Consider the following 62,116-nt stretch of genomic DNA (forward strand, 5'->3'; position numbering starts at 1 on the left):
ATATGTATAAAAAAAACCCATCGTAAATTTTAACAGGTCATAAATCTGTCGCCAAAAAAAATGGCACCGAAATAAACAATTAACGATATCGCAACCGTTTCGCCGGATGTTTATGTTGCGACAAGCATGCGCGGCTTATCACGTGCGTCCCGAACAACCAATAATTCAAGCCATCACACGCTCGCGCATGTCAAACCCGCGTCTTTTTGCGTAATCTCGTTGAAGCGGCCAATTATGAACCGTGCTCTCAGGTCATCTCGCAAACTCAAAATTGTTCATAATTATTGGCGCTTTACGAGAGGATGGGCTCCTTCGAAAAAACCTTAAAAGGGAGTTCACGTCCGGACAACGTCGCTGTATCGCTTTTCCGCCGTGAACCGCATATCGCATCTCCGTATATTTGACAAACCGCAAAATTTGTTGACAATCGCTGCTTAAACCTATTATCTAATTACGATTACGTTTACTGAAATAGATTAAAAGTCTATATTAATTTTTATGCGTGTATATTTTTGTTGATCAGTGTACTTTTATAATTAAATTGTTTTTCATACTCAAAGTGACTTATCTAACTGAAACCTCCTTTCGCAAAGCGCATTCTCGAACACATACACTTTTATAAGTAATAGTTAACAAACAAATAAAGTTAATTTTACGCCGTAAAGTTACGGCATTATTTAATCACAAAAGCAAAAAGAAGTATCGTTTCGTGTCTGAATAGCTCAATTGGAAGAGCAGTCTCCCGGCAAGCAGAAGGTCTCGGGTTCGATTCTCGATTCAGCCGACTTTCGGATCAATATTTTTCTTGCCTATTTCTTTACAGGGGAAGTTAGGAGAGGAACAAGAGGAATTTCTGAGATCCCAACCATAGGATACAAATTTCTTAAGGGGATGCCGGAGCGTTGGCCGAACTCCGACGGGTTAGCGCCCTCATTTGAGTGGAACTAAAATTGTCGATAATTATCGATAATTTTAATTCCGCTATTATCGATAATAATCCATATATGCCAAAAAGCTATTTTAGTGTGTTCAACATATTGAAATCAGACAATATAATATATTTTTACTGTCGAATCATCTCGCACACGCATCTAACAATAAGCGTCAATAACAGTAAAACATACATATATAAATGTGTCTCTTTATGACATAGTTGAACACAATTTCAATATTGCTCTTTTATATATTTTGATGATATATGCATATTTTCATGTATTTTTCAAAGGAAATATACAATCTACCATATATATATACAAGGTGGTTCAAAAGTCCGGCAACTGTCAATTATGTCCAAGAAATAGTGATCTTATGAATAAAATATAAAAATTGCAGGGTTCAACCCGGGAAAAATTTTTTATATATAATTATATCTAAATAATTATATAATTATACATAATTATATGTGAAATATGTTCATTTTATATATAATTAAATTTATTTATATATAAATTATGAAGTTCATGTATAATCTCATGTCAAGTTATATATGAAACATTCCCAGCAAACACCGATATATAATTGTTACATTGCTATAATAAAACGGAATATAACACGCAATATAACGCAAATGTACTACGTTATATACACGTTAGGAGTAATTTCCTACTCTTATAAATTACAGATATATAACGTTAATGTAACACATAAATAACATGTTATATAACTTTAAAAAGAATTATAAAATAATTCTATAACTGCAATATAAATTACAGAATTGTTATAAAGCTATTATATATGTGTTATAAAGCTGTTATATTTATGTAATAAGACTTTTATGTTTACTTGTTACTAAATTGTTACATATTTAATTGAGAATAAAAATTTTAATTATTATATATTTATTACAAACGCGAATACTACAAATATCAAATTCTTTAATTAATTTCAAGCAAAATTAAATAAAATTTTATTTCACTTTTTTATATGTATACATATATACATTAAACATAGTTATATATACGTGTTGTTGCTCAGGTACGTACAGGTACACATGTGTAAGCTTATGAAATATAGCAACATATATAAATATATTAACATTTTTGGTATTCATTATCTATCACATATATATTTTTAAAAACTTAAACCAAAAGATAATACTTAGAAAAAAAAAATTTCCTTTAATTAGAGAACGGAAAATCTAATTATTTTCCTTATCTTGTTCCTGTGCTCCTCCTTTTTCTTCCCTCTGCTTCCTCTGCTTAGCGAAACGTAGTCATTCCGCCACAATATTATCAAATTCAGCTTCTGTTAAAGAAGAATACTGTAGAGTAATGTCTCCTAAAAAGAATAATATATAGTTAAACAAGAAATTTAGGATAATAGATACATTTTTAATAATATAGAAAACACACTTCTCATAATTTTGATAAAATATAAATCGCATATTTTAAAATTATTACGAACACCCTTCCATGAGCAATCCATCGCACATTGGTTCGTAAATATTTTGCAAAGGGCGCGATGAATGTTGTCTCTGGGATTATTTCCCCCAACTTTTAAGATAAATTCTTTCTGTAAAAAAAATAAATTAAAAAATTTTTATCCAATTAATTAAATTATACAATTAATTAAATAAATTAATGTAAAACTTACAAATTGAGTAACTGCTTCCTCCGTGTCACGCAATAAAGTCTCAAAATCTTTTATAGTTTGAACCGAGCGTAACGGTAAAATTTCAGCAATCAAGCTGTCATTACCCTTTGTTGGAAGAAGAGCGCGGCTCTTCATAACATCTTCCAATCGGTTTATCAATTGTTTGATGTCTCTTAAGATTAAATTGGACGTAGTTTGGGTACGTGTTATTTGTCCTTGATTACGTATTATATCTTGCTGTGTACGTATCACTTGATTAAAGTACTCTGCAATGTGTACAATGTATTTCTTATTATACATAATTTTATATTACTATTTAACTAAAAGCCATTATATGCATATATATTAATACATACTTTTTATATTAGGGTCTGATACTTCATTAACTATTTCTTGCAATTCTTCATGGTTTTCATGTTCTTCAGATAATGGATCACAATCTACAAAAAAGAAATATTAGATATATATATATATATTGTTGCGTCCTCGGGACGCCTCTCGCTCAGTCACTCACACACAGTCACTCTCACTCGCGCGCGAAATAAAGACACTCGCATAATAGGGAAATGAACTTTAATATGAGGAACCAATACACGAAACCAATGAAATATAACAAATAGTGCATTCGTAATGCAAAGAAGCTCCGGTCTCGGAAAACGTCCGCACGATGCGACCGCTAGACCAAAACTGTCATGTCTCCCGAAAACAGAAGAAGACCCTTAGTTGTTTAACAACAACTCCCTTGACGACGATCTCCCGGAGGCGTAAAGAGTTGATCCCGCGAAAAGTATCACCCGATACAAAGATGTAGATCCAGGGGCGTAACACGGGGGCGCAACACTGCTCCCCTTCTTCAAGATTGTCGTCCCGACAATTCTCACGGAGATTGAAGACCTAGGACTCTGACGCTGCTATCAGGGCACCAACGATACTCCGCTCTCCCTTAGCTGCTGCTACAGGTTACCGAACGAAACGCCTGGTCCCTCTCTTTTTGCGTCTACATTGTCCGGACGAATCCTGCTCTCCCTTAGCTGCTGCTACAGGTTACCGAGCTTCGCCCTCCTCCTCTCCGTACTCGAACTGTTTTTTTGAAGAAAAATTGGCCAGATTTTTCCTATAACAGTCGAGTTGATAGAAGATATCCCTGCTGTCTTCGCGGTTTCACTATACTCGCCGTCTCCCGGAAGGATAACGAAATGGTCCATGAATCTTCAGACAAAGGGGGGGAATATCTTCCGTGGACCCAACGTTCCTCGTGAACACCCTAAGTCTCTGTCACGGCATTTGCCCTCAGTCTCGTGGGAAAACCACGGATCAAAAACCACGAGAGGGACAGTCTTCAACGTGATGAACCAAATGACCAATCTTCTGAAGATGAGACGGTCTTCTCAATTGAAAGGAGCCAGTTGCCCTCGATGAGTAATGGTCGCAGGAACTTCCTCAGAGAATTCTCTTGTAACAGAAACTCAGGCAAGCCTCTTCTTAAAAATTTCCAACTAGAAAAGAAAACATTCCTTACGCAGAATAAATTCACCAATTAAAAAAATGCACTTACAAATATACACACAAACACAACTCTTCAATTCCTAGCAATCTTTATTTGAGTTTTGTACTATTTCTAATTAACAATCAATATTTCTATCTAAAAATGGAGCTAATCTATCTGCGTGCACTACTTTCTTCCGATGTCTGGGTGTCTTCTGAATGCAGTACACCACATCGCTGAATTTCTTTACAATAGAGAAAGGTCCTTCCCAATTACTCTGTAACTTGGGAGCTCTACCTTTAATTCTTCGAGGGTTATAAAACCAGACTCTCTCTCCCTCTTGAAAAAGAATCTGTCTAACTCCCTTATCGTACCAATTCTTCACCCTAGAAGATCTAATATTCATTTTGTCTCTAATTTCGGAATGGATATCATTTAACTTTCTTTTGAGAGTATTAGCGAAATTTTCTATCGAAGACGGCTCTTTTTCTTCTAATCTAGGAACATTTCCTTGCAATAGATCCACTGGAAGTCTTAGATCTCAAGCGAAATATAATTCCGCAGGAGTCATCCCAGTGGTTTCGTGCTTTGAAGATCTGTAAGCTAGAAGAAACATGGGAATCCACCAATCCCAATCTTTTTGATTTTGTGAAATATACTTCGCTAGATAATTGATTATTGTTTGATGTTGTCGTTCGACCTGACCATCAGACTGAGGATGCAACGCAGTAGTTCGCGTTTTCCTAATTCCGAGAAGCTTCATTATTTCAGCGAACAGTTTTGATTCAAAATTCTTCCCTTGATCGGTATGTACTTCTAAAGGTACTCCATGTCTTGAAATAAACTCATAAATGAAGATTTCTGCCACTGTCTTTGCTCTAATATTCTTCAGGGGAAAAGCTTCTACCCATTTGGTGAAGCAATCTACGATGACAATTAAATATCTGTTTCCAGAAAAAGTTATTGGAAGTGGACCTAGGATATCCATTTGAATTCTTTCAAAAGGACTTCCGACATTATAGATCTGCATAGGAGATTTTCCTTTTCCTGTGGGGCCTTTCTTAGAAATACAGACCTTGCAAGATCTGCACCAATTTTCAATGTCTTGCTTGTAAGTCGCCCAATAAAAGCGTTTTCGTACCTTTTCTAAGGTTTTGTTTACACCAAAATGACCTTCGAACGGAGAATCATGTACTTCCTCAAGGACTTGTTTAACTCGCTTTCGAGGAACAATCAATTGAAGAAAACTAGACTTTAAATTCGGAGCTTCCCACTTCTTGTAAAGGACTCCATTCTGAAGAATTAATGCATCCCAATAAGTCCAATAAATTTGAGCAGAAATGTCACGAGTCACGAATTCAGAACGAGATGGTCGCGTTTCTTTCATTTTTCCCTGAATAAAAACGGCAATGTCAGGATCTTCTTCTTGATCTTTACGCCATTCTCCCAGATCTTCTGTTTGGAATATAAGTCGTGCAACCATTTTCTCGTTTTCAGACGTACTCTTTATCTCGACCTTGGCACAATATCCACACCCATAGGTCTCACATAGTCGTCTGGACAATCCATCGGCATTCTTGTGAGATTCTCCTTTCCGGTGTTGTACTTCGAAGTCGTATTCTTGGAGTTTTTCCAACCAACGAGCTAGTTGCCCTTCCAAATCTGATAACTGATCCAAAATGTCGTCAATTCGAGGTAAGGGATAGGAATCTTTTACCGTGATAGTGTTAAGTTTCCGGTAATCAACACAGAATCTCAGTGTTCCGTCTTTCTTTTTGACCATAACAGCCGGCGAAACCCAAGGACTTTGAGATTCTTCTATGATTCCTTCTATTTTCATCTCTTCCATTATTTTATCAACCTCATCCCTCATCTGAAAAGGAATCCTACGGGGTACCTGTTTTATGGGGAGAGAGTCTTTTACATTTATGACATGTTCGATAATATTGCAATTCCCAGCAACAATATTACAGGAGAATAGATCTTGAAATTCATTTAGAAAATTTACAAAGGTTTCTTTCTGTTTTTTTTGCAAATGAATCGAGCTCTTTTCGAAAAGTTCTTTTAAAATAGACGGGATTCCTTTTGGAAAATTCTCTATTCTTGAACATTGAAAATCTTTATCGTCAAAAATGGATTTATTAAAAACTTTATCAAAAACGTTTTCCAAATTAATCATTTTAAGAAAATCCATTCCTAAAATACATTGATCATTAATTTCAGCAACTAATAACGGAATTTCAACTGAATAATTTCCGATTTCAATTTTTGTTTTTACTAAAAATTCAATTAAAAATTTTTCTCCCGTCGGATATTTTAAATTAATATCATTGACTCGAATCTTTTCAAGATCTTCTTCCACTAATCTGCTATTTAATATGGAAACATCAGAGCCTGTATCTATTTTAAAAAGACACTCCTTTTTATTTAATCTACCAAAATACGAATAAGAATCTTTCTTAGAAATCCTTCTAACACTACAATCAATGAGATCAACAAAATCGGACGTCGGGGCGTTTTCTGTAAGAGTTGAATTTTCCCCGAAAAATTCAACTACCTCTAGTTTTCCTTCGCCTCAGGACATTGAAAACGCAAATGTCCGATCTTCCCGCAAGACCAACATTCTTTCCCTTTGACCGAAAAATTGTTCGCTTGCGCTTCCCCTTTCGAGTCAAACCGTTCGCTTTTCTTTTTTTCGGAATCGGTTCGCGTGTTGCTCCTCTCTCCCTTTTGATGATTTTGACTTATTTTGCCGTAATTTCCTTTGTTACTAAAATTGTGTCTTTTTCTATCAAAACTATCCCCCTGAATTATTTTTATAGCCTTAGCTCTTTCTATAGCCAAATTTAAAGATGTAATTCCCTCCAGTTGAAGGGCTCTTTTGACAAACCCGTCTATTAATGCCGAGACAAATTGCGCGCATGCTATTTTATCGCGGACCGCATATGGACATTCGGGGTAAGCCAGACACGACAGTCTCTCAAGTTCGGCTCCAAAGGAAGCGAAATCCTCTCCATATTTTTGCTTCCGTGTCGTAAAAAGATAGTAATAATTTTGCGTCAAGTTTCCGTCTTCAAAAAGCAACTCTAATTTTGATTTTAATTCCGCGAATGTTAATTCTTCAAAATTCTCAACATTTTCTAAAACGGACCGAGCTTTTCCCCTTAAATTTGCAGCGAGAGTAATCATTTTTGCTTTCTCATCCCAATTATTCGCGACGGCTATCAAAAGAAATTGGGAGAGGAACTCCCGCAGCGGAACCCTTCCATCGAATGTATCGGGCTTCAGTTTTAAGCCCGTTTTCGCACGAAAGTCACCGGTCGTCTCGCCCGCGTTTATCACGGCACTTGCGGCTATCGCGGCACTCGCGGTACTCGCGCAAGCTAAATTCAGTCGTGTATCCCCAGAAGCTCTTATATTAGAAGGACTTAGCTGGTTAGTTTGCTGCGAGGAGATCCTCAATTCGAGCTGGTGCAGCTGTTCGTCCTTCTCTCGGAGAAGAGTCTCAAAGCGAGCTTGCTGATGTTCTCGTTCGGCCCGCATTTCTCGTAGTTCTCGCAGTGCGGTCTGCAACGCATCCGTCTCGTCTATCTCCTTCATCGTTGTTCGGGAACGCGTCGCTTTCGGCGAATGTTGAGTCGTCATTTTGGCGTTCTCTCAGGAAGATGCGATTCTTTCGGTTTTGATCCCGGACGAGCCCCCAAAATGTTGCGTCCTCGGGACGCCTCTCGCTCAGTCACTCACACACAGTCACTCTCACTCGCGCGCGAAATAAAGACACTCGCATAATAGGGAAATGAACTTTAATATGAGGAACCAATACACGAAACCAATGAAATATAACAAATAGTGCATTCGTAATGCAAAGAAGCTCCGGTCTCGGAAAACGTCCGCACGATGCGACCGCTAGACCAAAACTGTCATGTCTCCCGAAAACAGAAGAAGACCCTTAGTTGTTTAACAACAACTCCCTTGACGACGATCTCCCGGAGGCGTAAAGAGTTGATCCCGCGAAAAGTATCACCCGATACAAAGATGTAGATCCAGGGGCGTAACACGGGGGCGCAACAATATATATACATGAATATAATTTTTGTTGACTTTATATACTTATGATCATCGACATATAAAATGAACTGAACATCAATAAATAACCCAGGTAACAAACTGACGTCATTAAACGTCAAAATGACGTTATTTTGACGTCGTGTGACGTTATTTTGACGTTTAATGACGTCAGTTTGTTACTTCTTATTCGATGCTCAGTCCATTCTGTATATCGATGTTCATGACAATATACATACTTTGAAATATTATGGGAATATCACAAATCTGACGTATATCCACTTCTTGTGTACAAGAAGTTTTCTTTTTCTCTGGAAATGTATACAATATGTAATAAAAATCAAAATATCAAAGATTATAATATCACATACTATACGTACCACAAGGTTGTGATAATGGAATCTTTTTTACTGAATCAATCACAGTTTTGATGCTTTCAATTTCATTGTTGGTGAAATTATTGAAGGTTAAATTGTCCGGACACAGTGGGAAAGCAGATGTAATTTTATTCATACTGCTTGCTTTTTCTTTCTCTGTAAATATTTAAAAAAAAATTTTCTTATATAGCCCTTTAAAAATGAAGATTATCAAATATAATAAAACATGCTGTTTTAATACGTACTCTTAATTTTAGCAATTGGTCGATGTACATAATCGTCGTCTTCTTCTTCTTCACTGCTATATCGATTGTACAAAGTATGCTGTCTTTTGCCACGTCCCAATTTGTCTTCGTCGGTTGTTTGGTAGTTGGAGTCAGCTGCACTTTTTCTTGCAGATTCCAAAGATCCTATAATAAAAAAATAGATATATTAAATTGCGCATTAATGATAATAATAATATAATACTAATAATAATCACAATAAAAACATTACAATAAATATGTTCTGCGCAAACTTAAATGACTCTTAATAGTGTAATATAATATAATCATAACACACAAAAGATAAAAATGCATAAGTACTTACTACAATGTTTTATGAGTTCAATATTATATTGATCCCAAGTTTCAAAATTCGGACTTGCATAGTTTGCGATTAGAGGTGCAGCATTTGCTGTCCGTGGCCACCAGCACTTCTGTTGTTGATTGTCATCTAGTATAAGCCACGCTGTTGGTATTTCTGAGTATGAATTATCTATAATAAACTTGACAACGGAATATCTTTTTCCTATAGTACCACCAGAATCCATTTTTCTCTAAACAAAAAAACAGTATATAAATTAATTTCTTCACAAATAAAAATATGTATATACATCAAATCACATTAGTAATATCTTATTGACAAAATTATTGATCAAAATAATTGATTGCTTTAATGCAAAATTTTAAAAATCACATTTGATATCATATGTAATATAAAAGTTTTTTTGCTTTAATGCAAAAGTTTTTTGCATTAATAAATACAAAAATAAGACAAAGTTTTGTTATAAAATAATTCTTTTATAAGTTAAAATTTTATACAATATTAATATATGTACACATATATTTTCATCAATGTAATAAATAGATTTTACAAGAATATTTTTTACTCGAACTATGCAATAATATAAATATTTTGTAAGAAAAATATACGTTTATATTTAATTTTAATAAAATTATATTGCTTATGTATACGTTTTTATGCCATATTACTGATATAATTATATTATTGAAATACAATCCTCAAATGCATTTATATTAATTTTGTTAATAATAAATAATTAATAATACATAAAGAATACTTGTTACATCTACATATATTTAAGATAAAATTAAAGATATAAAAATTATTACTAGCCTAGTAAAAATTAAAATCAAATTAATTTTAATTCACATCGTCTCTTGCAATTACAATATATATATATGATATAAATTATATTTTTTAATAGTTCATAGTTTTAATCAATCAAAATTATAATTTTATGCATAAGATTTATGTACATAAAGTATTGCAAAATTAAAAAATTAAATATTAATACAATTTGTAAATACTCAATCTTACAAATGTTTATTCAATTTGCGCCTTTCCAAATATGCAAATTAAAAGTATTTTCACAAAGACAAAGGAATACATTAAAATGACATTTATATTACGTTATTCAAAATAAATTTTTGATTCTTTACAAAAGTACGGAAAATTAAATAAAAATATTAAATTATTAACGATGAATAACATCTAATTATTAGTATGTAAAAGCGGTATTGTTATATAACAATCAGTCTTATTCATATATTTTAATATTAAACATTTTTGTTTTATTGCATTGAGTGGAATCGTTATAATTTCTGAATTAGTTGCACTTGATATTAAAAATATACCAAGTTTTTCAGAAGCACATGGCACAGTAAAAAAAGATTTCGGATTTAGAAAACGTTTTGCGCGAAAAAATAATATATCTTCCTCTTCAATAATATCCAAAATAAAAACTACAGAATTATCATTAAGCAAAGCACATTTATCATTCTCAGTTATTGCAATCTTAAAGTTTTTATATTGAAAATGAGAAATTTTTGCTTTATTTGTATATACAACAACCGGATAATTTACGATAGGGTATTGTATAATTGGTTGCTGTAATTCTTCAAATATGCAATTTGAAAGTTCTTCTAAGGGTTTCCCACATTGATGCAATTTCTTTTTAATTTTATGCATATTATTTTCGTATTTAAAGCAACTAAAATTATCAAGACAACCAAAGTTTTTTACATCATCAGCAATATGTAGAAGGTTATGAACATTATGTGATAGATATTGTTTACCATAAATAGTACTGTAATTGGATACAAAATGTAATAGTAAAGAATGTGCATAAGCAAGACCTGTCTCATTTGTACGTATTTGTGGATTAGCCATTATTCTTATTGCAACACTAAGAGAAAGAAAGTGATTATACAAAATTGGAGGAATGGTTGACTGCAAAATTACTATTCCAGTATACAACAAAAATTGACGCAATTCCGTGGCTTTCTATTTATCAATATCAACTAAAGTTCTAGGCTTTCTAGCAAATTCAGATGGAACGCTTTGTTTAAAATTTATTAAATATTGTGAAATTGAATCAATACTTTCTGCATTTAATCTATTTTCTTTATTTCCTTTAATCCATAATTGTTCGCGAACGCGCTGCGTGAGAGAGGATCGCGCGACACAATAGGATAAGTCACCCTTTCTTTTGTATTAAAAAAAGTTTAATTTCAATACACACTTAATTACAAATTACTTGAACAAGACTTATAACATTTAAATATTTCAGTGAAAATCTAATCGAGAACAAAGTACGGAATAAGCGGCGGTCGTCAACGAGATTTTAGCGGATCAGAATAATATGCGGTTGCGTTATGCGGTCACTGCGGAAAGCGATAAGGCCCGGATTTCGGGCGCGAGCTCTCTCTTATGGGTTTCCGAAAAAAGCCCACTTTTTTGGAAAGCGCCAATTATTGCGAGCAATTTGAATTGTGCTCGAGGTGACTCGAGGGCACAGCTCATTATTGGCCGCTTTTTTAAGATGCGCAACGAACTCGCGTCTTGCCATGCGCGCGCGGCCGCTCGCTCTTTCTAATTGGTGATCGAGGCCGCGTGGCAATTTTGCGCATGCTTGTAGCGCGAAAAGTATCCGGTAAAGACGGTTGCGAAACCGCTAATTGTTTGTGTGCAAAGAGTGTTTATGAGATGACAGGTTTAATTTATGACAGTTTTTTACCGTGACAAACATACAAAAACGACCGTGACTTTTATTATTGACGCGGATGGAAAATTCTAGAATTTACAAAAATTTTACTTAACATCTCAAACAATAATTGTAACAACCGTTTCATAACACCTAAGCAAACAAGGTGCATATAGTCAAGCGGAATTTGCGAAACCATTCCGATGGAAAGCTTTTCCAATACAGAATCGCCTGTGTGATGTTCTATTTGAATTCGATTCTTAAACGAGTCATCTGTACGTAAAATGTTATTAATTTCAGGAAAAATTACTTTATTATTTACGAAATCGCCTTCTTGCATACATTTGGAACACGAAAAATATCCTGTGTGGCCTTTTGTGTACGTTATAAATGATTTGGCTGGAGCATCGCAAAGTATTGCATTAATATTCACTTTATATTTCTTGTTATTAACAATTATGCCATTTTCAAAAAGAAACAAAAATTTATTAACAAAACTACCAAGAAAATCATTCGCATCGCTCGGTTTACACATACCATGATATATACCAATTACGAATGGCAATGTATGAATACCGATATCTTCAATAGATGCCATGATAGGCCAGAATTGACTATTAGAACTTTTCGAAATAGGTAAGCCGTCTATATTTATATTTATTTTAATTTTATTTGTGTTAATAAACTGGGAGTAATTTTTTATAGATCGTTCTAGAGCAGAAGTAAGGCCAAAATGTGCATAACGACCATTACCCATATGTTTTATGTTTACGGATGCGTTACGTGGTGTATTAACTAAAACTCTAACATCACTAGGCAATTCAGTATGGCCATGCTTTCTTAATATTCTCAATAATTCATTAGCAGTATTGTGAGGAACGTTACGTTCTATAATTAATTTCTGTAAATCTTCTCGTAAGCTTAGCTCATGGTTGCACTTATTATTATCTATCAATGTGGGTATATTATTTGTCTCATCAAAAGTACATATATTATTGTTCTCAAGTTGAAAATCTATTGATAATTCATCAGATTGGTTTGTTTCGTCGAATAATGTACTATTCGTGCAAAAATTTTCTGAATTTGTGTTAATATTAACCGCTTCTTCTACTACATTAGGTTCTAAATTTGATAAAGTTAAATATAAAGTCGAATTTTGATTATGTAATAAAATCGAATCTTCATTACGTAAATCTCGATTAATAATCTGATTCCTTCGTCTTTGTGATAAATATCTAATATCTTTAGGCATGATAAATAAAGTTATACCTCAACAAATATTGTTAAAATATACGCGCGTTACACACCTCTATATTAAATCTGAAAAGAATCTTAAAATAAAAATATATTTTAATTAAATAAAAATATATATATATATATATATATAAAATTGAATAAAATAAATACTTCATAAATGTTAAAGAAATATTAATGACATTAATGTTAAATAAAACGTTTTTTAATAAAAAAAACAATCAATTATTTTATAATTTTTAAGATATTTGAAAATGAGTTTTTTCTTAAATATTTTGTTGATACTGGAGGAGTATTTTCACAAACAGTAACAATCGTATTCAAAAATATTATTTCATTGCAAAAACTATTGATGCAAACCCAAACTATGTACGAGAAGTACTTTACATTTATTAAAATTAAAAAGTAATATGTTTGATAAAAAATCATGTGTTCTATCCAATAAGTATATGTACATAGCATGCAAAATGCATAGGTGATAAAAATAATATATACTATTAAATTATATATTATTAAATTATACTATTAAATTATATAATGTAAACATTCAAAATAATGTAAAATAGCAAAGTATTGTAATTGTAAATAAATAGCAATTAATGTATATAATATTAATATTTGAATGAAAGAAATATATAATTAAATAACTCGATTTAAAATAAAATAATATATAATAAAATAACTTATATTGATTAATATTGAAAAACACTTATATTAATAAAAAAGATGCAATTGAATAAAAACTAATAACTTTTTAGGTTTATTTAACTACATATTTTCGTTACTAGATGCAAATGTTCATCGTTAGACATAACCACTTCATAAGTATAATTATTACAGATATTTGTATCAATTACTTACCACTTTTGATGAAACAGCAGTTTTTAATGAATTGTAACACAGGGAACAGCTTCGAAGCCAAATTAAATCAAACTCGCTAATCAACCAATTTAGGCAAGCGTTGATTTCTATCAATGTTCTGCAAAGAGCCTGGAGTATGCTGTAAAACAAAATATTTAAAATACATTAATATCGACACATAATATCATTTCAATACATTAAATATCATGTTCATTATAAATAGCAATAAACATTACATCTAATTAAATAATATGCAATTAAACAGAGTTATAAGAACCGATAACTAGCTTTTATGAATCTGTTTCACTGCATATTTTCTTTATTAAAAATTATCGAAATTTGCACATAATTATAGTTTATAATTTAAATGAATAAAAAGCTAATTCATCCACCTTAAAATGTAACAAAATAGGATATATATGAATAATTTATATTGGCACGTGGAGCATAACCTATTTTTTGGACAACAGTTTTGTAAAATTTAGAACAAATATTAATAAAAAAGAATATTATAAATCAATTTACTTTCACATTGTGTAAAAAATCCATATTTAGTATATATTAGATGATTATTTATAAAGACAGAAACGATTACCTTTGATATAAATTAGCCGCCAAAATTCCGTTGATGAACAGCAAACCGGAAAGAGCTTTCTTCTCAGCAACACATACGTACACACACAGGACACGGAAATACTTGTTGCGCGGCAAAATTTAAAAGTAATGCTTATTACAAAATATGTTATATAACATTTAAATAATGCTAACGCAACGCTTGTTATATAACATGTTATATTTTTATTTTATTATTGTTATACTGTTATAACTAGAAAATACCAAAAAAATATAACAGTTTTAAAATACAGTTAAATTGTTGTTACAAAAGAAAATTATGTAACATCAACATTAATAATTTATAACTTCTGTTATATTACGTGTTACTTGTAGATTATATAATAATTATAATCTGTGTTTGCTGGGATTATATATATTTATATATGTGAATACTTATTTATTATATATACAATATATATATATATATATATTTATATAAGTATATGTATATAAAAAGTTCTTTTACGAGGATCACTATTTATATTTCGGGAATAGGAACAAAAACAAATAGTTAAACTGCGAATATATTTTTATTGTTTTTCAAAGTACTCGCCACAATGATCGATACACTTTTGTATGCGCTTAAATCAATTTTCAAAGCATTTATTCCATTCCGAATGAGGTATCTCCAAGACATGATTTTTGAACGCTTCAATAGCTTCTTCGGGCGATGAAAATCGTTGACCACGCAGTTTATTCTTCACGGATGGGAACAAAAAGAAATCATTGGGTGCCAAATCAGGGCTGTACGGCGGATGACCCATCAATTCGATGTTTTGAGTGCTCAAATAGTCTCTTGTTTGAGCCGATGTGTGAGAGCTCGCATTGTCATGATGAAGAACAATCCGACGTCTCTTGTTTATTTTCCTTATTTCACCGAAGATTTCTGGCAAACAGATGGTTGTGTACCACTCAGAATTTACTGTTCTACGATCCTCTAGAGGCACTGTTGCAATATGACCAGTTTTTCCGAAGAAACAAACCACCATTTTCTTTGAAGTGCTTCGTGCGCGAACAATTTTTGTTGGATTTGGTTCATCTTGCAACACCCATACAGTCGACTGCTGCTTACTTTCGGGCTCATACGAATATATCCATGATTCGTCACCTGTCACGATTTTATAAACGTCTTTTGAAGCACCGCGATTGTATTTTTTAAGCATTTCTTTGCACCAATCGACACGAGCCTTTTTTTGAGCGATTGTCAAATTATGTGGTATCCAACGCGAACATAACTTTCGCACAGTTAAGTGTTCATGTAAAATCGCATATATGCTGGTGGAACTAATGCTTAGGGATGCCTCAATCTCACAATAGGTTACATAACGATCTTGCTTAATCATTTCGTGCACAGCATCAATGTTTTCTGGCACTACAGTCGATTTTGGACGACCTTCACGAAACTCGTCGGACAGCGAACTACGACCACGATTGAATTCACTATACCAGCGATACACAGTGGTTTTTGATGGAGCTTCATCGCCAAAAGTCAAATTAAGTTGATTGACGCACTCTTGTTGTGATAATCCACATCGAAAGTTGTAAAAAATCATCGCACGAAAATGTTCACGATTCAGTTCCATTTTTTGCCGAGACGAAACTTTCAACTAAATATAAAATAAACAAATAGCGTCCATATGACAAAATGTTCTGAGTACGTATATCGTCAAAAATGTCAAACTTTACGATGGAACCGTCAGATGGACTCACATGACATCAGTGTTGCCAATTCCCGAAATATAAATAGTGACCCTCGTATCTAATTATATATAGACATATTTCATATTTAATTTTGCAATTATATGTATAATTTTATATATTTCTATATAATTTTATAATATATTGTTATATATAAAAATTGTTTCTAGGAAAAATAAGATTAAGATTTAGAAAGACAGGGCCAACTATAACGAGCATATTAAATTAGTGAGAGATGTAATGTCAACACATAATTGATTTATTTCTTAGTAGATACAATGATAATAAAAATAATAAAACGTTTCGGCTGTTACCTCAGCCTTCTTCAGTAAATATAAAAACAATAAAAATTCTTTTAAGAAAAATTATGACATATTACGCATTAGAGTCTATTTTTTAATGAACATTTTGGTTTAATGAGTCGATGAATTTAAATTGGGTTACGCTTATAACATTTATTAAATTAGATATTTTTTCTAATCGGCTAACCATTTTTTAGTTAAGATGGTAAACTTTTTGATTATGTCAAAAAACATGTAAACGAGTTCCCTGTTGTTAGTAGAACAGGTTGACGGTCTATTCCACGTCATCAATTCTTTTGAACATTATTAGTTAAAATTATCGTCAGAACCGCTTGATATGAGAATTGAAAACAATTAGATGTTATCCAGCATCAATAGAATTTATTTTCTCCGCTATTAATCAAAGAATTAAGTATCTTATTAATTCCAAACTAAACATCTTGACTAATGATAATAATATTACTAAGGTTCCTAAAATAGATGGAGATAATGAAAAAAAGAATTTCTTTGTTATTCCTTATGTGAATAGCATTTCTGACAAAATTGCATCAACTATCAAAAAAACAGAAATGACTATAGGTTATCGTTGTCTTGATAAACTCAATCGTTTTATCAAGGTTCATAAAGATAAAAATCAATTTTCAACTAATTCCAATGTTGTTTATAAGATCTCATGTCACGATTGCGATGCGACATATGTTGGCCAAACCAAAAGACAACTTAAAACGAGAGTTAAAGAACATGTAAATAATATAAAGTTAGATTCGTCAAAGCATTCGGTCATCTCGGAACATATTCTTAATTACCAACACTCATTTAATTGGGAAGACATAAAAATTTTAGATTCCGAATCTAATTTCCAGAAGAGAAATGTTTCTGAAATGATCCATATAAAGGAACAAAAAAACGGTCTAAACCTAAAAAAAGATACCGATATGCTTGACGAGTCATATTTTGACATTCTAGAAGAATTATCTAATAAATAAATAATAATAATAATAGGAGTCACAGTTTAAACTCGACACATCATACTGTGACTTTGTATAGTCAACACATCAACTTGGCGGAATCTTGACTACTCATCAATTTAAGTAAGCAATTCTAATCACAATTAAGATCTTTCACATAAAAAAATAACTTATTAATATAAATTAATATACCGAAATAATAAAAATATACTTAGACAATCACGGTGAAATATACTGCAATGACGAACTTACTCGGAAATATCCTTGATGATGGGGACTAACTTTTTGATGCTGGATAACATCTAATTGTTTTCAATTTTTATATCAAGCGGTTCTGACGATAATTTTAACTAATAATGTTCAAAAGAATTGATGACGTGGAATGGACCGTCAACCTGTTCTACTAACAACAGGGAACTCGTTTACATGTTTTTTGACATAATCAAAAAGTTTACCATCTTAACTAAAAAATGGTTAGCCGATTAGAAAAAATATCTAATTTAATAAATGTTATAAGCGTAACCCAATTTAAATTCATGGACTCATTAACCAAAATGTTCATTAAAAAATAGACTCTAATGCGTAATATGTCATAATTTTTCTTAAAAGAATTTTTATTGTTTTTATATTTACTGAAGAAGGCTGAGGTAACAGCCGAAACGTTTTATTATTTTTATTATCATTGTATCTACTAAGAAATAAATCAATTATGTGTTGACATTACATCTCTCACCAATTTAATATGCTCGTTATAGTTGGCCCTGTCTTTCTAAATCTTAATTTTATAATATCATACGAGCCTTGTCTTTAAATATCTAATTGTTTTCCTTATTAAAAATAAGATATTTTATGGTGACCTTTACTTTGACGTAGGGGTCAAATTTAGAGGTCATTTCAAGATCAACTTTTATTAAACAAAACCCTCTATTTTTATTAGATATTCTTGTAGCTTATCTCGAGAATTTTCCAAAACACTAATAAAATATTTTTTTATGTACTTATTGAGTTATAAAGGTTTGAAGTGAACAATTCTTTTATAAAATTGACAATATCTTGTAAAACATTCAATTTTCATTATACATTTATACTTTTTATGCACGGAATAATAAGACCAATCAATAGGTGCAAAGAAAACACAGTTGCAAAAGACGTATGTAATTTTCAAGAAGCAACTGCCCAGCAAACATTATAATTGCTATATAACACGTAAATAACGTGCATGTAACATGTAACATACACGTTAGTTGTAATTTCCCACTTATGGATTCTATTATTTATTGTAATTATAGATAGGATAGTGACTTAGCGAAAGATTATCTTTCGGCATCCTACAATATCGATGCTATCTGGGATGTAATTACAATAAATAAATAACATATGTCATATTACAAATGTTACATCTATGAGTGAGAAATTACCGTATATGTTACATGTAACGTGCACGTTATATAGTATTATATACATGTAACATAGCAGTTATATTTTGTGTTTGCTGGGTGCATTTTCTTTACACCAAATTGGTCTCATTATTATGTGCATAAAAATAAAAAGTATGATAACGTAAAACTGAATATTTTACAAAGATATAATTTTATGTCAAACAATTACTTCGAATCTTTATAATTCAAAAAGTACTTCATGAAAAAATGTTTTATTATGATGCTTTGGAAAGCTGTCGAGATAAGCTACAAGAATATCTAATAAAAAATAAAGGATTTTAAAAAGTTGACCTGTAAATGATCTCAAAATTTGACACCTAGGTAAAAGTCAACACTTTTAGTATTTTTTTCATAAGACCACTATTTTCGGAGATAATTGGCCATTGCCAGATTTTTTAATCACCATGTACATATTATATATATGTTTATGCATGGATATATGCATCTATATACATGTATATATATGTATATATTTCTTACATATATAAATGCATGCATAAATGCATACATATACATATACACATACATGTATACACATACGTGTATGGTATAAGCATACGTGTATGGTACGTATATTGATATTACCTGTAATTTTCTATAAATTACAATGTATGCAGTACGCACAATTCGCTTTTCTTCTCTTATCAATAATTGAGAAAATAGCAAATATATTCAAATAACTAGCTGTATATTTTTATATAATATAACAGAATATTATATAATATACAAAACATTTTTATGCATATATAGAATGAAATGGGCCCCTCCATCGCCCATTCCCGTGAGAACGCAATCATAATATATGTATTTTTTTCGTCTCTCCGATTTTTGCAAATGAGACATTTGTATTAGACACTTTTTTGCAACAATATTTATTAGAATTACACATTTCTAGTAAAATGATAAAATTTTATTAGTTAGGAAAAGGTGACAGTTTATTTTCTGCTATTATTTTTAAGAAATGTTGTCTCATACGTTTAACATCAGCAGAATATGTCTCATTACAAGGATTTTCTCCTAAAGCTATAGTTGTAGCAAATGCGGCAGCAAAGATTCCACAACATATACCATCAGGTTGTGTTTGAACGTTTTCAAATATTATATTATTTTTATTTATTTGTGGATAACGGCGATGAATGTAATTTTTTTCTTTAGCTTTCAATGTTTTGTATGTACAGCCAGATAGATTGTCGTACACTCGAAGCTTGGTGCCGTCAAAAGAAATACATCGCCAGTGATTACTGCAATTTTCTCCAATAATTTGTAAACTTTTGTCGTTACAACTTGCTTCAATTATATGAGGATATAAAATATCTTTTTTTAATAACTAGAACGCACATGCAAATCGTTCTGGGAAAAGATATTTTTAGAAACTAACAGACGAATAAATCGTCTCTGATATAAAATATCTTTTTTTAATAACCAGAACGCACATGCAAATCGTTCTGGGAGAAGATATTTTAGAAGCAACTAACAGACGAATAAATCGTCTCTGATATAAAATATCTTTTTTTAATAACCAGAACGCACATGCAAATCGTTCTGGGAGATATTTTTAAAGCAACTAACAGACGAATAAATCGTCTCTGATATATAATATCTTTTTTTAATAACCAGAACGCATATGCAAATCGTTCTGGGAGAAGATATTTTTAAAGCAACTAACAGACGAATGGATCGTCTTTGGTATAAAATATCTTTTTTTGTTACTACTGCAACTTTATAACTATTATTATTACTATTGTATTATTGTAACTACTACTTATTATTACTGTTTCAATTTGAACGAGATATTTAAACTATCTTGATGTAGGGTGGACGCGCTCCGAATTTGGTGCGCAAAGGAAGTAGCAAGTTAGGCCAGTGCCGAATCAAAAAATCATTGAACATTCGAGTTTAACACATTTACAAAAGTATTTATTACTTCACATCGTACACGTTAAACAAAAAAAATGAAACCGTAAACAAAGTTATTTCATTATTCTCTTCACAACAATGCGAGTATAATACACTGAGTATGCATAAGTCGATCACGCTTGTTATTCATGATCATAATTTCGAGTCTGAAATTCGAAGGAATTTTCGATAACCTTTATTCGTCGTACACATAGAATGTTTTTTCGCACTTGTTTGTTCATCGACTATGTTTGATTTGAAGGACACTGCTAGTCTGTATGCGCAGAATATCCTCCTACACAAATATTAAATTTCCTTTAATTGTTCTTACATACGATTTAATAATCGTCATGTGCGAAAGAAAAAAAAATGAGATTAATTTCACTGACACGTGAACTTGCTTAAGTGTGGGACACTTATGTACGGTCACTGACATGTGAACCGAGAGTTGATTGAGAGTGATCATTAGGAACTATACAGTTCGTATTTAAACAATGAGTTGCGCCCTGTTTGATAGCGCGATGCCTCGTTTTTATTGCCGGACTATTCGCGGCAATCTAATTGTATGCACAACACTCCGCGTAACTCAGTACTCGCACACAGTAATAGTCTTAGGTTTTGATTTATATCATTTAATTCGACTTGATTAATAATGATTTTCAATTGAAGAGTGCGCTTACTTACGTCGACGTTACTCTTGGAGAGACGCTCAACGACTGACTTCGCTTATGCTGCCGAAAAACCCAAAGGAATTTTGTTTTCGTGGCTTGCTACTTCTCACGTGTATTCTGCGTGATTGGTGAGAACAATAGCCATAAATAAGCTTGCCGGGAGGTGCTGCCTCTCTGGCTTCATGCGAGTTATTATTGCTTCGATTATCGATGCTGTCACGAAATCGATTGAATCCGTAACATACCGCCCGCCTTGAAATTATAATTTCGAAACTTATTAATTATTGTATTGAACGCATCTTATATATACTGAGCCTCTAAACGTAGGTTTACAGTGCGATGGGATTCGAGATTTGTTCGCTGGACTTAACTTCTATCGGAAGTAAACATATCTTCGTGATCGGTCGCTTATATTCCGAGCTTGCAGTCTTGATTGAGACAACTCGCGTTAATCCGTTAGAGCCTGGATGACATTGAATGACACGTCCTAATTCTCATTTGCATGGAGGGAGTAACGGATTCTGAATTAAAACCAACGAACCAATTTGAATTGATGGTTTTTCTTTACGCCATTTTGTTTTTTGTTGAAGGGTGTTAATGTAATCGGTTTGCCACAACCTCCAAAAGCGTTCCGTTATCTGCCGTAGTAACTGCCATTGCGACAATCTATTTTCATTAAGGTGCAGAATAGAAGGCTCGGGATTGGTAGTGAGTGCTGAGCCGATAAGAAAATGACCTGGGGTGAGAATTTCGTAATCTTCCAATGAATCAGTGAGTGGAGAGAGAGGCCTGGAGTTTAAGCAAGCTTCAATTCGACATAGTAGAGTTGTGAACTCTTCGAAAGTTAAAGTATGTGACCCTAACACGCGACGAAGATGATATTTGACGCTTTTGACACCAGCTTCCCAGAGCCCTCCGAAATGGGGCGCGTGAGGGGGAATGAATTTCCAATGTATGTTGTCTGAAGCGATAAGATTAAGAAAATTGGAATCGCGTTGCGCATCTCGAAAGGCTTGTGCTAATTCTCGATCGGCTCCTGTGAAAGTGGTGCCATTGTCAGAATACATGACTTCGGGTAGACCTCTCCTGGCGCAGAATCGTTGAAATGCATTCAGAAAGGTGGAAGTAGAATACTCGCTGACTAGCTCCAAGTGAATTGCACGAGTTGCTAGACAAATAAAAATTGCTATATAAGATTTTCGAGAGGCGATTCCTCGACCAGCTGATGCGCGTGTGAGTACGGGGCCAGCGTAATCGACACCGCTGTGCGAGAATGCCCGAGTGGGTGCTGATACGCGACTATTGGGAAGTTGGCCCATCATTTGATTAGTTACTTGAGCCTTCTCCCGTGTGCATTTAACGCACTTGTAAATAATTGATTTGACTAAATTTCGAGCTTTGATAATCCAATACTGTTGTCGTAATTTTGAGAGTGTAGCTTGAATACCGGTATAAAGAGAAACGATATGAGTATATGAAATAATCATAGTAGAAATTGAATAGTCGGCTAACAAGAGTGGATGTTTGGATTCAAATGATAATTGTGAATGCTCAAGTCGTCCACCGACTCGTATTAAACCGGTGGAGTCAAGAAATGGAGTTAATGAATATATACGAGATTTTATAGATACTGCTTGATTAATATAAGAGTTTTAACAAGGCTCTGTAATATAAATATAAATTTAACGTATAAGACGGGCAACAAGAGCCAAATCGCGGATGACAATGCGTTATCCTAACGAAACTAAATAATTTTCCGTTAGAATTAAATACCGGTGCACAAGGCACCAAATTTTACTTGGACACGGCCAAGATTTTAAAATATGAAATAATCTCATATTTGAGATTTAATTTCAATACCCCCTTTAACCCCCCTACGGAAAATAAATAAATAAATGCAAGAGAAAAATATAGATCCGAAAATCGCTGAATCGGGAATCGAACCCGAGACCTTTCGCTTGCCGGGCGACTGCTCTTCGAGCTGAGCTATTCAGATCCTTTCGATTCTATACTTTTCTCTGTTATATATATTAATGTTGGTAAACAAACGCATTTTTAAGCCAGCGTGTATCAATATAAGAGTTTTAACAAGGCTCTGTAATATAAATATAAATTTAACGTATAAGACGGGCAACAAGAGCCAAATCGCGGATGACAATGCGTTATCCTAACAAAACTAAATAATTTTCCGTTAGAATTAAATACCGGTGCACAAGGCACCAAATTTTACTTGGACACGGCCAAGATTTTAAAATATGAAATAATCTCATATTTGAGATTTAATTTCAATACCCCCTTTAACCCCCCTACGGAAATTAAATAAATGAATGCAAGAGAAAAATATAGATCCGAAAATCGCTGAATCGGGAATCGAACCCGAGACCTTTCGCTTGCCGGGCGACTGCTCTTCCAGCTGAGCTATTCAGATCCTTTCGATTCTATACTTTTCTCTGTTATATATATTAATGTTGGTAAACAAACGCATTTTTAAGCCAGCGTGTATCAATATAAGAGTTTTAACAAGGCTCTGTAATATAAATATAAATTTAACGTATAAGACGGGCAACAAGAGCCAAATCGCGGATGACAATGCGTTATCCTAACGAAACTAAATAATTTTCCGTTAGAATTAAATACCGGTGCACAAGGCACCAAATTTTACTTGGACACGGCCAAGATTTTAAAATATGAAATAATCTCATATTTGAGATTTAATTTCAATACCCCCTTTAACCCCCCTACGGAAATTAAATAAATGAATGCAAGAGAAAAATATAGATCCGAAAATCGCTGAATCGGGAAACGAACCCGAGACCTTTCGCTTGCCGGGCGACTGCTCTTCCAGCTGAGCTATTCAGATCCTTTCGATTCTATACTTTTCTCTGTTATATATATTAATGTTGGTAAACAAACGCATTTTTAAGCCAGCGTGTATCAATATAAGAGTTTTAACAAGGCTCTGTAATATAAATATAAATTTAACGTATAAGACGGGCAACAAAAGCCAAATCGCGGATGACAATGCGTTATCCTAACGAAACTAAATAATTTTCCGTTAGAATTAAATACCGGTGCACAAGGCACCAAATTTTACTTGGACACGGCCAAGATTTAAAAATATGAAATAATCTCATATTTGAGATTTAATTTCAATACCCCCTTTAACCCCCCTACGGAAATTAAATAAATGAATGCAAGAGAAAAATATAGATCCGAAAATCGCTGAATCTGGCTTAAAAATGCGTTTGTTTACCAACATTAATATATATAACAGAGAAAAGTATAGAATCGAAAGGATCTGAATAGCTCAGCTGGAAGAGCAGTCGCCCGGCAAGCGACAGGTCTCGAGTTCGATTCCCGATTCAGCGATTTTCGGATCTATATTTTTCTCTTGCATTCATTTATTTAATTTCCGTAGGGGGGTTAAAGGGGGTATTGAAATTAAATCTCAAATATGAGATTATTTCATATTTTAAAATCTTGGCCGTGTCCAAGTAAAATTTGGTGCCTTGTGCACCGGTATTTAATTCTAACGGAAAATTATTTAGTTTCGTTAGGATAACGCATTGTCATCCGCGATTTGGCTCTTGTTGCCCGTCTTATACGTTAAATTTATATTTATATTACAGAGCCTTGTTAAAACTCTTATATTGATACACGCTGGCTTAAAAATGCGTTTGTTTACCAACATTAATATATATAACAGAGAAAAGTATAGAATCGAAAGGATCTGAATAGCTCAGTTGGAAGAGCAGTCGCCCGGCAAGCGAAAGGTCTCGGGTTCGATTCCCGATTCAGCGATTTTCGGATCTATATTTTTCTCTTGCATTCATTTATTTATTTTCCGTAGGGGGGTTTAAAGGGGTATTGAAATTAAATCTCAAATATGAGATTATTTCATATTTTAAAATCTTGGCCGTGTCCAAGTAAAATTTGGTGCCTTGTGCACCGGTATTTAATTCTAACGAAAAATTATTTAGTTTCGTTAGGATAACGCATTGTCATCCGCGATTTGGCTCTTGTTGCCCTGCTTGATTAAGTTTTAATTTGTGAAGTTCGCTCTCAAACACGGCAGCTTGAGCTGTTTGTATCCAAAAATTCCGAGCTCGATTGAATTCGGATGCTGTGAGAGCGTGAGAATTGAGATGATTGTCATGCTTTTCTTGTCGCTTTGTTCGGCAATTATCTATAAATCGGTAAACATATGCAGTGACGCGCACTAATTTCGGCCACCAAGAATAGCGGGAAGCTAAGTCCCACAAATCAGGAGCGTTGACTTGATGAATTTTGCAAGCTTTTAATTTTAATTGAGTTTCTTGTGAGGTTACTTTGATAGACTTAGGCCAGTCGTTTGCGGGGAGACTTAACCAGGAGGGCCCATGCCACCAAAGTCGAAGGGAATGTAATTCGGAACCGAGCAATCCGCGCGAAGCGCAATCGGCGGGATTATCGGTTGTGCTTACGTGATGCCATGCACCGTCGGGTAATTGTGTTTGGATTTCTGACACCCGATGAGAAATGAATGTTTTCCAGGTTGAAGGGTGTTTGTTCAACCAAGCAAGGACTACTGTGGAATCTGTCTAACAATAAATCGGAACGTTCGTTAAATGAAGAGATTCCTTTATGAAATTAATCAAACGAACTAATATGACTGCCGCTGAGAGTTCAAGACGAGGGACGCTCATTAGTTTAATGGGAGCGACTTTAGATCGTCCGGCAAGAAGTGAGACTTTGATTTGTCCTGAACGCGAGGTTATTCTTAGAAAGACTACTGAGGCGAAAGCTACGGTTGATGCATCAGCAAATCCATGTAATTCTACACTCGTTGTGTCTGAATCACGGTTTATCCATCTACCTAATTTGATATCTGTGATATGAGAAAGAGAATCGTAAATTAACTTCCAATGTGACCGAATTTCTTTAGGAATGGGGTCATCCCAACCTATCTTTTGTCGCCACAAATGTTGCATAACTAACTTTGCCTTAAGAACGACGGGTGTAACCCATCCGAGAGGATCAAATAACTTAGCTATTGTTGAAAGTATCGTTCGCTTTGTGATAGGAAAGGTGTTAGGAAGATTGACTTGAAATTGAAAACTGTCATGCGAGGGATTCCAAGAGATGCCGAGTACCTTCAAGTTATCGTCGGATTCGAGAGTCTTCGAGCAAGCTAGACCGTGATCAGCAGATAGAATATCTGTTTACAACTCCGATTGGTTACTTGCCCACTTTCGAAGGGTGAAACCGCCGCGGTTTAATAATTCGCGAAATTGATTACGAATTTGTCTTAGCTGCGAAATGTCATTTGCTCCGAATAGTACGTCGTCAACGTAGATGTTATCGCGCAAAATGGCGGAAGCCAACGGAAAAGAAGGACCTTCGTCTTCATTCAATTAATTAATTACTCGGAGCGCAAGGAATGGAGCTGAAGCGGTACCGTAAGTGACTGTGAGTAATTGATATTCTTGAATGTTTGAGTTACTGTCGATCCACAATATGCGCTGATAGTCTCGGTCTCTCGGATCGACAAGAATTTGCCTGTACATTTTGGCTAGATCCGCGGAATAGACGAATTTATATTGTCGCCAACGCAATATAACGGCCTGTAAATCCGTTTGCAACTTAGGGCCGATAAGCATGTGGTCGTTGAGAGAAGTTCCGTTGGTCGTCTTGCAAGACGCGTCGAAGACAACCCTTAAACGAGTAGTGGAGCTTGCCTCTCGGATAACTGGATGATGCGGGATGTACACGACTTGTGAGTGATGAGTTTCTACGGGAGGAACGGGTTGCATATGCCCTAGATCTTCGTAGTGGCGCATAAATTCGCAATACTCTGAAGTAATAGAGGGTTGACTTTTCAGTTTGTGAATCAGTGAAGAAAGTCGATGCGCCGCTATTTCTCGGGATTCGCCTATTTTAATTGGAAGGTTTTCGCGAAAAGGAAGACGCACAATATATTTTTTATCTGCTGTTCTCGAGTGAGTTCGCTGGAAGTGCTCTTCACAGCTCCTATCCTCGGGAGGGAGTTGTCTAAATTGAGGCGTCTCTTCGCTCTCCCCAAAATTTACGTAGTTGATATTCTAACGAACAATGATGAGCGACCACTTGATATCTTTGATTTGATCTAGAAACTCGTGAACCTTGATTTTTGTTTGACGCGAGCGATGAAATAAAGGTTGAACCAACTACGCAAGTGTTCTGTTCGATATGACTTGGAACAGATATGGTTCCTGACAAGATCCACCCAAAATGTGATTGTATGGCGCCTGGTTGCCCGACTGGTCCATTCTGCACATTAATGAGTACCTGATTGTATAAGTCGGCTCCGATTATGAGGTCTATCTGCGTTGATCCGGTAGGATCATCATCGGCTAATTTGAGGTTCGAAATGTGTTTCCACTCATGCAAATTCGAAACGCTTCTGGGAGCATATCTTGTCAATGATTTCATAATGTAGGCGACGGTAGTAAAAATTGGTTCGGGTTTATCACGAGGCGTAATGTAAATTAATGCTGCGGAGCGACAAATTCCGGTGTTTACGCAGCTGATTCCCGTTGTGGACGTAAACGTTCGTATACGCGTTAGACGTAAATTTTGTGCAACTCGCTCTGAAATAAAAGTGAGCTCCGATCCACCGTCAAGCAGGGCTCTGACAGTCAACGAACGGCCTGAAGACGCACGCAAGTTTACCTTGGCAGTTGATAAGACTACCGGAGTCGGAGCGGTAGTCAATGTAATGGATGAAAGCGCTGCTACGCTCGCCGCATTTTCGTTCTCGTTATGCGCATTTGATACGTTAGAATTGGTTTGTCGCAAGGAGTCCGCTTCCAGATGAATCATCGTATGATGTTTTTTACTACAAAAACGACACGTAAATTTGCTTCAACAATCATTTACCGAGTGATTTTTGCTCAGACAATTGAAGCAACGTCGGAATTTTTTCACTAACTCGCGTCGCTGATGAGGACTCTTTGAAACAAACTGTGGACATTTAGAGAAAATATGCTGTTGTTTACACATCGAACATGACAATTCAAATGACGCAGTGGCTGTTGCGCTCGTCACTTTCGAATGTGACTTCGATTTATCGCTTTCATAAGAATGAAGCTCTTCAAGAGCGAGAGCGCGCGATGATAGAAAACGTATTAATTCTTTATAAGGTGGGGGATCATCGCTATCGCTCGTTTTGAGTTTCCACGCTCTACGCGTCGCAGAATCGAACTTTTGTGATATAAAGTAAACTAGCAAATCACTAACTATATCGTCCGAAGACCGATCGAGACGGTTTAACGTAGAAATTACTTGCTCGGTTTTGTCGCGCAATGCGTGGAGCTCGACAGCTGATTCGCGCGTCATTTTAGGAAGATGATATAAAGTAGATAAATGAGTCTCAATTAATCTGCGTTTATTCTCAAATCTGACTGTTAATGCTTTCCATGCTACTTGAAAGTTATCTGCAATAACTTTAATGCCGGCTATCGCGTCGCGAGCACTGCCGGTGAGACTCGATACTAAAAAATGCATTTTACTAAATTCTGAAAGGTCTCGATTATCGATAATTAGCGCTTGAAATCGATCTCGAAACGTTTCCCACTCGTCGGATTTTCCGGAAAACGGAGGTAGTTTAATTGGTGGAAGATGCTTTAAACGAAAAAGACGCGGGTTCGCTTCGAGAAAAATGTAGTGTCGGTTGACGAATCGTGACTTACGACCGGAGCTACTTCTTCGAGGCACTCGTTCATGAAGTCCTTGGCTGTCTGATAAATATCTTCGTGAGCGGCAAATTGATCATCTTTGAAGTAGTCTAATTCATCTCGGTCTTCTTCGGGAACAAGTTGAATAAGAATCGCGTGATTGCGCACGCACTGATTCCACGTTTCTTGCAAACTCGCTAATCTTGAGCAAATTTTTGCGGGCGTCCAGTTTGAACGACCGAGTTTTTTGAAATTAGCGAGAGATCGCCCTATCGAGTGGAATGCAGTTTGTTGATTTGCAAATGCCGATTCCATCTCGACACTAAAATTCACTGACTGTTATTGAACTGCTATTGATGGTATCACGTGGGAGGTCACTATCGCCGATAAGAGTAACATTGAATCGACATGTACTGAATTATCACTTAGACTGTCAATAGAGTTTGTTTTCGAAACACTCAATGAACACTTTGATTCGCTGCCACTCCTTCATCCGGCTCGAAGGACCAAAAAATGTTTCAATTTGAACGAGATATTTAAACTATCTTGATGTAGGGTGGACGCGCTCCGAATTTGGTGCGCGAAGGAAGTAGCAAGTTAGGCCAGTGCCGAATCAAAAAATCATTGAACATTCGAGTTTAACACATTTACAAAAGCATTTATTACTTCACATCGTACACGTTAAACAAAAAAAATGAAACCGTAAACAAAGTTATTTCATTATTCTCTTCACAACAATGCGAGTATAATACACTGAGTATGCATAAGTCGATCACGCTTGTTATTCATGATCATAATTTCGAGTCTGAAATTCGAAGGAATTTTCGATAACCTTTGTTCGTCGTACACATAGAATGTTTTTTCGCACTTGTTGTTCATCGACTATGTTTGATTGAAGGACACTGCTGGTCTGTATGCGCAGAATATCTCCTACACAAATATTAAATTTCCTTAATTGTTCTTACATACGATTTAATAATCGTCATGTGCGAAAGAAAAAAAAATGAGATTAATTTCACTGACACGTGAACTTGCTTAAGTGTGGGACACTTATGTACGGTCACTGACATGTGAACCGAGAGCTGATTGAGAGTGATCATTAGGAACTATACAGTTCGTATTTAAACAATGAGTTGCGCCCTGTTTGATAGCGCGATGCCTCGTTTTTATTGCCGGACTATTCGTGGCAATCTAATTGTATGCACAACACTCCGCGTAACTCAGTACTCGCACACAGTAATAGTCTTAGGTTTTGATTTATATCATTTAATCCAACTTGATTAATAATGATTTGCAATTGAAGAGTGCGCTTACTTATGTCGACTTTACTCTTGGAGAGACTCTCAACGACTGACTTCGCTTATGCTGCCGAAAAACCTAAAGGAATTTTGTTTTCGTGGCTTGCTACTTCTCACGTGTATTCTGCGTGATTGGTGAGAACAATAGCCATAAATACGCTTGACGGGAGGTGCTGCCCTCTCTGGCTTCATGCGAGTTATTATTGTGTTACGGTTCACCTTTCCCGACGCCGCGGATCGGCTCGCCGGTTCCAGGATTCGGGAGGAAGGGGGGAAAGTCAGACTCGCTTATTCCTTAATATAAAAATAGTGGGTTTATTCAAATAAAAAGAACAACGAAAAGAATGTTTAATAGCAGGGTACAGGTCATCCTACGGGTTTAGCGGATCGCTGGTATCCGTAGTGAACGGTGATCGCCCGGAGCGTCCGGTGGCGTAAAGCCTGAACAAAGAACTTAAGAGCTACCCGGTATATGTACAAAGCGTGAGGATCGAACGGAGCGTCCGGTGGCGTAAAGCCTGAACAAAGAATTTAAGAGCTACCCGGTATATGTACAAAGCGTGAGGCTCGAACGGAGCGTCCGGTGTATTTACAAGCTCGGAGGCGTATAGCCTATAACGGTGTCCAGATGGGACTTACAAGTTACCCGGTTATACGATACTGGAGATACACAGGCGGAGGCGCATAGCCTATAGCGGTGTCCTGATGGGACTTACGAATTACCCGGTATACGATGCTGGAGATACAACAGGTGGAGGCGCATAGCCTATAGCGGTGGTCCTGATGGGACTTACAATTTACCCGGTATACGATGCTGGAGATACTAGGTACGGGGGCGTAACGCCTTTATTCCAAACGAGAGCGGTGAAGCCAACGTACGCGCGGCATATAGCCTTATAAGGATGTCCGGAAACCGGGAAACCCAGTATAACGACGAGAAGCCCGTCGCCCGGATGTTAGCAGGATGAACCGGAAACCGGGAAACCCAGTGTAACGACGAGAAACCCGTCGCCCGGAGGATAGCAGGATGGACCGGAAACTGGGAAACCCAGTGTAACGACGAGAAGCCCGTCGCCCGGCGTATTACAGGAGGAGACCGGAACCCGGTGTTACAACGAGAAACCCGTTGCCCGATACTAACGGTAGGAACCAGCGACCGAGAACCCGGCACTTTCACAACGAGAAGCCCGTTGCCTGGTCTGGGAGATTTGGAAACGGGACTGGTGCCGGCTCGTCCGCCGAGCCGGCTTATATACCCGTCCGCGGTCCCCTACTCCGCGTCGAGTCCGTGGCGGGGGTACCGCGCCGGGATCGCGGTGGGGCGCCCCCGGGGTGGGGGCGGCCCGTGTGGAACGATTAAGGCGCTTAGGCGCCAAAAACCCAAGTGGCGGGCGGCTGATCGGCCCCTTTTACATTGGGGTTTGATTATCGATGCCTGGGGACGAAAAAGATTGAACCGAAATTTTTATAATATTTTTTTCCAAAAAATTTTTAAAATAAGCCCAAAAAACTGAATTTTTTTTCCCGGGGAAAGGGGTTTTTTTTTTGAAAAAAGTTTTTATACAAAAAATTATGGAAAAAAAAATTTAAACAATTAACCCCCCCAAAATTGAAAGAAGAAGGAAGGTTTTCATTGAAATCGCAAAAAAAAATTTTTTGATGGGGAAAATCTTGAAAAATTTTTAAAATTATTTTTTTTCGAAGGGTCCAATTTTTAAAAATTTTTTGTGGATATCACGTTGCCGGACTTTTTCCCCCCCTTAAACACATACATACTATATTTCCAAAAAAACCCTATAAAAAAAAAATATATAAAAATATATTTGTCCCCCAATTCGCGAAAACCCCCCCCAATGGGGCCCTAGGGGCGTGTTAAACTGAATAAAAAAAATCCTGTATCATTTTTTCGATATTCGCAATAATTATTTTTTTATTAACAAAACTAAACGAATGAGCGGGGGGGGAAAACGCCCCCCCTAGGCCGGAAATCGGGGGCTGTGGGGGGGCTTTTTACTATTTTTTCCCCTTATTTTTAAAAGTTAAACCCCAAAAAAACTTTGGCGCCCCCCACATTGGTCGCCGGGGGGCCCCGAATTTTCCCCCGCCTCTCGATTTAAATAAGCTTTCTACCCCCCCCTTTTTCCCCCTTAAAAAAAATTTTTAAAAAATAACCCCTTTAAAAATTTTTTCGAATTCGCAAAATGATAACCCCCCCCCGGGCTTTTTATTCAGTTTTAAAACGTCTATTGGCCCCCAAATTTTTGGTGGGGTTTTTTGGAAAATTTTTGGGCACCCTGTAAGAAGGGATTATGTATTATGGATGTAGGGGATATTACGAGGGTGTCCCCCCCAAAAGGGGTATCCAAATTTTTCTTTGATTCTTGAGATCATTCAAAAAATAAGATGATTTTTTAAAAAATTTCCCCAAAAATTTTTTTTTTCTATAAATTTTTTTCGATTTTTCTAAGAACCCCCCTTTATTTTTATATAAAAAATATTTTTATATATAATACAACACGCGCACGCAAGCCCCCCCACGCAAGCACCCAACAAACACACCCACACCACACACACCCACACACACCCCACACAAATATATTATAAAAGGGTATCCCAAAAAAACGGAAAAACTGAAAAATCTCGAAAAAAAAAGTTTTTTCAGAAAAAAAAATTTTTGACAAAGTTATTTTTAAAAAAAAAATTTTTATTGATCTGTTTTTGTTTGGGGGTTGGGGGGGGTTTTTTCAAGGGGCAGAATTTTAAAGGTTTTCCTAAATTTCTTTTTCCCGATGGAATTTCCTTTTTTTTTTTATTTTAAAAAATTTCCCCTTTTTGCTTATTTTTGAGGGCCCCCCAAAAACCCCCCCAAAAAAAAAAATTCTTTTCAAAAAATGTTTTTTAGTTACCCCCAAAGGTTTTTTAAACCCCCTTTTTTGAAAAAAAAATATATCTTTTAAAATACTCCATTTTTCGAAATTTTTTACCCCCCCTTTTTTTTTTGGCCCCCGTATAAAAAAAAATCCCCTTTTTTAATTTTTAAAAAAAGAAACCCCCGTAATTTTTTGTTTTTTTCCTTTTCCCCCCCCTACTTTTTTTAAGAAAAAATTGTTTTTTTTTTTTCACCCCCCCCCCTTGGTTTTTCCCCTTTTTTGTGCCCCAAAAAAAAATTTTTTTTTCCCGGGAAAAAAGGCCCCCAATTTTTTTCCCCAAAATTTTTTCTTTTATTTTCCCCCCCAAAAATTTTTTGCCCCCCTTTTTAAATTTTTTAAAACCCCCCCCCTTTTAAAAAATTTTTTTTTTTTTTTTTTTTTTTTTTTTTAAAATTTTTTATGTTTAAAACTCTCCGATAAGAACACAGAATATTTTTAATTTTAAAAAAATTTGGATTCCCAAAAAAATTTAAAATGGCCCATTTTTCCCTTTGGGGGTTAAAAACCCCCCCCGGGGGGGAAATTTTTTAAAGGCCCCAAAAAAATCCATTGGGAAAACTTTTGTTTGGAAAAAAATTTTTTTTAAAAGGAGGGGGCCCTTTTCCCCCCCAAAATTTTTTTTTTTTCCCTTCGTTCCCCCCTTTTGTACGTAAAAATTTTTTAAAATTCCCCCAAATTAAGAATATAAATAAATTCAAAAATTTTTTACCCAAACCCCCTTTTGGGTTTTTTAAAAAGTTTTCTAGAACATCATAAACAATTGAAACCCCTTTTTTCTAAATTTATGATCTACTGCCCCCCCCCCCTTTTTCCCCTTGGATTCCAAAATGAAGTGTATAAAATTTTTTAAAAAATAAATGTCCCCCAACCAAGTTTAAACAAAAAAATTTGGGGAACCCAAAAAACCCCTTTTTTTAAATTTTTTTGAAAAAATTTTTAAAAATTTTTAAAAATTTTTTTAAAAAATTTTAAAAGGTTTTTATTTTGTCCCCTTAAATTTTTAAATTTTTTTTAACCCCCTGTTTTATTAAAGCATTTTTTATTTTCAAATTTTTAAAATTTTTTTTTTGAAATTATTTATTACCCAAAAAATTTTTACTGGGTCCCCCCCAAGATTTTGATATAGAAAGGGAAAAATTTTTAAAAAAACATACAAAATTTTAAAAAAAATTTTAAAAAAAGGGAAAAATTTTTTTAAAAAAGGGCCTTAAAATTTTTAAAAAATTTTTTTTAAAAAAAATTTTTAAAAATTTTTTAAAATTTTTTTGATAAATGAAAATTTTTTTTAAAAAAATAATTTTTAAAAAAAAAAAATTAATAATAGGGTTTTAAAAAAATTTTTTTTTTAAAAAAGGGGCAAAAAAAAGGTTTTGGAAAATTTTTTTAAAAAAAATATATAAAAAATTTTAAAATTAATTTAAAAAAATTATTACAAAAAAGGGGTTTAAAAATTTTTATTTTTTCCAAAAAAAAAATTTTTTTTTATAAAAATTTTTTGGGGTTTTAATTAATTTAAATTTTTTTCCCCTTTTTTAAAGTATAATATTTAAAAAAAATTTTTTTAGGGTTTTTTTTATAAAAGAAAAAAAAGGGAGAAAAGAGAAAAAAAAAAGGGCAGGGGGGGGTGATAGTAGATAGATAGAAGGTTGATTTTTTAGATGAAAATAGTTCGATAGATTTTTAAAAAAAATTTTAAAAAAATCAAAAAGGGATGTGTATATATTTATAAATAAATATACTATATATATTATATTAATATAAAATTTCAGGATTTTGGGAAAAAATAATTTTTTTTAATTTTTTATGCCCCTTATTTTTATATAAATTTTATGTTCGATATGAAATTTTCTTCGGGGGGGATTTTGGGGTTTTTTTTTTCGTCTTTTTTTATTTTTGGGGGCACCGTTTCAAAAAAAAAGGTCTTCTTTTTTTTTTCCCTTCTCAATAGGGGGGGAACGTCGGGTCGGGTTTTTCGAAGACGAGTCGGGCTTTTTCGAGAACAAAACCCCAATTGACCGGGAATAATCTTTTGCTAAGAGTGAATCCCAAAAAATTTTAAAAACGCGATCCCACGAAAGTGTTATATTTTGGGGGTTTTTTGCCCCTTTTAACGGAAATTTTAAAAATTTTAAAAAAACCCAAAGTTGAAAAAATTTTGCCCCTATTTTCATAATCGATTTTTTAAATTTAAAATTTTTGGTTTTAGTGCAAAATTTAAAAAATTTGTACATTTAACGAAAAAAAAAAAGGGGGAAAATTAAGTTTCGAATGTTCCTTTTTTTTTTTCCCCACTTCCGGGTCCTTTTTGTAACGTTTTTTGGGGGTTCCCCCTTTTTTTCCCCCCATCTGGGGGCCCCCTGAGCCCGATTTTTGATCGTCTTCGATCTTTTCCCCTCTCTCTTACGTTGTTTCCCCCAGTCTGTGTTCTTTTTTTTTTTCCGCTTCCCGGTTTTTTCCTTCGCTCCCGAGCGAACAGTGATTTCGTTCGTAGACAAAAATTTGTTATTTCCCCGGGTTTGCGAAACCCCAAATTTTTTGGGCCTTGACCCCGGGTTAGGATCCCCCGGGGGGGTACTAAAAAATTTTTAGGGTCGTGCGGAAAAAAAATAATTTATTGGCAAAATGAGTGAACTCATCTCAGCGCCGCAAGCGTTTTTCATTGGGTTTTCCCCCGCTCATTGGGGCAATTTAAAAAAAAAACGGGAAAAAAACCCCTTTGACAAGGGAAAAATCCGATTGCGAGTTTCCACGTTTAAAAAAAAACCTGGTCCCAGTCCCCTTTAAATCACACACCCTTTAAACCCCCTAAAATTCAAAAAGCTAAAAGGGAAACCGGGGGTTCTTCAAAAAGCGAGCTCGAATTACGAAGACATTTACCAAAAAGCCTGGCCCCACAGGGCCCGAGGGTTCGAGGCAAAACGACCCCACGGGCTAACGAAAAATGTCTTTTTTGGCCCCCTATTTGAAAAAAGCGAGATCGTTTTTTATTAACCCCTTTCCCCCCCAAATTTTTTTTTTCCCTTTTCCCTTTTTCCCGGGAAGGGGGTGAAGAATGGGAAATTTTTTGAGATCGTTTCACGTTTTTTATCACAGAACAAAAAAACCCGCCCCAAATTTTACGGAGCATTTTCTCGTTTCGACCCTTACGGGTCGGCTTCTCAATTATAAAGAAAAACCCCAAAACACTGCAGACAACTTCGAAATAGCCCGGGGGAAAAAAACCCCGTGTCTCGTTACGAAAATAAAACCCCCCATAATTTTTGTGCATGTGTCTGGGCCCCCCTTAAAAAAGCCGGAAAAAATTTTCTCGCGAAAAAGGTTTTTTTCCCAAACGAAAAAAAGGGATAAAGCGAATCGGCCCCCCCGCCCCTCGCCAAAACATTAAATCGTACGCCCGCGGGGATTCTAGCGACCGGGTAGTCTACTGGTTTCGCAAAAAAAAAATAGATCTTCAACGGAAGGCCTGGAAATCAGAGGGGAAATGACCAAAATTTGATATTTTCCCGGGGGTACGAAGATTTGGATGCTTCATCTCCTTTCGTGCCCCGCGCCTCGAAGAATCAAAAATCCGCCCCCGAAAACCCCCCCCGGGTCACAAAAAAAAAACAGCAATACCGCCCCCCCCTTCAAAAAGGGCCTTTTTGGGGGGGGCCCGTTTGAAGGGATCTCTTTTTTTAAAAAAAATGGCCCCCCTCTTTTTTATTTTTTTAGTTTTTTACTTTATTAGTTAAAATTAAATGCGTTGACGAAAAAAATTAAAAGCGATGGGACGTGTTTCCCCTTTTAATTTTTTAATATTAATTTCAAATAAGACCGGTGTGTTGTTGGGGCGTTAATCTCAGTTTTTAATTTTAAGGGAAAATTTTTTTTTTTAAAAAACCCCCCAAAACCCAAAAGGTCGAAAAGCGTGAAAGAATTAAAAAAAAATTTCTAGTTTCGTTTGGAAATTTAAGTTGTCAAGTTATTTTTTTTCCCCCAGCGTCTTTAAAAAATTTTAAATTTTTTTTTTATCTTTTAAAAGTATTTTTTGACAAATTAGTGTTTGAAATAAAGTTATGTCTAACAAAAAAAAAATTCTAATGGGGGAAAAAAAAAAATACTTTTTAAATAATGTTACAAACCCCCAAAAAAAATTAATTTTTAATGATGCCCAATTTTGGGGTGGCCCGCGTTTTTAGCTTTTTAATCAACCTTCCCAAAATTTTTGGGGGTTTTTTCGATAATTTTTTAAATATTTTTTGATTTTTAAAATTTTTCCAAAAGGGGGCGGGGGGGGGTACCCCCCCAAAACGAATCTTGTACCCTTAATTCGTTTTTTTTAAAAAATTTTTTTTTAAAAAATCCACGATTTTTTTTGGGGTTCAGATCGGGGGGAATTTGTGGCCATTCTTTTTAGTTTTATACGACTATTTTTTTAAAAAAAAGTGGGGTTTTTTTTTTTTTATGCTTTAGGTCCCCCATCTTTTAAAAAATAAAGTTTCTTTTAAAATTTAACCCCTTTTTAAAAAGGGGGTTTTTAAAAAATTTTCGCACCAAAAATCAAATATCTTCTGCAGTCATAAAACTTTCAATTTCGGGCTAAATTATTGATGCCCCCGACCAGGGCCCCCAAAAAAAACTCCCTACCCCTAATTATTTAGGCCTTCCCCCTTTTTTACAAACGTTTTTTTGAATATTTTTTTCTTTGAGAAACCCCTTTTTTACGGGGTTTTTTTCCCCCCCTTTTAGATTGCCGTTTTTTTCCCAAAAAAAAATTTTAAAAGGGGGGTTTTGGGGGGAATTTAAAAGGGGGTTTTTGGACCCCCCAAAAGATCGGCCTCAAAGGGGCCCCTTTTTTTCTTCTACCCAAATTCTATAAAGCCCCGGGGGTTTTTTTTCCCCCAAAAAAATGTTTTTTTTCCCCGGGGAAAAAATAAAATTTTTTTAAATTTTTAAATACCGGTGCAAAGGCCCAAATTTTACTTGGACAGGAAAGATTTTAAAATAGAAAAATTCTTTTGAGATTTAATTTAATTTTCCCCCCTTTAACCCCCCCGGAAAATAAAAAAGAATGCAAAAAAAAATATGTCCGAAAAATCGCTAAATCGGGATCGAACCCGAGACCTTTTCGCTTGCCGGGCGACTGCCTTCCAGCGGAGCTTTCAGTTTCCTTTCGATTCTATCTTTTTTTCTGTTATATTTAATGTTGGTAAAAAAGCATTTTTAAACCCAAAGGTTATCAATATAAGAGTTTTAACAAGCTCTGTAATAAAATATAAATTTAACGTATAAAAGGGCAACAAGAGCCAAATCGCGGCTGACAAGCGTTATCCTAACAAAACCCTAATAATAAATTTAAAAAAAACAAATCAAAATATAAAAGGCCAACTGCGGGGCAAATAAATAAGGTTTAAAATTTTTTATTATAGTTAATAATTAAATTAACTTTCCCCTTAACAGAATCGTTTTAAATTGTAAACGTTTCGACTGCACTACAGTCTTTATCAATACTAAAAGTTTAAATTTAAAAATACAAGTTAAATGTTAAAACCAATTAGTTAAATATTAAAATATAAAATTGAAACGATTCTTCGTTGTTGACCAATAGATATTCCAAGGCGTTTTGGCTGAGATGCCAATTTGCGACTTTTGAGCATGCAAAACGGTTAATACGCGAATTAAATCAATGTCGGGAAAATTAAAAAATCTTTCAACTTACATTACCCGTTTTAACAAGCCTTTTCCCCGATATTTCAAGTGGGTGTTGCGATCCTAAATACCCAAATGTCAAAATAGAGAGGCGGATATTTATTTTTTCCAATGTTTTTTTCTAATTATGATTCAGAAATTTTTGAATTTATGTCAAAATAACACTGTCTAACAATTCGGTGTCCTGTATTTAAATAATTCCCTTTTTCGGTTCTTTAATGTCAATCATTGTCGGGGTCTTTTGGGGGTATTTTTTTTCCCGGGAAATCCATTTTTTAATGTTGTCCCTTCAAATGTTTTTTTGTTCGTTTAGAATGTGTTCTGGACAACCGGTTCTAGCAAAGTCTAATTTAATTTTTATTTTTTTGTTTTAAGCCGTTCCAACTGTCTTTTTGTTGCCACTTTTGGCCCTCACAACCCTTGCAATTCAGTTTATAAAAACATTGAATTCTGGGGCAATTATTTTTTGTTCTTTAACTTTTAAGGGAAATCTTCATTTTTTTTTTTTTAATGCAAATACCCTAAACCACACGGTCAGGGCTTCTTATTGCTGAAGCAACTTTCTCAGATATTGATTCTATTTATGGTATGACAAAATATTTAATGTTAGTATTAGTATTATTGGGGATCTGTTATTTTAATTTTTTTTTTAGGCTTGTTAAATTTCTTAGTTGGAGAGATTTTTTAATCGCGTTTTTTCTGTGAAAATTAGATCAAGAGATAACCGTTTTGAAGAGGGGAAATGGGTTTTAATAGCTTTCTTATTTTTTTTTGTGAAATTGCGGATTTGATGTAAAAGCTCTATCTACCATTATAAATTGTTCCTATTTTATAACAAGGGGATGATTTGAAAAAAATAAAGAATCCTACCTTAACATTCTTTTTGTGATACCAATCAAATAATTTTATTATATATTATTTATCATTTGTCAAAAAACTTATACAACGTTTTCCCCTTTTTTCCCTGAAATTGGTAGTCTTCGTTTAATTGTTGAATTCGTTTTAAAACAATGTAATATTGTCAGCGGAAGTGCATAAAATAATTTCGTCTACAAACGGAAATAAAAGGGCATTTCGCAATTTAAATACTATCACTAATGTTTCCCAAGTCCGCATGCTATATCGGAATGATCGGAAAGGGGGAACCCATAAGTCCCATAAATTTGTTTGTAAATTTAGGGTTTTAAAAGTGAAAATGTAAAGTTTTAAAAAAATTTTATCATACATGAATTCTTTTTTTGGAATCTTTTTGTGTGACTCTATAAAATGCCTCATTTTGATAACCGTTTTTAAAACAAGATCTACGGAAACAAGTAAAATAATTAACACGTCCCTGAAACTATTTGTCGGTATTTGTATTGTTTTCCCCGTAAATGTTGCATATTCAAACTTTATTTAAAAACTGTCCGCTCTAGGAGGCTATCTTTTAAAATTTTATAAGAAAAAGCTATTATATAAGAAGTATTTATTGGGAAACTATTAATCTAAAAGGAATTTTTCCTTGTGGATTTTTGGGGAGCCCAATGCTTAGGGGGAAAAAAGAGTCGCTTAAAATAAATAATAATATTCTTTTTTTTTTGATGAAATCTTTTTTCAACCATTTTTTTAAAAATATTGGTTCTTTTTCTTTTTTGTTGATGGATTGTTTTTCACTATGGTAAACGTAAAACACTTCTAGGAGACTCTCAAACTTTTTTTATTAAAAATTTTTTCTAGTGCGGGGGAATGCTTGGAAAAAATTACCCTTTTAAAACCAAAATCTTTAAAAATTCTTTTTTTTTTTTTAACTTTTTGGGGTCAAAAAATTTTTAAAAACTTTTTAAATTTTGGGAAAAATTTTAATTTGCGATTTAAAAGGCAATGTAAAATTTAAAAATTTTTAAAGGGGGGAATGAAGGGGTTTTTTTGGGTTTTCCCCCTTTTTGGCGTAATTTCAACCCCAAAATTTGTTTTCCACCCTATAAAAAAAAAGGGGATGCGTGGTTTTTGCATAATCAAAATTTTGTTCCCTTTTAACATGAGATTTTGATTTTAAAGAATTTAAACTCATAAAAAAAAACGGTCGGGAAAACCAAAATTCCCCCAAATTTTTTTTTAACCATTTAAAATATGGGGCCGGAGTTTTAAAAATCACCTTAAAAACCCCTTTTTTTTAAAAAAACCAAAAATATTCTCATCACAAAAAAAATTCCTATGGCTCAAAATCGAAAAAAAAACGAGTACAAAATATTGACCAAAATCAAAATTGAAAAAAAATATCATCAAAAAATTTTTGGTTGATAACATTTTTTGGGGCCAAAAAGTTTTTCTTGGGGAAAACACATCCCCTTTACAAAAACCCCAAAAAGGGTTTATTAATTTCCTAAAAAAAAATTCCCCCCCCCAATTTCCCCAATCTATTAAATTTGGGGGGGTTGAATTTGTCCCCAGTTAAAAAATTTTAAAAAAAAAAGCAAAAACACAATTTTCAAAAAAGTATAGAAAAATTTTTCAATTTTGGGATCAGAAATCTTTTTTCGATTCGTACCCTGCCTTCCAAAATTTTTCATTTTTTTTAAAAATAACAAAAAAAAAAAGGGCCCCTAAAAGAAAAATTATTTCACTGCATAAAGACAACAAAATTCTGGAAAAAAAAACCCAAAAATTTTTTTTACAGAGCAGAAAAAGGGAAAAAGTTTTCATCAAAATGAAAAATTTTCCTTATAAAAAGTTGAACCCCTCCAGAAGACGATTCCGTATCCATAAAAAACAACCAAAAACAAATAGAAAAAAACTCATTTTTTTAAAAAAAATTGGTTTAAAAAAAAGGATTTTCCCCCAACAAAAAAAATTTTTTTTAATTTAAAATTTTAAAAGGGGCTCTTTTTTTCCCAAAAGTTTGGGGGTTTCCCCGATCCCAAGGAAAAATTCCTTTTAGTTAAAATATTTTCCTAAAAAAGAAACTTTTTTTATAATTTTTGCTTCTTTTCTTTTTCTAAAATTTTTTTAAAAGTAGCCTCCTAAGCGGACTTTTTTTAAATAACTTTTTTGAATATGCAACTTCAATGGGGGAAAAACAATACAAAAAACCGCTTTTTTTTCTTGGGGGCTTTTTTTCCTTTTTAAAATAAGTTTCCGCGATCTTAAAATTAAAAACGGTAAAAATAATAATGGAATTTTATAGGTCAACCAAAGTTCCCCCAAAATGAATTCCCCAAAAGGTTTTGGAAAATTTATATTAACTTCTACTTTTTTTATTTTTTAAAAACTAACTTCAAAAATTTTGGGCCCCCTAGGGTTTTTCCCCCCTTTCTCCGATAAAAGCCGAAAAAGTCAGGGAGGGTTGGGGGAAAAATTTGTTAGAATTTTTAAATTGGGGGAAATAAAATTTTTTTTCCCCCCTTATGTAACACTTAAAATTTTTAACCCCTTTCCCCTGACAAATTCTTGTTTTTAACGAAATTAAAAAATTTTAACGAAGACTAAAATTTCCCCTTTGGAAAAAGAGGAAAACCCTTTTTTATAAAAGCTTTTTTAGACATTTACCCCAAATAAAATAATAAAATTTATTTAGTTGGGGGATCACAAAAGACCTTCTCAGGAATTTTCTTTCATTTTTTTCAAATCATCCGACTTGTCAAAAAAAAGGGAAAAATTTAACCCTTTTTAGATGGCTTTATTACTATACTCCCAAAATTTACAAAAAAAAAGGAAAGCTATTAAAATTTGCTTCCAAGGGGTTAAAACCTTTTTGATCTTTTTTTACAAAATAAACGCAGTTTAAAAAAATCTCTCAACTAAAAATTTTTTAAAACCAAAAATAAAATTAAAAAAACCAATAAAACTAATACTAACAAAAAAAATTTTTTGGGCCAAAACCTATATGAATCAAAAACTGAGAATTTTTCTTCAGCAATAAAAAAGACCCCCCTAGGGTAAAATCGTTCCCTTAAAAAAAAAAAATTAAAAGACTTTTTTAAAAATTCCCCAAAAGACAAAAAAAATTGCCCCCCAAATTTCCCCAATGTTTTTTTAAAAACTAATTGCAACGATTGTGACGCCACATATGTCGGCCGACAAAAAACCGTTGGGAAACCCCAATTTAAAAGGGGCCAAAAAATAATAAAAAATTAATCTGCTAGACATTGGGGTTTTTTTACAAAACCCCAAAATTTTAAAAGCCCCAAATATTTTTACGGGGGCAACATTAAAATTATGGATCACGAAAAAAAATCCCCTAAAAAAAATAATATCTAAAAAGATCCACTTTAAAAGAACAAAAAAAGGGGGTTTAATTTTAAATTTTCAGACACCGATTGTTAGACTAGTTTTTTTGGGGCCAACCCTTAAAAAAATTTTCAAAAACTAATTTTTAAAAAACATTGGTAAAAAATACATCACGCTCTCTATTTTGACTTTGGATTCCTTTAAACCCAAACCCTTGAAATATCGGGGAAAAGGACTTGTTAAAACGATAATGTAAGTTGAAAGATTTTTTAATTTTCTCTGACATTGATTTAATTCGCGTATTATATCCGTAGCATGCTCAAATGTCGCATAACTTGGCATCTCAGACCAATCGTCTTGCATATCTATTGGTCAACAGCGAAGAATCGTTTCAATTTTATATTTTAATATTTAACTAACTTTGTATTTTTAACATTTAACTTTGTATTTTAATATTTAACTTTTATGTATTGATAAAGACTGTAGTGCAGTCGAAACGTTTACAATTTATATCGATTCTGTAACGGAATGTTAATTTAATTATTTAACTATTAATAAAAATTTTTACACCTTATTTATTTGCTCGTTCAGTTGGCCTACTATATATGATTTGTTTAATTTTGAAAATTATTTAGTTTCGTTAGGATAACGCATTGTCATCCGCGATTTGGCTCTTGTTGCCCGTCTTATACGTTAAATTATATTTATATTACAGAGCCTTGTTAAAACTCTTATATTGATACACGCTGGCTTAAAATGCGTTTGTTTACCAACATTAATATATATAACGAGAAAAGTATAGAATCGAAAGGATCTGAATAGCTCAGCTGGAAGAGCAGTCGCCCGGCAAGCGAAAGGTCTCGGGTTCGATTCCCGATTCCGCGATTTTCGGATCTATATTTTTCTCTTGCATTCATTTATTTATTTTCCGTAGGTGGGTTAAAGGGGGTATTGAAATTAAATCTCAAATATGAGATTATTTCATATTTAAAATCTTGGCCGTGTCCAAGTAAAATGTGGTGCCTTGTGCACCGGTATTTAATTCTAACGGAAAATTATTTAGTTTCGTTAGGATAACGCATTGTCATCCGCGATTTGGCTCTTGTTGCCCGTCTTATACGTTAAATTTATATTTATATTACAGAGCCTTGTTAAAACTCTTATATTGATACACGCTGGCTTAAAAATGCGTTTGTTTACCAACATTAATATATATAACAGAGAAAAGTATAGAATCGAAAGGATCTGAATAGCTCAGCTGGAAGAGCAGTCGCCCGGCAAGCGAAAGGTCTCGGGTTCGATTCCCGATTCAGCGATTTTCGGATCTATATTTTTCTTTTGCATTCATTTATTTATTTTCCGTAGGGGGGTTAAAAGGGGGTATTGAAATTAAATCTCAAATATGAGATTATTTCATATTTAAAATCTTGGCCGTGTCCAAGTAAAATTTGGTGCCTTGTGCACCGGTATTTAATTCTAATGGAAAATTATTTAGTTTCGTTAGGATAACGCATTGTCATCCGCGATTTGGCTCTTGTTGCCCGTCTTATACGTTAAATTTATATTTATATTACAGAGCCTTGTTAAAACTCTTATATTGATACACGCTGGCTTAAAAATGCGTTTGTTTACCAACATTAATATATATAACAGAGAAAAGTATAGAATCGAAAGGATCTGAATAGCTCAGCTGGAAGAGCAGTCGCCCGGCAAGCGAAAGGTCTCGGGTTCGATTCCCGATTCAGCGATTTTCGGATCTATATTTTTCTCTTGCATTCATTTATTTATTTTCCGTAGGGGGGTTAAAGGGGTTATGGAAATTAAATCTCAAAATATGAGATTATTTCATATTTTAAAATCTTGGCCGTGTCCAAGTTAAATTTGGTGCCTTGTGCACCGGTATTTAATTCTAACGGAAAATTATTTAGTTTCGTTAGGATAACGCATTGTCATCCGCGATTTGGCTCTTGTTGCCCGTCTTATACGTTAAATTTATATTTATATTACAGAGCCTTGTTAAAACTCTTATAAAATCATTCTTAAGTTTCCATTTTACAGAGGTTTTTGTAATTTAAAAGAAATCAAGATGCGTTTATACCCTGAATGTCAAACCCGGACGATCAAACTCTCCTAAAAACTGCACATATATATGCACTATAACATATGTTAAAGTCATCATTTAACGTGAGGTACTTGACCTTCAAAAAGAGGCTTATTTGAGTCGAGTCTATAAGGCGGGTTTTTGCTCATCACCAATCAATTTTAAAGTGTCATTTTATTTTTCTATTAAAGCCTTATAAGCTCTGGAATTAATCCGGCCAGTGAAGACAAGATCTCGAAATGATCCGCCTAATTAAGGCAAGCTCTGGAATTGATCCGGCCAGTGAAGGCAAGATCTCGAAATGATCCGGCCAGCAAAAGCAAGCTTTGGAATTAATTCGGCCAGTGAAGGCAAGATCTTGAAATGATCCGGCCAGCGAAGACAAGATTTCGAAATGATCCGGCTAGCGAAGGCAAGATCTCGAAATGATTCGGCCAACTAATGTGCGATTGAAAATATTAACTTGTTCGACCTCTTTAGAAATCGAGACAATAAACAATGTGGAAAGCGAGAAGGCAGAAGACAAAGGTGTACCTAAAATAATATAATCCCCCTACCTCCCTGCTTGTTTATGCTAGCGATAGTCAATAGTACGGCGGTGAATAATCAAAAATTCCCTGACGGTCACAAAAACAAACACAACTGGACGAGCAAAAAAAACAAAAGAAAACGAAGCAATTTAAAATTTTAAACAAACGAAAGTAACGGTAATCGATAAGTGGTTATAGGTAACTGTTTTTGTTTGATTAGTATTATTAGTTAAACTCAGGATTTAATTATAGTTAGAATTCACTTGATTACCAAGCTTTATTTAAGTAACAAAATATACAGAAATCAAAGAACCCAGAAATTTTATATTCGATTTCGGAGCACGTCTTAACGGTACGACGTTCGTGTTTATACTGAATACTGAGATGATGTAGCGTATAGGAAACGAAGCAAACAGATATAAGTCACCTTGTATTGTTTGCTTTATTCTCTATGTGTCTTGACGAGCACGCTTCCAACACGCTACATCCGCGTGATTCAAGTACGAGAGACGAAAATATAACATGTGTATGTAAGAAAGAAAATTATAATAACTTTACTTAAATCCGAAACATTACCACCCGCCTCGATCGGTGGATCGAAATCAAATCTGATCTGTTAAGGTACTCTCTCTCATCATGTGAGATGATAGTTGTAATGACTTACATGGTTCTTTTTTTTTTGTTAAATACTCACACCACCCGCCGTGTGAGAGCACTTTCACATATTTGGAACCATCTATAGAATACTTAGAATTAATGTAAAGTTAAGCGAAACTTTAATAATTCGTTAGGCGTGTGAAAGGTCTGGTCGATATTTAACAATTTACTCCAGCGACTCGACAGAAAAAGTATTATTTTCAGCGACCGGTAGTAGACAGAGTTTGGAGATAGGGCGAGTATAAATCGCGTTTACAGTCTGTACGTCGACCACTCGCACTAGATTATCTGTCCCCGGGTAAACCTTTACTACCCTTCCGAGTTCCCACTTAGTTGGAAAGAAATTTGGATTTTTGATTAGCACTAAGTCATCAATTTTCAAATTAGACCTATGTTTTGACCATTTTGACCGCGTCTGTAGAGAATTAAGATAATCGGATGACCAGACTTTTCAGAACCTCTCTGTGATAGCTTGTACGGTCTGCCAGCGCGACAATCGGTTTTCTGATAAATTCAACAAAGACGGCGTAGGTACTGCCTTTAACAGAGACCCAGTCAAAAAATGTCCTGGTGTTAACGTGTCAAATGACTCCGGATCATCACTTAGCGGGTGTATAGGACGTGAATTCAAGCAGCTTTCTACTTTACATAGGAGTGTATTGAACTCTTCGTAAGTAGGCTTGAATTCTCCAATGATTCTTTTCAAGTGAAATTTTACGCTTTTTACTCCCGCTTCCCAGAGTCCTCCAAAATGAGGAGCTCCAGGAGGAATAAACTTCCAAGTAATCTCGTCAGATGCAAAAAGATTCTTAAAATTGATATCCGAAGTCACTCGACAAAGCTGCGATTTAAGTTCATTTTCGGCACCTTTAAAATTAGTACCATTATCTGAGTACACGCATGAGGGTAATCCTCGGCGGGACACAAATCTATCAAATGCTGCGAGAAAGCTTTCTGAGGTATAGTCCGAGACAAGCTCCAGATGTACTGCGCGTGTAGCAAAGCAAACAAAAATGGTTAAGTAACATTTTTATGTTTTGCAACCGCGGCCTGGAGCTAGTCTCACTAGATACGGACCTGCATAGTCCACACCTACGTGTGAAAAAGGGCGACTCGGCTTGACGCGGGATTCGGGTAAATCCCCCATAAGCTGAGACGAAACCCGAGCTCGCTGTCTTACGCATGTTATACATTTATAAATGAATGATTTGACTAAAGAGCGTGCTTAAAATCCAGTACTTTTGTCGTAGGACTCGCAAGGTCAGCTGAGTACCACCGTGCAACGTGTATGTGTGTGTGTGAGAGATGAGGAGATACGCTATTCTACCTCTTGACAAAATCGCCGGGAATCGACAAGACGCGGATAAATCTGCATTTCTTAGTCGTCCTCCAATTCTAAGAATGCCCTTCTCATCTAGAAATGGATTTAAACGCCTCAAAGGACTCCGATTGCCTACGAATTTGTAATCTTGTAAAAGATGAATTTCTTGAGAAAAACATCGTTGTTGTTCGACTTTAATTACAAATTCTTTTGCTAATAAGATCTCCTCTCCAGTTAAGGCCAAATCTAGTAGTTCTGTTTTAATCAACTTCCTACAACGCCGTATAAAACGAATCCTAAAAAAATCATAAAAATGAAAAGGTTAGGCATGTTCAAAAGAAAGTACTCAAAAATTTAAACGATCTAATAATAAATTATCACGAAAAGTAACTGATATGTTATTCAAGGTGCCAGTTCAAAGTGAACATACGTAAAGTGTATATTATCTAAATTTAGTAATAATATATTACCATGAAAAGTAACTGTGATATTTTATTCAAGGTGCAAGTTCACATTGAATATACATACATATAAGTAAAACTGATTACAATTTGATTCTAGAAAATAAGTGCGATATGTTATTCTTAGTGCACAAAATATAATAGTCGTTTATAGAGATTTGATTTGAAATTCATACTAGCCCGTACAATGAAAAATAATTGCTCGTAATTCCAGAGTACCAATTTGTTAATGACTCAGAAAAATAACATGGCGGCCTGCTCTTAAAAAACTATGATGTTTCTCGATGTCCATTTAGAAATAATGTCAAAGCTCTTACAGAATAATTACTACAACATTTGAAATACGAAAAGTATTACATTAGAAGAAGATTAGATTAGAATAAGGATTCAACGTATTTTTAAAAGCTCTACACACACAACGAAGTAAATATACAAAACTATATACAAATACCTTTTTCTTCTGTGTTTCTGAAGAAAATTGTAAGTCAAATGAAACCTTGTACTTTGAGAACCATGTCACTTACTTTTTAGAGTAAAATTGATAAATTTTTTTTGTATATTTTAATGATATTTATTTCTCACTTGTATCTTGAATAATTAATATGTAATTTTTTATTGTATATTACGACAAATAATCAGTAAACTTTTTAAGCGTATAGCTTTATTGTAGTTGACCTGAGAACTGTACATTTATAAACTTTACTTAATATACACCCGTTTCGAGCAACAAGGCAAAGTTTTCTGATCAATAACTTACTCCCTGAAAATACGGTATAACACAAATCGGAAGTTGATACGAAAATTTGAAATTTTACTAAAGAAAGATTGGAGGTTTTTAATTTATACAATTTTCACAACTCTTATTTCAATTATTTATTCTACCCATCGAAAGTTTTTTGAGAGCAGGCCGCCATGTTATTTTTCTGAGTCATTAACAAATTGGTACTCTGGCATTACGAGCAATTATTTTTCATTGTACGGGCTAGTATGAATTTCAAATCAAATCTCTATAAACGACTATTATATTTTGTGCACTAAGAATAACATATCGCACTTATTTTCTAGAATCAAATTGTAATCAGTTTTACTTATATGTATGTATATTCAATGTGAACTTGCACCTTGAATAAAATATCACAGTTACTTTTCATGGTAATATATTATTACTAAATTTAGATAATATACACTTTACGTATGTTCACTTTGAACTGGCACCTTGAATAACATATCAGTTACTTTTCGTGATAATTTATTATTAGATCGTTTAAATTTTTGAGTACCTTCTTTTGAACATGGCCTGACCTTTTCATTTTTATGATTTTTTTAGGATATCACTTACTTTTTAAAGTACAGATATATAGAGCAGCTTTCTAGTAATTCAAGTATCACAAATATATGTATTTTCGATTCTTATCACATAACTTTGTATAAGTAACAATTTATGCAATACAGTTCAAAATAATTGAAATATATGGTATATATGTACATATATAAAATATATAATTATATTATAGTATACATATATATTTTATTTAATCATATATGTAAATGTTTGTATAATTGTAATAACTTTTAACGATACATTGCACATTTATTTCAATTGCAACAGAATGAATTTATATTCTTGTATAAATATTGAAAATAAAGAATGGGCCCCTCCATCGCCCATTCTCGTGAGAACGCAACCATATATTTTTCTTCGTCTCTCCGATTTTAACACGACATACATATTTCTGTCTGATAATTTTTTTCTTGATGATACTTTTTGAAATGTCATGAAGCCTAGGTCAAATTAGAAACTTAATTGCACTCGTTTTAATGCAGCGCTTACAGCAGCTTTTATAAAGCGCCAGAGCAGCCGATATTTTATTTTGGCGCTTACGGTAACTTTTATACAGCGCTAGAACAGTTGATGTTTTAATGTAGCGTTTACGGCAGCCTTTATACAGCGCCATTATTTAATCTGTTCTAAGAACAATATGTATGCCCCTTGTGCTCCTTTGGGCCATTTTTTCTTGAACACTTTCATATCAATAGAGTAATACCATTCCGATTTTGTGTCAGCTCTCAACATACACGTGTAGTGACCACGATTCATTTCTTCACCTTCGTGAAATATAGCGCTTATTAGCTTGTACTTTTTTTTATTAATCGTGATATTACTCGTCGGCACGGCGTTAATCCAATTGTTGATAATTTTTTTAGAAGCACCGTTTACAAAAGTATATAAATTGAGTTGTATTACTACGACGAATAAAGTTGATTCGATTACGGTTTTCTTTTTCAACACGGTGCCCTTACATTCGTTACAATTGCCGTTTATCGTTTCCCATTTAGAAAATTTTACATTAATCAAACTTTGTAGAGTGACACCTTTTTTCCTTTTTAATGTCGAATGTATAGGTAATATTAACAAACTACTGCTTTCCAGCTTAGTTACATTGTAATTACATTTGACATTCGAGCAACATGTTACGTGCTTTAATTCGAGTTTTAATACATCATTGATGTCGGAATACGTCGACATTAGAGCCGTAAAAAATTCCGAAACATCTTGTTGTGTTCGTTCTTCGAAGCGTTTTCCGACAGATCTTCTAACCGCTTGAATGTTGCAATATTTACGTTCACCATACGCGCAGATAGCATCAGTCAATGCATTCGATGCTTTATTTTTCAGTATTTGTTGCCTAATACGTACGCAATGAAACGCACATTGTAATATTACATTAGCGTAACACGAAACAGCATCGTTATTGCAAAGGCCATATATTTTCCACGTAACTATACTTTCTGGTTCCTCACAATCATAATTCTGCACATCATCAATGATATTAGGGATAGCCCATCGACGATCGTACATTTTCACAACCTTTTTCTCGGACGGATTGATTTGTGGCAGTTCAGATTTGAATATAGATCTCAGTCGATTATATTCTACAATGGCTCTCGAGTTTGCTTTAACTGATGCTGGATTGAAATTCATCAAATGTAGACCTTCCAATTTACTTACTCGTGACAAACCTACATAGGCTTGACCATCACTGAATACAGTCGTTCCTAAATCCATCATTGCATTGATACATGTAATTCCTTCGATTATAAATAATTCGACATTCTTTAATTTGTCTCTCAAAGTTTTCAAGACAATGTCTAACAATTGCGTATATTTTGGTGTAGATTCATGACTAACCGGTAGTTGAAACATTCTATGGATTGTCAAGCCATCGATATTGAATGCTGCGATACCCGTGGGAGCAGATATGGCAGTCGTTTTTTCCAAATTTATTCTGATCCAATGTTTAATCGTTTCAATTAGAAAACTTTTCCCTGTACCACCCTTGCCACTTACGTACAGTCGCAGAATCTGATTCTTATCTTGTAAAACTTGGCATACTCCATCAAAGACTCTTTTCTGGTCTTCGTTCAATTGCGACATCATTTGCGATAAATCAATCGGGTCGTCAATCTTACCAAAATCTTCCAGATCTTTCATCGCGTCGTCAGCTTCTATCGGATTACAATCCAGTTCATCGTCATCGGATTTGTCTCTGTCTGCTGTTTTCAGATCATTTTTGCGCTTCTCGATTAATTCAGCAACGTTCTCAAAAGCTTTCTGTATTTCTTCGAGCCTTTCGTGATATTTCATTGCCTTCGTTAAAACAGACTCTGAATTCTTAAAGGCATCTGTGTAAGTCTCGAATGTACCTTTGAGTTCACTCAAATCTCTCCATGGTTTGAACAGAAGAAGCAGCGAGTAAAAGTATTTTTCGGGCTCAGTTTTTATATTAAATCGATAATGGTTAATTAAATAACCCTTTTTTCGTTTTTTTTTTAAATAAACCCGATGCCAGTTTGTAACACTTGACTTCGTCATTATTTGACATCTGTTTCGTAATTTCCCAGAATCTGGCAAAATCGTTCAAATTCAATGATTCTAATTCCTGAGGTCTGTTTGGATAGTAATCATCGATGAGTGACGAACAGTAAATATTCGTAGAATTTTCATCAAGAGCTTAAATTTCATTAAATGTTTTAACTTTTCTATTTCTCACCTCATTAACATCGATCCATTTGACCATGGTATCATTATCCGTATCGTACAAGGGATTCCCTAATAGTGTATCCGCAGCTTCTAAAGCACCGCATTCTCTGTTATTTAATGAACGCATTGCAAAATTCCACAGTTTCGATGCCAAGGACTTATTCGAATCTATTACTTCAAAATCTGTATTGCATTTTTCCGACTTTATCGTGTATTTTGTTAAATATGAGTTTAAAAACTCTGATTTTTCTCTAATAAATTGTATGTCCATATTTCCCTCCCAAGCTAATTTAATAGACGGATTATAATCATTTATAAACCTTTCCGACTTCTTGCGAGGAAGATCGTACAATCTGCTCTTACTGCGTAAATTTTTTCTACCGACTATCGAAGTGATAACGTCTCTTAAAACGAAATTCTCAGTAACTGGCCGAGGAAAATCGAACCGACACTTTCTGTATATATTAGTTTCCGTTTTTTTCGTACGCATGCAATACGAGTTATGTTTATGATTCTGATCACTTATTACCGTATCGTACAACGTTGGCGAAACATTTTCATCTGGAATTTCACACGTTACGTACTTTTGAATAAACGTAGCAACTTCTTCATCCGGCGATTTTCCTAATACTGGAGCATCTTTTATCCAAATTATACAATGCATGTGCTGGATACTTCTACGTTGATATTCCAGTCGCCAGAAGTAATGAATAACCTTTCCTATAGGATTATCGGACGAACAAATAAAATCAATCATGGCTTTGAATTTTATGCACATGAATCTAGAAGTACTTACAGGATCGTATGCGATTAGTTCGTTGATGCCTAACTTCTCTTTATCGGGATTCATATCTCGTAAATATTCACCCAAATCGGACCATTTCCATTCACTAGGACTCAAAGTCAAAAACCACGTCGCTGGACCGTAATGCAAAGTCATGCATTTTACATTATTGGACGGTTGTCGCCAAAATTGATCCGTATTTCTCAATTTTGCGAAAATACTCATTAAATTCGATTCTAATTCGTAACCTTTCAATTCGTTCAAGTATCTACCAGCAGTGTATCTCTCTCGTGGGTTAGTAACCATCATCGTATAATAGATACCACTTTTCAACTGTCGGTAGTTAGCATCATTGAGAAGGAAGAACAGATACTGCAGATTCAACCTGAATCTACTATGTTTCGACATCAATCGTGTTCTAATAAATAAATATTCCGGCAATGCAAAGTTTCTATCTTCTCGTTGTCCATTGACACCATCAGGATATAAATCAGGGAAACACATGACATCCAGATATTTATAACGATTATCCATTGGAAAATCTTCAATTTTCACCATTTGATAAAGCTTCAATGCAGATTCGTTATCGATTCTTTTCGCGTGTATTGGGTATATTGTATACTGATCGTTAATATCCGAATGTTCAGTGATTTGTGTGAGAAAAGCCGTACGTTTTAAAACGGTTTGATCATCATTATTTTTGTTTTGCTGTACATTGTACAAATTCAATGCTGGTAATTCCTCAACCACCTCATTTATTTCGTTATTGTCGCTTTCCTCATCGACAATTCTATATTCTGTTTCCTGCAACTTATCCTTTAATAGATCATCAGATGACGCTGGAAGACGAATTTTTGAGTAATGAGGATTATTTTCTTTCAACCATTGTAAAGCCTTATACATTTTATTAATATCTACTAAATTTTCCCAAACCACTTTAGATTTCTTGGGTATACCTCGAACGAGAATGTGCAACTCGTGATTTAAATTTATAGGATCTTCCTGAGGACATACCTTATCCAATGTTTCTTGTAAAGGCAGAGGCAAATGAAATGTTCTACCTTTTCCTAAACAGAGTTCGATTATATAAGTTTCTTGATTTAAAATGTGCTATATTTAAATCATTTAATTATTTTTTTCGTTCAAGTACAATTAACAGCAAAAACTGCATATACGTAGGTATGTATTTGACTCTACTGCCATTACTTGAAACAAATACATTATTCGATATTAACAAATTGGAACTCTGGAATTACGAGTAATTATTTTTCATTGTACAGACTAAGTTTAAATTTTTGAGGACCTTCTTTTGAACATGGCTTGACCTTTTCATTTTTATGATTTTTTGAAGATAGGGTGAGAGAGGACGAATGAGGGTAAGTGAAGACGAGATAGGCGAAAGAGGGAGAAAGAGAACGAAAGAGGGTGAGAAAGGACGTACGAAGGTGAAAGAGGTGAGAGAGGGTGAGAGAGGACGAAAGAGGGTGAAAGAGGACAAAAGAGGTCGAAAGAGGGTGAGAGAGAACGAAAGAGGGTGAATGAGGACGAAAGAGGGTGAGAGAGGACAAAAGAGTGTGAAAGAGGTCGAAAGAGGATGAGAGAGGGCAAAAGAGGGTGAGAAAGAATGAAAGAGGGTGAGAGAGGACGAAAAGAGGGTGAGAGAGACGAAGAGGTGAAGAGACGAAGAGGGTGAAAGAGACGAAGGGGTGAGAGTGAATGAAAGAGGGTGAGGATGAAAGTGTTAAAGAGGTTGAGAGAGATGACAGGTGAGTAAGGACGAAGAGGTGGAAAGCCTAAAGGGGTACCACCGGACCTCGAGTGTGAAAGAGAACGAAAGTGGTGAGAGGGATGAAGAGTGTTGAAAGAGGACTAAGAGGGTGAACGGGGTGAGAGGGACGAAAGAGGGTGAAGTAGACGAAAGAGGTGAAGAGGACAAAAGAGGTGAGAGACAAAGAGGGTGAAAGAGGACAAGATGGGTGAAAGAGGACGACTGGGTTGAGAGGGAATTAAGTGTGAGAGAGGGTGAGAGAGATGACAGGGTATAGATGACGAAAGAGGTGAAAGAGGCTCAAGATTGTGAAAAAGACAAAAAATGTTTAAATAGGGCGAAAGGACGAAAGAGGCGAAATAGGTGAAATGATGACGAAAGAGGGTGAGGTAGGACGAAAGATGGTGAAAGACTACGGAAGGGTGAAATGACTGACAAATAGTGTAAAGAGGACGAAAGGTGAAATAGACGAAGGGTGAGAGGATGAAAATTGTTAAATAAGTTGTGGATTATGAAAGATGGTAATAGAGACAATAGTTTAAAGAGCTAAAGATGTGAAAGGGACGAATAGGATTAAAGAGGCGAAATGGGTGAAAGGTGGTGACGAGGACAAGAGGTGTGAATTGAATTAAAAATTTGAAAAAGGCGAAGAGGGGTGGGGTGGGGTGTGGGTTGGTTGGTGTTGGTGAGGTTGGGTGGGGGCGGGATGTTGAGAGGGAAAGGGGTGGGTGGAAGTTGAGGAGTTGTGAGTGAAAGGTGAGAAGAGATTTATACGCGGACAGAGAAGAAGAAGAAGAAGAAGAAGAAGAAGAAGAAGACGACGTTTCTTAATTTTTCATGAAAAACGTCACTTTTTGACCGCTTGTATCTCCGGAACGGCTTGACCGATTTTATTTTTTCTTGGCTCAAATTACTCGTGACGATGCCGCCTTTCAGGTTATGTTACGTGCAATTCAAAATTTTTTATATTTTAGTAGTTCTACACCCCCAAAAAATGGACTTTGATGGTGCAGGATAAGGAGACTTGTAGTGTCTTTTAAGGTCTTTTAGGGTTTGAACATGGCCGGAGACACTACCGCGTCTCCTGATTGTTGTCAAAAAAGATCCGACAAGAAACCTAATTAATCAATTACGCGGATTTTTAATGAGATGGAAAATGTATAATTACATTTCGTTAACAACATATAAATCCCTGAACTGCACGGATGGGGTCTTACCGAGAGCGTATGGTCTGCCAAAAGTGCATAAACCAAATTGCCCTTTACGTGTCATTGTGTCATCAAAGAATACACCTCTTTATTACTTTGCAAAATTTTTACATAAGATAATTTATAAGGCCATTCCGAAACCGGATTCGGACATTTCTGATAGTTTCCAATTAGTGAATAAATTAAACTAGATGTTACATCATTGTTCACTAACGTACCATTGGATATGGCTATTGATAGTTTGACAAACAGATGGGTATATATTGAAAAAGAGTGTATGATTCCACGAGATGAATTTTTATTGGCAATTCGTTTTATCATGAATTCGACCTATTTTATGTTTAATAATGTTTGTTATCAACAGACTTTTGGCACGCCTATGGGTTCTCTCCTCTCACCGATCATTGCGGATATCACGTTACAGGATTTGGAGAGTAGGGCGATTGCTGCGATTCCGATATCACTTCCATTTTATTTTAGATATGTTGACGATATCGCGTTGGCGGCCCCACCCTCCATGTTTAATATTGTATTAAACACTTTTAACTCTTTCCATCCGAGATTGCAGTTAACCATGGAGGAGGGGATTGACAATCGATTGAATTTTTTAGACGTCACCATTATTGTGAACAATGGGAGCATTGAGTTTGATTTGTTTCATAAGCCGACGTATTCAGGAAGATATCTAAACTTTGAGTCGCAGCACCCTCTCTACCATAAAAAAGGCACCATCATCAGCCTCATAGACAGAGTTTTTTGGCTCTCCCATCCGAAATTCCATAAAAATAACTTTGAGTCTATGATTAAAGTTTTTTTGTCTAATAATTATCCTCTTAATTTGATATTTCAAACATTACAAACACGGTTAAAAAAGTTGTTCTTCCGCTACAATAATAAGTTTCATAACAATAGAACAAATATAAGCAATGATAAGATTCTAACGCAGAAAAAAGTTTCGTATTTTAATATTCCGTATATTAATAATGTATCGAAGAGATTCAAAGATATAACACGTGATTTGGATGTCATTCCATCTTATACAGGAATTAATAGTCTCCGTAAATTCATCAAAGTACACAAAGATAAGTTACCAAAGGAACTCCATAACAATGTAGTTTATAAAATTGATTATATAGATTGTGATGCGTACGTAGGGCAGACGGGTAGACTGTTAAAAACTAGGACGAAAGAACATCGCAACAATATAAAAAGAAACGCATCACAATTATCAATCATATCGGAGCATAGATTACTGAATCATGATTTTAATTGGGAGGATGTAAAAGTCTTGGACGAGGAGCCTTTTTTAGGTAAACGTTTGATATCGGAAATGATCCACATAAAACGTCAAAGGAATAGCTTAAATTTACACAGCGATACCAATAAATTAAATGATGTATTTGATCTTTTAATAGAAAAATTTACCAAAATCTAGCTCTGTGATCATATATATTCGTGGTTTTGTTAGACCTTTGGTAGGAGCGCCGATAAGTTTTAGTTGTTTATTTTTATTTTTGTTTCTTTGCGTATATATATATCGACTGTGCCGAGGTAGAATACCGCGCAGTCGTTAGAGTGATGTGTCACGTGTAGCATCGTCTTCTCTCTGTTTTTACTGTCGGGGTGAGTGCTCTCTCCATTTTTTAATTTTTAATTCTTGTGCATTTTTCTACGTTTAATTTATATAATGTTGTTGTGACTTTGATTAGTATTGGTAAGGGAGTCACTTATGTGCTCTGCTTCCTTCCTGACGATGGTCACCGTTAGGGAGACACTCCGACGGCCGGACGGTTTGAATAATAAGAATAACATTTCTTGAATTTATTTTGTTTGCGGATTGTATGTATACGAGTTTTATATTTTTATAATTGTAACGACTATCTTTGATTTCTTGATTTTTTGTATTTTGCAGCTACTGAAGAAGACCCGAAGTGGGTTGAAACGTTTAGATTTTAATAAATGAGTTTTATTTAAGATCTCATTTTAATTTATTAATTTTGTGCATGACATCCACACAGACTCCGATTGCCGTCGATATTTTATTTTTATTGTAACACAATAATTCGAGCCGAGTACAAAAGTTTTTATTTTAAATTATATAAGGCTGGCAAAAACGAAAATTAATAAAATTAGAAATGTCACAAAATTATTTCTAGTTTTGAGCTACATTCTGCAACAGAATGTCTTTTAACAAATAAATTTACGTACATATCAAGATATACAAATTTATTTGTTTTTATATTGTGTAAATTTATGTGTAAACCACTTTGTTGCTTAAGTATATTCAGTGTTTATTATAATTTTATATTCTATTTTAAAATAAATGTCTAATAAGTTACTTATAAACATTTTTACACATTTTTAACTTTTTATAAATGGCTAATAGAGTTTGAAAACACAAAAACATCTAATCGACCAAATTTTAGATTAGACTATATCAACCTATTGTTTTAATTAAAAAATCATTGATTATGTGTCTTTTAACTCATAATTTTTTACTGAGTATTTATTTAAAAAAATATAAATTTTAAAAAATCTGTATTATAATAATTTAATAAATATATTTATAATATTATATTTTATAATAAACATAATCTTAGAAAACTTGATTTCGACGTAACTAGCAAATTTTATTTAATTATTTCACGACGTTTCGACCATTTGGTTGTGGTCTTTTTCAAGTGAAATTTCTACAACATAATATTACACAATAGTTTTTAACATACGAGAACTCATTTAAGTGTTAAATTAATAAAATAAATATAAATTTTATAAACATACCCATCAATTAAACCGAGGTTAACGCAACATCACACTGGTGTTATTTAAAACCGAAAGTTAAAAGTTAAAAGAGGAACACGTCCCATCGTTATGATGTTGAAAGTTAAAAGTTAAAAGAGGAACACGTCCCATCGTTATGATGTTTCGTCAACGACTAAATTTGAAACGCGCCACTAAACAATCTTTATTATTTTGTCGTAAATGTTTATCAAATTCTCGGTGTCTTTCTGTAGGTTAACCGTATTGAGTAGTTATACTAGGCCAATTCTAGACCAGGTCCTCTGAGGGGGGTGCGGGGCGGGGGGGTTTTCGGGGGCGAGGGGGTATGACGTTACGCGGGCAGGGGGTCTTATCAGCAGATAAGCTTATCTATGTTTATAAACAAAAGATAAACAATATCTATTACAAAGGGCTGCCGACAATCGGGGGGGGGGGGGGGGGTTGCGTTTCTTCTCTTCATACGTTTATGTTTATAAACAAAAGATAAACAATATCTATTACAAAAGGGCTGCCGACAATCAGGGGAAGGGGGGGGGGGTTGCGTTTCTTCTCCTCATACGTTTATGTTTATAAACAAAAGATAAACATTCCAGCAATATCTATTACAAAAGGGCCGCCGACAATCAGGGGAAGGGGGGGGGGTTGCGTTTCTTCTCCTTATACGTTATCTGTATATTTCTAAGAAATATAATCAAATTCTAAGAAGGGCCACCGCTTGGCATACGCCGACAATTAAGGGGGTTGCGTTTCTTCCCCCATACGTTATCTGTATATTTCTAAGAAATATAATTAAATTCTAAGAAGGGCCGCTTGGATCCGAGCGCCGACAATCAGTTCTCTGAAAATCTAAGATAATCAAATTTTAAGAAGGGTCACCGCTTGGCATACGCCGACAATCAAGGGTGTTGATACATGATCTATACATATATTTCTAAGAAATATCAGCGGGTAAAGTTTCAGGCGAACGTGTCGCCGCTTGCGACCTCACTGCCTGCAACCTCACCGCTTGCGACCTGCGACATGTTTTTGCATGGGATTGTATATCACCCTCGCGGTACCTCCCCAATAAGCGGCGGTTCTTTATTGTTTATCTTAGGAAGAAATACCAGCGCCGATAACCAGCGGCTGCAGGAATTTATAAATAAAACAAGCGCCGAAAATTTACGTCATCTAAATTTTTCTCGTTCGTACGTTGACGAACAAAGGGTTGATTGGGGATATATAACGAGGACCGATGCCGCTGCCGGGCCATAGTACCACTGGCGAGCGCACGCTCTCTTCATTCAAGATGTTTGTAATACTATCAAGTGCTTCCGACATTCTCAGTTTAAGTGCCGAACAGTTACAATATATTCCGAAGATTGTTTTACTGCAAAAGTGCGGATATTTCGTAGAGCATTTGTGGGACAAGCTTCCGGAGCATATCAAGACGGATCTGGAGGTTCAGACATATCGTCGCTGCCTCGAACATTACAATCGGCCGTGGATGCAAACGCATATTGACGGTCCAGCACCGATGATCAGGATTTGCAGCGAATGTCAGCGAAAATAGGCTGAGGTTAAAAGTGTGAAAAAGTGTGATTTATAATATTATATTATATATTTAAATTAATAATTGTTATATTTTTAAATTAATAATTGTTATGTTTACAGATAAACCATACGTTCCAATAATGGTTCCAGAGATGTTGGATTGGGACGCATATTTAAGAGGCGACGACGAAGCTGATTGGGGTCTGGTGCAGCTTTTCACTCTACCAGACCCGTACGATGTTAGGCCTCAGCCTACACCGCCGCCACGCCGTCGCCGTCACCGCCGCCGTCACCGCCGCAATCACCGCCGCAATCACCGCCGCCGTCACCGTCGCCACCCCAATCGTCCATAATGTAAACTATTTTAAGAGTTTAACTAGGCTCTGTAATATAAATATAAATTTAACAAAATTAAACAAATTATATATAGTAGGCCAACTGAACGAGCAAATAAATAAGGTGTAAAAATTTTTATTAATAGTTAAATAATTAAATTAACATTCCGTTACAGAATCGATATAAATTGTAAACGTTTCGACTGCACTACATTTGGTATTCAGACTTCGCAACACACACTTGAAATATCGGGGAAAAGGGCTTGTTAAAACGATAATCATGCTCAAATGTCGCATAACTTGGCATCTCAGACCAATCGCCTTGCATATCTATTGGTCAACAGCGAAGAATCGTTTCAATTTTATATTTTAATATTTAACTAACTTTGTATTTTTAACATTTAACTTTGTATTTTAATATTTAACTTTTATGTATTGATAAAGACTGTAGTGCAGTCGAAACGTTTACAATTTATATCGATTCTGTAACGGATGTTAATTTAAGTATTTAACTATTAATAAAAAATTTTACACCTTATTTATTTGCTCGTTCAGTTGGCCTACTATATATGATTTGTTTAATTTTGTTAAATTATACGAGCCTTTCATTAATTAATTTTAAATTTAACATATATAAGATAGGCAATAAGAGCCAAATCGCGGATGACAGTGCGTTATTCTAAACGAAACTAAATTTTTTCGTTAGAATTAGATACCTGTGCACAAGGCACCAAATTTTTACTTGGACACGGCCAAGATATAAAATTGGAATAATCTCTACAAGAGATTTTTAATTCCATGTATCCCCTATTCCCCCTAAAGAAATAAAGTGCGAGAGAAAATATCTAATTCTAACGAAAAAATTTAGTTTCGTTTAGAATAACGCACTGTCATCCGCGATTTGGCTCTTATTGCCTATCTTATATATGTTAAATTTATAAACTATTTTATTTTTTTATTTTTCATTTATATCCTTATTTTTATATATTTTATATTTTATATTTTTCTATTTTCTATTTTTCTATTTTTTAATTTTTTATTTTTATATTTTTTCATTTTTAATTTTACACACACACACACACAAATGTAAATGTACACATATTTTATATATTAAAAAAAATATTATTATCAACTGAGTGTATTTATTTTAGATTAAAATGTCTTCCTTACCTCTTGTTCCCTTTTAAATTATAAGTAAATATAAAGAAATTATTAAAAATTATTTTAAAAGCTCTCTCTTTTTCTCTCTTTCTCCTTCACATTTCTCTCGCGCTCGCATCTTATTTC

General features: G+C 34.5%; 2 protein-coding genes and 1 pseudogene across 2 annotated transcripts; 1 reads left to right on the plus strand and 2 right to left on the minus strand.

Moving 5' to 3' along the window:
- Positions 1 to 8,329: 8,329 nt before the first annotated feature.
- LOC146720933 (uncharacterized) lies at positions 8,330 to 14,614 on the minus strand. The gene is made up of 6 exons (XM_085487625.1): positions 14,499 to 14,614; positions 13,904 to 14,042; positions 9,109 to 9,337; positions 8,766 to 8,930; positions 8,524 to 8,676; positions 8,330 to 8,454 (listed from the first exon to the last, which is right to left on the minus strand). The coding sequence occupies exons 3-6, from the start codon at positions 9,329 to 9,331 to the stop codon at positions 8,330 to 8,332; spliced, it is 666 nt and encodes a 221-aa protein (XP_085343751.1). The 5' UTR covers positions 9,332 to 9,337; positions 13,904 to 14,042; positions 14,499 to 14,614.
- Positions 10,196 to 12,788, minus strand: LOC146720934 (uncharacterized; annotated as a pseudogene).
- A 16,772-nt stretch (positions 14,615 to 31,386) lies between the features above and the next one.
- On the plus strand, positions 31,387 to 60,726 carry LOC146720935 (uncharacterized; the record flags this gene model as incomplete). The annotated part of the gene is made up of 5 exons (XM_085487626.1): positions 31,387 to 31,439; positions 51,214 to 51,281; positions 56,405 to 56,931; positions 60,373 to 60,499; positions 60,615 to 60,726. Coding segments are annotated over exons 1-5 (887 nt in total), but the record flags the coding sequence as incomplete, so codon positions are not given.
- Positions 60,727 to 62,116: the final 1,390 nt, after the last annotated feature.

The sequence above is a fragment of the Nylanderia fulva genome, unplaced genomic scaffold (assembly GCF_048542155.1).
Source record: "Nylanderia fulva isolate GAGA-0341 unplaced genomic scaffold, ASM4854215v1 Scaffold581, whole genome shotgun sequence".
NCBI lineage: Eukaryota > Metazoa > Arthropoda > Insecta > Hymenoptera > Formicidae > Nylanderia > Nylanderia fulva.

Excerpts from the sequence above, each read along its gene's own strand:
- LOC146720933 (XM_085487625.1), bottom strand. The coding sequence starts at position 9,331 with ATGGATTCTGGTGGTACTATAGGAAAAAGATATTCCGTTGTCAAGTTT. Across the intron at positions 8,931-9,108 it reads TGAACTCATAAAACATTGTA|GATCTTTGGAATCTGCAAGA; the intron begins GTAAGTACTTAT and ends TTTTTATTATAG. Across the intron at positions 8,455-8,523 it reads TCCATTATCACAACCTTGTG|AGAAAAAGAAAACTTCTTGT; the intron begins GTACGTATAGTA and ends ATACATTTCCAG.